At 39.7% G+C, this 72089-nt stretch overlaps 3 protein-coding genes across 3 annotated transcripts in view; 1 reads left to right on the plus strand and 2 right to left on the minus strand.

Annotated features, from left to right (window-relative positions):
• Window positions 1–1610, minus strand: part of BRCA2 (BRCA2 DNA repair associated) — a 61461-nt gene extending 59851 nt beyond the window's left edge. Inside the window, exons 1-2 of the mRNA XM_021678277.1 lie at window positions 1448–1610; window positions 583–688 (exon numbers count right to left, since the gene is read on the minus strand). Coding sequence (XP_021533952.1) covers window positions 583–649 — 67 coding nt within the window. The 5' untranslated portion in view covers window positions 650–688; window positions 1448–1610. The remainder of the gene's footprint in view (window positions 1–582; window positions 689–1447) is intronic.
• Window positions 1611–3394: 1784 nt separating this feature from the next.
• On the plus strand, window positions 3395–10965 carry ZAR1L (zygote arrest 1 like). Its single transcript, XM_021678276.1, has 4 exons — window positions 3395–4054; window positions 5301–5393; window positions 6960–7034; window positions 10822–10965. The coding sequence occupies exons 1-4, from the start codon at window positions 3395–3397 to the stop codon at window positions 10963–10965; spliced, it is 972 nt and encodes a 323-aa protein (XP_021533951.1).
• A 32479-nt stretch (window positions 10966–43444) lies between these two features.
• Window positions 43445–72089, minus strand: part of FRY (FRY microtubule binding protein) — a 259681-nt gene continuing 231036 nt past the window's right edge. Inside the window, exons 56-61 of the mRNA XM_044913570.1 lie at window positions 69538–69687; window positions 68313–68411; window positions 65952–66035; window positions 55641–55751; window positions 44915–45117; window positions 43445–44316 (exon numbers count right to left, since the gene is read on the minus strand). Coding sequence (XP_044769505.1) covers window positions 44058–44316; window positions 44915–45117; window positions 55641–55751; window positions 65952–66035; window positions 68313–68411; window positions 69538–69687 — 906 coding nt within the window. The 3' untranslated portion in view covers window positions 43445–44057. The remainder of the gene's footprint in view (window positions 44317–44914; window positions 45118–55640; window positions 55752–65951; window positions 66036–68312; window positions 68412–69537; window positions 69688–72089) is intronic.

Raw genomic sequence — 72089 nt, forward strand, 5'->3', positions numbered from 1 at the left:
TATGAGAATCCAGCTATCTTCTACTAAGCCAGATATTAAAGAGAACCGCAAAATTGTAAAAACAGTGCCAGTCTTCTTTTTTTTTGGGGGGGGGGGGAGTTATTTTTCATAAAAATGTTTATTTGTGTTAATATGCAATGGATTTATTATTTTTAAGTGAATTAATAAACATCTTTAAAAATTCTTAGTTTTCATTTCTATACCGTAGCCTACATAAACAAAAACTCTTTAAGGTTCTCAATCATTTTCAAGAGTGTAAGGAGTACCGAGACTAAAGTTTGACAACTTCTGATATACATACCAATGCTTCAGATTTGCTAATAGTTCTGTGCTTTAAAAACAATTCTTCCTACTGCTAATCAAAAGGCCAGTCTCTTCTTTATCCCCAGTGTTCTATACTTATCATTTCGTTAACTGTATATTATCATTTTCTTAACTGGATTTGTGACCCCATACGGAAGTTTGTAGTGAAAACAAAAACGTTACGTATTGGATTCTTCTCAGCAAGCATGCACAGTTACATATTTTTCTGAAAACATTTTCTCAACGTAAATGATCGATGTATATAAAATTTGTCAATACCTGCTTCACTGCACCGCGTCTTAAAAATTTCAAAAAAAGTCGGCCTCTCTTTGCCTCCAATAGGCATTTTTATCTACAATATTACTCCAATGCTTGGTAAATAACTCTGCAAAAGACAACACCAAAATACACTTCACAGGAATGCAGTCCTTGTTAACCGACTCTGAGGTAAGATCAGAAACAGGTAAACTTGCTTAAAGTTACATTGTTTATTTACCTCGGCCCTATCTTTTGGGACAATAATCGAACTCACTGCGATCATGGGAGCATTCTGTATTTGTGCTGCCCGATACAGTAGCCACTAGCCACATCAAGCATTTGAAACATGGCAAGTATGACTCAAGAACAGAATTATAAATATTATTAATTTTAATTAACTAGTTACGTGTGGCTAGGGGGTGCACAGTCAACGAGCAGTCCTATTAGAGATAAATATATTTTAACAATGTCAAATCAGTCAATCTTCGTAATACGGCAATTGCCTGGGGGTTAAGTAAGGCAGATACAGTGTGTCAGGAGCTGTGAAACACGTCTAAAATTACAATATTCCGTTAAAGTAACTTCACCGTATTAAGGAAATTTCAGAGTGGGACATCTGGGGCAGCTAAAGGGCAACCCCTGGGCGGCTGGCGGGGCGCAAAGTTGGGGAGCGGAGTTCCAGGGAAGGGGCGGGGCTCGAGTTTGCTTAACCGAGGGGCCGAACCTTCCGCCCTTTCTCCCAGTGGATGCGAGGCAGACAGAGACCGGGGTGGGGGCGGGGGGTAGGCAGGTGGCCGCGGCTCCCACCCAGGGAATGAGCGGCGTTCCCCCTCCGCCTCACACCGCGGGAGACAGGCCCGTCCGTCTCCACCCAGCCAACACTAACCGTCTCAGGAGGAGCAGCTCTTTTTGGCCAGAGAAGGCTGACAAAAACCGCACCGGCCCTTCGATCAGAAAGCTGACCCGCAAACTCCTTTCCGCGGCGATCTACGGCTGGGACTACCTGCAAAGCGCCGAGCCCAGCAGCTCCGCCTCCGCCGACCTTATTTCAGACTCTCGCGCCAAAAGCCCGCTTTCCGGACACGTCACGCGGTGACGTCGTGACGTGACACGCAGCGTGCGTGCCACCCGGAAGTCAGGTTCTGGGCGGGCGGCTGGCGTAGTTGTGTGGCGAAAGCCGAGTCCTTGTTCTACTGCTGGACAGTCCGGCCTGGAACCGCGTGAAGAGGGAGCTGGGGTGCTTGTTCTCTTCTCCCTAAGCCTTCAGAGTAGGAGGCGGCGCTGCTGGGGGTGGCCGCGCACTATGTATCCTCCCCGACTCCTCCCCCTTCTCTCTGCTCCACCTCACGTTTGGATGGTCGCCGGGCGACAGGGCCTGGGGTCTTTGAAAGAACTTTGTTCTGCCCTTAGAGTGAACGGTCCCCCAAAGTGGCTGACTGCCTTCCCTGCTGCGTGCTGTCTACAGAGTGGAAAGGGATAAGATTTGAAGCCAGAGGACTTTAGTTCTAGTCCGCATGTTGCTCTTAGGTAGCAGGTTTTCAAGCCCTTTAAGCCTGTTTGCCCCCTTGAAAAATTGTGAAACCACTTTAACTCTCTCTTGCAATGTTAGGTACTACTCTCTGCAGGCTTCCGTAGCATCCTTTACATTCTTCGGGTGCTCATCACCTCGTTTTGTGCTTGTCTTCTCTCCAAGTCGCCGTGGGAGAAGGGAATTTGTTCTCATTCGCAGTGTCTGACATGAGCAGCACGAAGCTTAATTCAGGTTTGTTGTATAACCTAGAAAGCTTTCAACTGGTGTGGAGTAAGAGCTGCTCATAGACCTTGCCGCTTCCAGAAAGCTCTTGAGCAGTAAACAGCGAAACAGCCTTGGATTAGAAAAAGGGTGGTCTCTACGGGGTTACGTAGACGTCATTTTAGTTTGATCATACTCTTCAGCTTTGGCAGGAAGCCTTACCAATACAGATAGTAAAGCTTATGATAGTTACCACTTACTGAACCCTTATGAGTTATTCTGTTTTGTGTTTTATAGGTGATATCACATTAAATCTTATAATCCTATAAATTAGTATTGTCAGATAGGGAAACCAAATCACCAGGTTAAGTAACTTGCCTGGTAACAAGGCCCAGGTTTCAATTCAAGTCCCTTTGATTTTAGATACTTAACCCGTGATTAAATTTCTATTCTCTAAATCAAAATAATTTGCTTTTTTTTTCACCTTTTTGGGAGAGGGATCTTCACTAGGAGTGAATTAATGAGAACGGTTGGCATACAGTACAACCCTCTGAAATACATTTTCTCACACTATATACAAACCTCCCCCCATAACGTTATGCTCGTTGTTTCTGTGGTTCTAGGGTCTTTACATTCATTATCTCTGCCATAGTATACTTACTTCCTTATACTCTTCTGGTTTGCTGTTCAAATAACTTACTACTTGAATTTGATTTACTATATGCTTTAAAACAGTATCTCTAGAATAGTTACTATAGGATACATGAATGACTTGCTAATGAAAGCATGTGTGAGAATAAGAAGTCAGAAATGAAAAACAGCTTTGAAAAAGATTCAGGGACAGTGAATTGAAGAGATGGGGAAGAGCAATTAGGAATCAGGTGGAAATTAGGCCTCTGTAGATAGGTACATCTCCTGTCCTTTAATTAGGGTAATAGGCAGCAGCTCCCATCAGGATCTGAAATAAAGGGAGAAGCTTGGAATGAACCTGCACTAACTCGATCAGGGGGAAAAAGAAGGGGTGGATGAAGGTGGAAGGCAAAACAAGGAGACAGACAACCCCCCGGGATATTGTGCTGCGCCTGGGTACCGGGTGAGCGGATGGAGCGCTTTGTCCGTGTTCCCTATGGCTTGTACCAGGGCTATGGGAATGCAGTGCCTTTGGGCCATCCCGGACTCTCTGAACACAAACATCCCGACTGGAGGCGAAACACTGGTCCCCCCACTTTCCTGGCCAGGCCTGGGTTGCTGGTGCCTGCAAATGCCTCTGACTACTGCATGGACCCTTACAAGAGGGCACAGCTTAAGGCTGTTCTCTCCCAGATGAACCCCAGCCTGAGCCTGCGGCTTTACAAGGCCAATACCAGGGAGGTGGGTGTGCAGGTGAGCCCACGGGTGGACAAGTCCGTGCAGTGCTCGCTGGGGCCTCGCACCTTGTGCAGCTGCTCCCCTTGGGGCAGCACGGGCCACAGGGCACCCCTGTCACCCTGGGGAGTCTATTCGCCAGTGATAGGCCGCAGGGGCTTGATTCAGCTGCAGAGGGAGGAGGAAGCCCAGGAGAGGAAGGCCCTTTTGGGTCCTGCTGAGGCCAGCCAGCAGCAGCAGCCACCACCAACACCTAGGTCGGAGGAGGATAAGCAGGAGGAACTTCACCAGCACGATGAGCTGGAGGAGGAAGATGCCTCAAGTCCCCGGGAAAGGAAGAGCGAGCAGGCCCAGGGAGGTGGTGGAGCAGATCTGCTCAGGAAACCCAATTTCCAGGTGAACTTTCTCCTCCCTGTCCTCAGTCCTCAGCTAGCCTCATCCTTTCTTTCCTCTTTTCCATTTCTGGGGCAACAGAGCAAAAATCTTCTTTTGCTTTCTCCCTTTACTTGATGAAGGAGAGGTAGTTCTGAAAACGTGTTTTACATGGCCTATAGATTTTGTAACTTTGGTAAAATAGGGTGCCAACTTTAAGCATGTGAAAACCAAAAGTCTGGCAGCTACTGCTATTGGGAATGAGGAGACAAAATGGGGTTTCAAGCCTGTCAAATATATGATCAGATTTTCATTCAGGGGAGATTGTGCGGGTGGCATTGTTGAAAGAACATTAGAAAAGTATGAGAAAAGGATCTCCTCCAGTCCCATCCATGTTGATGTAAAAGTTGGGTATTCATCCTTTCTGATGGCTGAGTAATATTCCATTGTATATATGGACCACATCTTCTTTATCCATTCATCTGTTGAAGGGCATCTAGGCTCTTTCCACAGTTTGGCTATTGCGGACATTGCTGCTATGAACATTGGGGTGCTTATGGCCCTTCTTTTCACTACACCTGTGTCTTTGGGGTAAATACCCAGTAGTGCAGTTGCTGGGTCATAGGGTAGCTCTATTTTTAAATTTTTGAGGAACTTCCACACTGTTTTCCAAAGTGGCTGTACCAACTTGCATTCCCCTGGAGGAGATTATGCTAAGTGAAATAAGTCAAGCAGAGAAAGTCAATTATCATATGGTTTCACTTATTTGTGGAACATAAGGAATAGCATGGAGGACGTTAGGAGAAGGAAGGGAAAAATGAAGGGGGGGAATCAGGGGGAGATGAATCATGAGAGACTATGGACTCCAAGAAACAAACTGAGGGTTTTAGAGGGCAGGGGTGTGGGGGGATGGGCTAGCCCGGTGATGGGTATTAAGGAGGGCACTACTGCATGGAGCACTGGGTGTTATACGAACACAATGGATCGTGGATCACCACATCAAAAACCAATGATGTATTGTATGGTGACTAACATAACACAATAAAATTTAAAAAAATAATAAAAAAAAAAGTAAGTATGAGAGACAGGAACAATAAGAATCCCAGAGTAATGAAAGATGAGATGCTAAATTAGTGTAGTAGGCTTGAGAAGAGCCATGAATGAGGTTAAGGAAGCTTTTTGTTTTTTATATGAAGCCATGAGGAAAGAGGATCTGGCTTTCCGCCATTCCCCCCCAAGATTGTAAAAGGCTTTTCCCCCTTATCTGCAGTTTTTGGAACCAAAATATGGCTATTTTCACTGTAAAGATTGTAAGACCAGATGGGAGAGTGCTTATGTGTGGTGCATTTCTGGAACTAATAAGGTAAGTAAAGGTGAGCGAAATGTGGGAGGAGGATGGGTTAGACACAGATGTTAAATAGAGGGAGAGTGTTTCCTGATGGAGCATGACCATAATGCTGTCTCATTCATTTGGCATCCTTAGTGCCAGGTACTTAATAGGTACTAAATGTTTGAACTGAACTGATTTGGACTGTCCATATGAACTCCTGAAGCTCTTAAACCTGGTGTTACATTTGGTTTGGTAGTTCTGTTGAACAAAATTTCAGGTTATTTAGGTGAACTCTTGTCATTGTGTATGGTGGAACTGTCTATATTCATTTCTTAATTGGTATATTTTGAACCTCTTTGGGCCTTAGCTCCTGGAAATTTCCATGGTCTGTCCACAAGGTGGGGCAATAAGAGAAATAATTTATTGTGAAGGTTAACCTTGGAGAGACTTCTTTAGGCTAAGCAGTCCCTCCCCCCCCCCATTTGAATTAGTTGTCAACCTATTAAGATTGGGAAAGATTTCACGATCTGCATTTCCAGATTTCCCTGATAGACTCTGGTCACTATAGACTCTCATTTCAGTGTGAAGACTCTAGGCTGGGGCTCAGCAGCTTCTAGCTCCTTTCACTGGGCATGCACACTTCATTTTGCAACAGTCCACATCTGGTCTATTTCATTAACTTCAGCAAGCAGTTGAGTTTGAGTCCCCTGTGCTTTCTATATTTTAGATACTGCTTTTCTGGCTAACGGTCTATAGAAGGAGAGGGCAAGGAGCGTGCTAAGAACTGAGTGAAAACTTGACTTTTCGTACTAACCATTTAGTAGACTGTGGAGGCAAATGATTTTTAAACTATACTAAAATTACTTACCTCTTTTGCCAGAAGAAAAACAATGGGTTTAATTAAAACACTCCAAGATGCAAGGATACAAAGAACAAGACCTAGAACTCATTCTTAAGAAATGTATTCTCCTAGGAGTGACATAGAAAAAATGCAATTTGGTGGTAGATACAGTGGCCCCAGGGGCATGAAAGTGGTGCAGAAATAACACAGGAGGGGGATGATTACCGTGTCGGAGGGAAGGCATCATGATGTCCATGCAGGATTTTAGAGGATAAATAGGAGTTCATCAAGGAAAGCAGGGAGAAAATGTGCACAAGAAAATGCACAAGTTGAGAAACAGTATGTATGGGTGTGTAATTACAAATAATTTGAAGTTCAGGTGGGGAAAAAATGAGAAAATGAAAAAGTGAGGGCTCATAGACTAGGACAGAAGGAGAAGGTCAAGGGTTCAGCCCACACAGTGAGCAAAATTATAATAGCTACTTCCCATCGAAGATTTTTACTGTGGTACTTTGTGTATATTGTTGGGTAGTTGTCAGAATTCTAGAAAATAAATGGTAGTATCTTGATCTTACAGGTAAGGAAACAGGTTCAAAGAGTGAGAAAAGTGACTGATAACACCAGAAGAGCTTAAGACCTCAGGGTAGAGGTTGGGCAAAAGCAAGGCAGAATGTGGGGGAATGAATTACTTAAATTAAGAACTGGGAGTCTAAGGTATCTATAATCTTGTATTAAAAAAAAGACTTATTTCTCTTTAGGTTTATTTCAAACAACTATGTTGCAAATGCCAAAAGAGTTTTAACCCTTATCGAGTAGAAGCAATCCAATGTCAGGTAAGCATGTAGAGACCTTTCATTATGTCTATAATGTTGCCCTTCTTAAATAGAAGCTTCTGTGGCGAAATGTTGGGATTAGATAGAATTGGGTATTTGCATAGGAGTGTTAAGTTTTCTATACCTTGAATCTTTGTAATATTTTAAATCAAAGATAAATTCTAGATTTTGGAGTGGTGTAGGAACGGGTGAAAGATTGACTCCTTTAAGTTGCTTTATATGGTGTGTTTATGTATGGGCTGTATGTGTTGTTTCTCAAACACCCTGTGTGTAGTTTGGATGTAGCAACTTTTTTTTTTTTAATTATTTTCATTCCAGTTAGTTAACATAGTGTTATATTAGTTTCAGGTGTACAATATAGTGTTTCAGTAATTACATATGGATGTAGTAACTTAATAGGTAACCTGTATTAAGCATTTACTATGTACCAAACTTTGGGCTACGTGCTTTACGTGCCTTATCTCCTGTAATCTAAACCTTGAGGTAGGTGTTATCCCCATGTTACAGACTAGAAAGCTAAAGTTCAATAAGAAAGTTTAGACAAATAGTAAATATTAGAACTATGATCAGATTTTATGGTGCCTCCAGTGTCTAGGAAGTCACAGAATTAGATGAGAGCTTATCTAAAACAGCTTGCGGGAGACCTCTTTTTAAAATTTTCAGGCAAGTGTGACATAGTTGGTTTTTGTAATCGAGTTTTTTTAAATCTAAATCCTTCATTTAGTTAAAAATATTTTTTGTACTACTTCAAAATATTCAAAAAAACTAGTCTAATAGTTTATAAATGATTTACCTTTAGATTTTCTAGTCTGACATTCAGTCTGTTTATGTTTAATATTATAAGTTGGGTTTAAATATATTTTATTTTCTTATACTCCTTTTTCTTGTGTTCAATTGAATTGAGTTTTTAATTAAAAAAATGATTCCCCATCTCTATTATCTTGGTAGTTATTGTTTATTCTTCTTCTGGTAGTTACCTTAGACGTTACAACATGATTCTTTGACCTATCAAGGTCTACATAAACTGTGAACATTACCTCTCCTTGACAATGAAATGAACTTAGAACACTCTAACTCCTTATCACCTCATCCTAATTTATATACTGCTGTTGTATATTTTAATTTTAAACTTCGCAAGACTTTATTTTATATAGTCATTCATTTAGCTTTAGCTACATATATTTCCTTTCTGCTGTTTTTAGGTCTTTTTTGTATCTGGGGCCATTTTCCTTTTACCTGAAGAATACACTTTAATATTTTTAAAAAGATTTTATTTTATTTTAGAGAGAAGGAGAGGGAGAGAGTAGTGGGAAGGGCAGAGGGAGAGAAGCTTCAAGTAGAATCCCTGCCAAGCACAGAGCCCAACATGGGGCTTGATCTCAAGACCCTGAGATTTGGGTCAAAACCAAGAGTCAGACACTTAACGGACTGAACCACCCAGGTGCCCCGTGTTTTAATACTTACTGTAGTGTAGGTCTGAAGGTGGCACATCCTCTTGGATTTTAAAGGATAATTTTGCTGGGTATAGAATTTTTAGGTTGGCAGTAGTATTCTTTCTGCCCACTAAGGGTCTGACCTTCATTGTTTTTTTGAAGTTGGCTATTAGTATTTTTGCAGCTCTTTTGAAGTAATATCTCTTGCTCTTTGTCTCCTTAAATCTACTTGCTTTTAAGCTATTTCTCTCTGCTTTGGTTTTCAGTAGTTTTACAATTATATGCCTAGTTGTGATTTCTTTGTATTTACTCTATTTGGGATTCATAGTGTTTCTTGAATCTGTAGCTTGAAGATTTTTATCTCTTTTGGAAAGTTATCAGCCATTATCTTTTAAAATATTACTTCTGCTTCCATTCTCTCTTTCTTCCAGTTACTCATATTAGACCTTTCACCATCTCCCTTATGCTTTTTATGCTCTTTTCTATATTTCTTATGCTTTTGTCTTTCCTTGCTTCAGTTTGGATATCATCTACAAAACTATCCTTCATTTCTCTAATTCTTTCCTTAGCTATTTCCAACCTGCTATTAAATCCATCTGTTGAATTGATTTCAGTTATTCTGTTTAGCAGTGCTACAATTTTTATGTGTTGAAAAAATGACTTCCAGTTCTCTGCTGAAAATATCAGTCTTATTTCTTTGAATGTATTAAGCATAATTATCTTAATATCTGTATTAGGTGACTCCATTAACTTAATGCCCTATGGCTCTGTTGCTATCCTCTTCATTTTCTGTGGTTCTGTCTCCTCATACACCTCCTATGGTTATTTTTGATTGAGTGCTGTCTATTGACTTGAAGAATTATAGTGATAATTTGAGGCCTAGGATAGTATCTTCCTCCACAAGAGATTTGTTTGCTTCTGGTGGGAAGCTTAGAGACACCAACAATTTAGATTGCTATTTTCTAATCAGGGTTGAGCTGTTTTGAAGCTGGGCTTCAGCATCTGTGAAAGCTGGGTCAGTTCTTGGCTCATCTTTATTCTTAGGCTGCAGCCTTTCAGGGTCCCAACACAAAACCAGGTCTCTTCTGTTGGGCATGTTTAAAATTATCCTTCAGCTTCATCAGCTTGTCAAACTTACTTTCAGCTTCCCACTTTCACCTCTTCCAGAATTGGCAGACCTTTAGAGAGGAAATAGTCCCAAATATCAGGCTCACCTCCATTTCTGGGTTTCTTTCTCTAATTCTTTGATAATTCTCCAGTGCCTTTGAATAGTTCTTTTAAAAAGTTATTTTTCTTTAGCTCTGCTTTTCAAGTTATCCTAAGTAGGAGGCTTGGTCAAAATTACTAGTCCACCATTGCCAGAAACAGAAACCTACCTTTAGAGTACATACTGATTTTTATTTATTTATTTTTTATTGAGGCTTTTCTTCCATGGTGAGAGTATTGTGAGGATTAAATGAGTTTATATAAAAAGTGCTTAGAACAGTGCATACAATAAATACCATGTATTAGCTATTAGAATTTCCTTACAAGGTTGCATGCTTGTCACTCACTGGAAAAGTGGAAGATATAAATGTACAACATTTCATAAATCATATTTAAGACTTTTATTTGCAAAATGAAGATGCCTGTTTCCACAAAATAAAATGTAAAACTTACTCTTTTTAGCTGTGGTCATATGCAGAAGATAGAGCAGTGATCAGTTTTAAAGATTAGCAGGTTTCGGAGGGCGGACAAGGGCAATATACTGGTCTCCATAGGATGTGATTTTTATTTATCAGAAGATAGAATGGGATAATGGTTAAGAATACTCTAAATTATAGTAAAGATTAGGCATGTCTGGAGAGAAAAAAGAATTAACTTCCTCTAGAATCCCTCCCCCCTGGTTGTGACAACCAAAAGCATTTCCAGACATTGCCAGATGTCTGCTGGTTGGTAAAATACAGCTGGTTGAGAATCACTGCTCTCGGGTTTTCGAAAATTCCAGCCTAGATAATCAAATCACTTAATACTCACTCACTGCCCCTCAACCCCACCTGGCTACAAATGTAAAAACCCATTAGTGAAGACACTCTATAAACTCTTTTAAAATCTTTCTCTTACAGTAGATCTTCTCGGTTGGCTTAGCAGTATTCTCTGAAATATCATCTTTGCTCTTTCATCTTGAAAAATGCATGGCATTTAACAGGATAGGAGTGGTTTTGTACAACTTGGTCCTGGACTTCTCATAGGATTCAAAGGAAGATGAAGATATGAGGGATACGGGTGGTGGGGAGAAGTATTTTGATTTGAGGATTATATTTGAAACACTGATTTAATTATTTAGTGTCCAAACTATTCCTTGTTCTCTAAAGACCTGTTCAAAGTCTCGTTGTTCCTGTCCTCAAAAGAAAAGACACACTGACCTAAGGAGGCCTCATCGACAGGAACTGTGTGGTCGCTGCAAAGACAAGAGATTCTCCTGTGGCAATACTTACAGCTTTAAATACATCATGTGACAGGCAGTATAAATTGTACAGGACACTCAAGTCTCCTTGTAACTCACTGTACTGTTCCTTTTTTGCAACTTAGCTCTGAGCTGATATTGGAAAATGGATTAGGCTTTTGTACTTTTTGTAGGTTGTATAACAATTGTACAATGTGAGTGGAATAAAATAAATGCATGTAAAATAGACCATGAAGGTACATTAATTGTGATCACGGGGTAAAAACCTCCATATGGCATTGGGAAATAGTAGATACTGTACCTTATATAAAGGGAACAATGAAGAGGAACAACAGTCATTTGACAAACTTTTTATCAGCTGCGTGTTCTAAGCACTGGGAACATAGAGATGATCGGGGGCAAAGTCCTTGCCTTCAATAATTATAGCAAATGCTTAAACAGCACTTATGTGCTAGGGATTGCAACTCATCATAGCAGCCATATTAAGTAGAAACTACTATACCGTTTCTTAACAGATGAGGAGAGGGAGCCACAGAGAGATCATAGTATAGAGCCAGGATTTGAACCCACATGGACTTGAACTTGCTCCATGGCTTGAACTACTACATTTACACTTTCTTTTTCCCAGATTCAGATGTGGTAAGTCCTATGAAGGAAACAATGCTATCATAGACTGAGCTTTTAGACCGTGTGGCTGGGATGAGGGAGCAGGAGAACTGAGACCTGCAGGATGGAGGGAGCAGGAGAAAAGAAGATGGTTTTGATCCAAGGGAACAGCAAGAGCAAAGGCTCTGAGTGTGTGGGCCACATAGTTGGTATGTCCCAGGAATAGGGGCCCCTCAAGCTAATGTGGGACAGATGCTGGAGAGGACAGGGCTCAGGTCACAGAAAGTTCTTTTGGCCATGGTCAGGCATGCGGAAGCCCATAAAGGAGTTTCAACAAGATTGTGACATCAGGTTCTTTAGAAAAACTCCCTCTGTTGGGGGAAGACCAGAATATACAAGCAAAATGATGGCTCAGACAAGGGTGATGGCCATGGAGATGGAGAGAAGCACATCAATTCAAGATAATGTTGGAATTATACAGGATTGGAAGTGGATGATGCAGAAATAAATGACTTTTAGATTTCTACTTTGAGCTATGGGGCACGATGGCATTGAGAGGTATAACATTTAGGAGCATATTCTGGAGGCAGATTACCTAACTTCAAATCCTGGGTGTGGTAGATGTAAGTTTGTGAGCAAATTACAGGCATACCTTAAAGCTATTGCAGGTTCAGTTCCAGACCACCGTAATAAAGTGAGTATCTCAATAAAGTCAGTCAAATGAATTTTTTAGTTTTCAGTACATATAAAAGTTATGTTTACCTATACTGTAATCTACACTATGGTCTATTAAGTGTGCAACAGCATTACTAAAAATGTACATAATTCAAAAATAATTTATGGCTAAAAAATGCTGAACATAATCTGAGCTTTCAGTAAGTTGTAATTTTTGCTGGTGGAAGGTCTCGGCTTGATGTTGATGGCTGCTGACTGATCAGGGTGGTGCTTGCCTACTGACTGATTAGGGTGGTTGGGATGGCTGTGGCAATTTCTTATTTCTTATTTTAATACAACAATGAAGTTTGCCTCATCCATTGACTCTTCCTTTCATGAATGATTTCTCTGTAGCATGTAATGCTGTTTGATAGCATTTTACCCACAGTAGAACTTCTTTCAAAATTGGGGTGAATACCCTCAAACTATACAGCTGTTTTATCAATGAAGTTGATATAATATCCTAAATTCTTTGTTGTCATTTCAACCATCTTCATAGCATCTTCACCAGGAGTAGATTCCATTGCAAGAAACCACTTTCATTGTTCATCCATAAGAAGCAACTCCTCATCTGTTCAAGTTTGATCATGAGATTGTAGCCATCTCACATCTTCAGGCTTCACTTTGAACTCTAGTTCTCTCATTGTGTCCACCACATCTGCAGTTACTTCCTCCATTGAAGTCTCAAACTCCCTCAAAGTCATCCAGGAGGGTTGGAACCAACTTCTTCCAAACTGTTAGCATTGTCCCATGAATCATGAATGTTCTTTTTTGTTGTTATTTTTAAAGATTTAATTTATTTGAGAGAGAGAGAAAGTGGGGGGAGGAGTAGAGGAAGCAGGACAAGCAGATTCCATGCTGAGCATGGAGCCAGGACGTAGGGCTTGATCCCATGACCCTGAGATCATGACCTGAGCTGAAATCAAGAGTCAGATGCTTAACCCACTGAGCCACCCAGGTGCCTTGTGAATCACAGATGTTCTTAATGGCATCTAGAATGGTGAATCTTTTTCAGAAGTTCTTCAAGTTACTTTGCCCAAATCCATCAGGGGAATCACAGTCTATGACAGCTATAGCAGTTTGAAGTATATTTCTTAAATAAAAAGACTTGAATGTCAAAATTATTCCTTGATCTATGGGCTGTAGAATAGATTATGTGTCAACAGGCATGAAAAGAACATTAATCTCATTGTAAGTCTCCATCAGAGTTCTTGGGTGACCAGGTACATTGTCAGTGAGCAGTAATATTTTGAAAGGAATCTTTTTCTGAGCAGTAGGTCTCAATAGTGGGCTTGAAATATTCAGTTAGACATGTTGAAAACAGATGTGCTGTCATCCAGGCTTTGTTTTTCTGTTTATAGAGCATAGACAGTAGGTTTAGCTTAATTCTTAAGGGCCCTAGAATTTTCAGAATGATAAGTGAATATTGTTTTCAGTTTAGTCACCAGTTGCATTAGTCCCTAACAAGATAAGCTTTGAATCCAGGCATTGATTTCTCTTCTCTTGCTGTGAAAGTCCTCGATGGATCTTCTTCCAATAGAAGGCTGTTTTGTCTACATTGAAAATCTGTTGTTGAGTGTAGCCACATTCATGAATTATTTTAAGCAGATCTTCTGGATAACTTGCTGCAGCTTCTACACCAGTGTTTACAGCTTCACCTTGCACTTTTATGTTATGGAGCTGGCTTCTTCCCTCAAACCTCATGAACCCACCTCTGCTGATTTTAAACTTGTGTAGCTTCCTCACCTCCCTCTGCTTTCTTAGAATTACAGAGAGTTAGGACCTTGCTCTGGATTAGGCTTTAGCTTAAGGGAATGTTGTGGCTGGTTTGATCTTCCTCTCTCCAGACCACTCAGACTTTCTCTGTATCAGCAAAAAGGCTATTTTACTTTCTTATCATTGTGTGTTCACTGGAGCAGCACTTTTTAAAAAAAATTTTTTTTATTGTTATGTTAATCACCATACATTACATCATTAGTTTTTGATGTAGTGTTCCATGATTCATTGTTTGCGTATAACACCCAGTGCTCCATGCAGGAAACGTGCCCTCTTAATACCCATCACCAGGCTAACCTATCCCCCCACCCCCTCCCCTCTAGAACCCTCAGTTTGTTTTTCAGAGTCCGTCGTCTCTCATGGTTCATCTCCCCCTCCGATTTCCCCCCTTCATTCTTCCCCTCCTGCTATCTTCTTCTTCTTTTTTTTTTTTAACATATATTGTATTATTTGTTTCAGAGGTACAGATCTGTGATTCAGCAGTCTTGCAATTGTGCAAGATTGGAGCAGCACTTTTAAATTCCTTCAAGAACCTTTCCCTTGCACTCACAACTTGGCTACCTGTTTGGCAAGTGAGACTTAGCTTTTGGCCTATCTCAGCTTTTGACATGCCTTCCTTACTAAGCCTAATCATTTCTAGCTTTTGACTTAAAGTGAGAGATGCGCAACTCTTCCTTTCACTTGAACATTGAGGGACCATTGTAGAGTTACTCATTGGCCTAATTTTAATATTGTTGTGTCTCAGGCAAAAGGGAGGCCTGAGGAGAGGGAGAGAGATGGGGGAATGGCCGGTTGGTGGTACAGTCAGAACACACATAACATTTACTGATTAAGTTTTTCATCTTATAGGGGCTCAGTTTGAGGCACCCTAAAACAATTACAATAGTAACATGAAAGATCACAGATCATCATAACAAATATGATAATGAAAAAGGTAGAAATACTGTGAGAACCACCAAAATGTGACACAGACACAAAGTGAGTAAATGCTATTGGAAAAAATGGTGACGATAGACTTGCTTGACATAGAGTTGCCACAAACCTTCAAAGTGCAGTAAAATGAAGTGCAGTAAAACAAGATATGCCTCTACTTAACTCTCCATGTTTCAGGTACTCTTCTGTAAAATGGGGACAATCCTAGTACCTGTCTCTTGGTGGTGGCCTGAGGACTAAAGGAGCTGATATGTGTTATGCACTGAAGATCATACCTGTAGCATTGTGAGGGCTCAGTAAACAGCTGTTCTTACTTTGATGGAGCTATGTAGTGAGATGGGGAGAGGGTTTCTGTTTCAATATATTAGGTTTGAAATATTTGAGACATCCAAATGGACATGTCATGTAGGCTCTTGAGTATATGAATTTGGAATTTAGGAGAGCTGTCAGAGCTGTGTGTGAGAGAGAGAGAGTTGGAGATAAAAAATACATAGTTTTTAAAGCCTTGGGTCTGGATGGGACCACCTAGGAGGAAAGCACAGCACAGGGCTCTGGGTGCACACCAACATTTAGAGCAATGATTCTTTTTTTTTTTTTTTTAAAGATTTTATTTATTTATTTGAGAGAGAGAATGAGAGACAGCATGAGAGGGAGGAGGGTCAGAGGGAGAAGCAGACTCCCTGCCGAGCAGGGAGCCCGATGCGGGACTCGATCCTGGGACTCCAGGATCATGACCTGAGCCGAAGGCAGTCGCTTAACCAACTGAGCCACCCAGGCGCCCCTAGAGCAATGATTCTAAAACTTTCATGTCCCAGGAGTTATCTGGTGATCATGTAAATTTCAGATTCTGATCCAGTAGGTTTGGGGTCTGAGTCTGCAAATCTAACAAAGTCCCAGATACTATTAATGCTGCTGGTTTTCTGGATCACACTTTAACTAGCAAGAGATTAGAGGTTAGGTAAAATAGGAGATCAAGAGGGATAGGAAGAGGATGGTGTCACAAAAGCAAAGCTAAAACAGTATTTCAAGTTCAACTGAGTCTATTCCTGTGGTGAGTGAGAAAGATGCAGATAGACATGTCTGTTGGAATGGCGACATGAAGGTTACTGATGATCTTAAAAGAAGTTTTCGATGGAATGGTGGGGATGGAAGCCAGAGTAAAAAAAGTCAAGACCGTGAATAGAGATAATACTTTCTAGAAGTTTTGCTATTAAAAAGCGGAGAAATTGGTGGTAGCCAGAAGGGCATTTGGGGGAAAAGTGAGATATTGAGTACATTTGTATATTAATGGAAATAATTCAGTAGAGAGAAAAAAATAATTTGGTAGAGAGAAATTGATTGTACAGTCGGTGGAGGACATGCCCACAGGGGCAAAGCCCTTGTAAAGGGAGAACAGATGAAATCCAGAGCACAAGTGGAAGCAATAATATTTTCTTTATTGTAAAGGGATGGAACACCTAGGACATGGGGCTACAAATAAGTTTATAGATTTGGGGGTGAAGATGAGGCCCTCTGTGTTATGTATTCAATGCATTATGAAACAAAGTCATTAGCTGAGGCAGATGGGAAGGGAAAGGGGTGGGAAGCTGAGGAGGAAAAGCAAGGATCGAAGTAAAGTACTGGGAATTTGATATTATCAGGGAAGCATAATTGTATTATAGGATTTTCTGATAGCATTGGGACCTTGTTTTGAGACTTGGTGCTGTTTGAACTATGCTTGGTTGCAGTTGTGTTCTAGTAATGTCATATGTAGGGGATTCTGGTGCAGGCATGGGAAGGGTAGATCTTAGTTTTAACTAGTTGAGTAAGACAGGTGTAAGATATTTGATAATGTCAGCAAGGGAGTGATTATAGTCCCTGGAATTTAAACTTGTTCAGCAGAAAAAGGAATAAAGATATGGGATGGATAGTGGGAAAAGTCGTGAGATCTACAGGTTGTTATTTATGACGGGAGAAGAATTATGAGATCGAGTGGGAGTGAGAATAAAGGGGGAACTGGAAGGATTCCCGAGTGGGATGCTGAAAGGTGAGGTGCTGCAGCTGGTACACTTACTGCTACTAATAGGGTTTTGATATAGCCATGAAATCGGGTGGTCAAAGTGGAGTAGAGTGGTGAAGACCCCTGGAGGAAAGAATGCGAAAACCGAGAGGAGAAGATTTTGTGTGGGTCATGCATGAGGATGTTGCGGTTCCTGAGAACAGTATGAGTGGTTGGGGTGAAGAAGGCGGCAATGAGCAACAAGCTATAATCTATTCAATGAAGAAGGGAGTGTGAGCAGGAGGGTTTTAGATCAGCGGTTCTCAACCACAGCTGCCACTTAAAGTCATAGGAAGAACTTTATAAATTCTAAGGCAGGTTCCTTCCCTCAGCATTTAATTTAAGGGATCTGGGGTGGGGCCTGTGCCTCTGAATCTTTTAAAAGTTTTCTTAATGGTTCTCATGTACAGCTAAGGTTCACAACCACCCTTGTGGGTGATGGTGATGGGCTTGAGGGAGGATAGCTAAAACAGCTGGGTGGCATGAATTTCTGCCTCTGGACTTTTTGAAATGGAAATGAGGAAAGAGTTGGAAACAGAGGGAAGTAAGGAGGAGTTTTCTCAATCTCATGGCTTAGGAACTTCTAGAAGTTGGTGGCAGGTGGCTAAAGTTCTTGGAACCTGAATTCGTGCACAGTGTTAGAGCAAGAAATAGCTTTTAAAATCAGGGTCTGGGCTAGAGGCGAGGGTGACAGAGAAGGAAGCATCTGCTAGGAAACTGATCTGTACGTGGACTGCAGTGAATTCTAGTTGCTCATTTCTGGTGACCTCAAATACAAAGTCATAAGACAATGATAGATTTGGGGTTGAATCACTACATAAACAGCCTACATCAAAAGGTGATTGGTGGTGTGCTGTTGAAGAGCACTTTGCTGGAGAATAAATCTCTTCAAATTAAATGTTTTTCAAAATGGGATAGTTATAAAATGGCTGGTTTGGTAGACCCTACTCTGGATTTGACTGAGGGACTCTTCATTTTTGTCACGCACCCCTGGTGATTCTTAGGTTTGAGAATCACTAAGGTAGTGTTTCAATCTTAGCAACAGATTTCAACCCTTAAATAGCCCTGGAATTTGAGTACACTTTGGTCCAATTACATCAATCTCCAGAGCAGTGGAGCCTGGGTATTGGTGTTTCAAGTTTCCCACATGATGTAATTTGCAACTAAGGTTTCAAATTCATTGTTCTTACACTCGGATTCTTACAGGGGAGACAGGCGAGGATTCTAATTTTTCCTCAGGGGTTTTAAATACCGTCTATATGTCTTTGGTCCAGACTTCTCAACAACAGACTCACATATCCACCCATTCGCTCGCCATCTGGTCTTAGATGTGTAATTAGGCATCTCATAGTTACGATGTCTGAAAATTAAATCTTGATTTACACCTCTCAAACATGTACTTCTTTATCTCGGTAAATGGCACTTCCCTTCTCCCATTGGTTTGGGCCAAACTTTGGAGTCTCGCATGTTTCACGTGTTATCATCAAATCCTGTTAGTTCTACCTCTGGAATATTTCCAAAATATACCAACCTGTAATCACCTTCGTTGAGACTACCCCAGCCCAAGCCTTCATTACCTATTGACCGCACTATTATAACAGCCTTCTAGCTGTTTTTTTTTTTTTTTTTAAGATTTATTTATTTGAGGGGTGGAGGGGGAGAGGGAGAGCGAATATCAAGCTGACTCCTTTGCTGAGTGTGGAGCCTGACGCAGGGCTCAAACTCACAACCCTGAGATCACCACCTGAGCTGAAACCTAGAGTCAGATACTTAATGGACTGTGCCACCCAGGAGCCCCTAACTGGTCTGTCTACTCCTGCCCTTCTGTGTCTATTCTGCACACAGCAGCCAGAGCAATCCTTTTTTAAAATTTTGCTTTTAATATAACATGAAATTTACTATTTCTAAATGCACAATTCAGCAGTATTAAGTACATTCCCAATGTTGTACAACCATCACCACTGTCTATTTCCAGAACTTTTTCACCATTCAAACAGAATGATCCTTTTACAACAAAAGCATGTCACTGCTCTGCCCCCAAACATCCAGTGACTTTCTGCCTCACTCAGTAAAGGACCAAGTCCTTCCTGACTCACGTAACCCTTTCTGCTGTCCTCTCTGAACACTCTTCTTCATTCATTTCACTCAGTCACTGGCTTCCTTGCTAGCCCTTCAACAATAGGATCATGCTTCTGCTTCAGGATCTTTGCATTTGTTTTTCCCTTTGCTGGAATGCTCTTTCTCCCAGAAACTCATATTGTGTCCTCACTTCATTGAGACCTCTGCTCAGATCTCATCTTATTAGACAGGCTTCTCTAACCCCTTCTGAAGTAGCACCACACCCCAGTTATTCTCTCCTTTTGTTCATGGCATTCACACCACCTGACATAGACAAGTATATCTTCTCCCATTAAAATGTAAGCTCCTTGAATGGAGAGATGTCATCTGTTTTGACAACTGTAGTATCCCCTGAAATAGTGCCTAGCTCATAGTGGGCGCACAATAAAAATTTGGTGAATGTAGGAAAAATCTCAGCTCATGATAGGTATTCAAATGTTAATAATCCGGGGCACCTGGGAGGCTCAGTAAGTTAAGCGTCTGCCTTCGGCTCAGGTCATGATCTCGGGGTCCTGGGATGGAGCCCTGCATCAGGCTCCCTGCTCAGCGGGGAGTCTGCTTCTCCCTCTCCTTCTGCCTGCCACCCCCCCGCCCCGCTGCTTGTGCTCGCTCTCTGTCAAATAAATAAATAAAATCTTAAAAACCCAAAAACAAATGCTAATAATTCTAAGTAAGTGTATCAAAAAATTAAAACACCCAGCTTTATGGAGATATAATTAACATAGTATAAAATTCACCTGTGGATACTAATGTTTATGTTCAGGCAGGTATTTGGAAGCAGGTATAAGCTACTGATGCAAGCAGCAGGAGGTACCCTTATTTCTATGATTCTGCAATTCACTGGAAAGATCAGTGTTAGGATTTGGAACCAGAAGCACCTTGAGACCTGCTTCTGTGCATGTTTGTGTATGTGCACGCTCGCGTGCATGTGTGTGTGTGTGTGTTGCTAATCGTTACAAGCATCTTTATTCACAGCTTCACTAACACATTTGCTTAATGTTCTCATTTATCAGTGGGAATAAGACCTGCATGTATCCCTAAGATGTATGGTGCTCTTTCTAAAACACTCTATTTGGAGACCATAATTTTAATCAGCTGAAGTCCAAATTATGGGGCACCTATCTAAATTGCTTTTTTTAGGACAGTGGATAAAATGTGTATAATGTTTCAGTGCCAGAAAGCACCAAGATATCAGGAAGCATTTCTCTTATCATGAAAGCATCTGTTAGATATTTACTGTCTCTTTTGGGTGGCTATCTCTACCCCTCATCTCCTTTCCATTCCTCTGTGTCCTTGGGGAGGTGAAAAGTAATGCTTCAGGCTCAACACAAACCCAAGGAGATTTGACTGTAGGTCTATAATTATTACTGGGCTTAGTTGGTGTGGGGCTGTAGCTTTAAGGGGCCTTTCTCTTACAGTTTTCCTCACCTACACTCAAAGAAGAGGAGGTGAAGAAATAGAGGAAAAGTAGAAAATTTCCACATTAGCAAATCTCTATTGTTTTATAAAATTAAGGGGAAAAAACACCTCCACTATATTTTATGACTATAGATTACAATGTACTATTGAAATCCCCCCTTTATTTAAATTTTAATTCCGGTGTAAACATACAGTGTTATGTTCATTTAAGGTGCACAATATAGTGATTCAGCAATTCCATATGTTACTCAGTGATCATCAAGATAACTGTACTCTTAATCCCCTTCAGTTCATCCATTCCCCCACCCACCTCCCCTCTGGTTTGTTCTTTATAGGTAAGAGTCTGTTTTTTTGTCTCTTTTTTTCCCTTTGTTCATTTGTTTTGTTTCTTAAATTCCACATATGCGTGAAATTATATGGTATTTATCTTGCTCTGACTTACTTATTTCACTTAGCATTGTACTCTCTAGATCCATCCACATCATTGCAAATGGCAAGATTTCATTCTTTTTTTTTTTTTTTAAAGATTTTATTTATTTATTTGAGAGAATGAGAGAGAGAGCACATGAGAGGGGGGAGGGTCAGAGGGAGAAGCAGACCCCCTGCTGAGCAAGGAGCCCGATATGGGACTCGATCCCGGGACTCCAGGATCATGACCTGAGCTGAAGGCAGTCGCTTAACCAACTGAGCCACCCAGGCGCCCGATTTCATTCTTTTTTTATGGCTGAATAATATTCCATTGTTTATATATACCACTTCTTTATTTATTCATCAGTCTGTGGACACTTGGGCTGCTTCCGTACTTTGGCTATTGTAGATAATGCTGCTATAAACATTGGGGTGCATGTATCCCTTTGAATTAGTGTTTTTGTATTGTTTGGGTAGATACCCAGTAGTGCAATTGCTGGATCCTAGGGTGTTCTATTTTTAACTTTTTGCAGAATTTCCATACTGTTTTCCAGAGTGGCTACACCAGTTTGCATTCCCACCAATAGTGCAAGAGCATTCCTTTTTCTCCACGTTCTCACCAACACTTGCTGTTTCTTGTGTTCTAGATTTTAGCTATTCTGGCAGGTGTGCAGTGATATCTCATTGTAGTTTTGATCTGTATTTGCCTGATGATTAGTGATGTTGAGCATCTTTTCTTGTGTCTGTTGGCTGTGTGTCTTCTTTGGAAAAATGTCTGTTCCTGTCCTCTGCTCATTTTTTAATTGGAGTATTTCTTTTTTGGGTGTTGAGTTGTGTCAGTTCTTTATACATTTTGGATAATAACCTTTATTGGCTATGTCATTTGTAAATATCTTCTCCCATTCAGTCAGCTGCCTGTTAGTTTTGTTGATTGTTTCCTTCACTGTGCAGAAGCTTTTTATTTTGATGTAGTCCCCATAGTTTATTTTTGTTTTTGTTTCCCTTGCCTCAGGAGACATATCTAGAAAGAAGTTGCTATGGCTGATGTAAAAGAAGTTATTGCTTATGTTCTCCTCTAGGATTTTGATGGTTTCATGTTTCACATTCAGTTCTTTAATCCATTTTGAGTTTATTTTTTTTGTTTGGTGTAGGAAAGTGATCCAGTTTTATTCTTTTGCATGTTGCTGTCCAGTTTTCCCAACACAAATTTTTGAAGAAACTTTTTCCCATTGGATACTCTTTCCTCCTTTGTCGAAGATTAATTGACCATATAATTGTGTGCTCATTTTGGGGTTTTCTATTCTGTTTCATTGATCTATGTTTCTATTTTTTATGCCAGTACCATACTGTTTTGATCACTACAGCTTTTTAATATAAAGTCTGGAATTGTGATGCCTCCAGCTTTGCTTTTCTTTTTCAGGGTTGCTTTGGCTATTCAGTCTTTGTTTTAAACTCTCTTTTGTCCGATATAAGTACAGCTACCTATGCTTTTTTCCTCCCTGCTTCTTTTTGAATCTTTTTCCATCTCTTCACATTCAGCTCATACTTGTCTTTAGGTCTTAAGTGAGTTTCTTGTAGGCAGCATATACTTCGATCTTGGTTTTTCATCCATTCCGTCATTTCATGTCTTACAGTTGTAGTAGTTAGATCATTAACACTTAAAGTAATTATTGGTAGGTATGTACTTATTGCCATTTGATTAATTGTTTTCTGGTTGTTTTATAGTTCCTCTCTTTTGCTCGGTTTTTGTGACTCATCACTTTTAGTGTTATGTTTGGTTTTATTTTTTTGTGTATCAATTATAGGTTTTGGTTTGTGGTTACCATGAGGCTCACTTTAACACTCTAAGTATTTAGCAGTCTGAATTAGGTTGATGGTCAGTTAAGTTATAACACATCTAAAAGAACTTCATTTTTACTCCTTTGCCCTCCATGTTTTATATATCGAGTGTTGTTTGTTACATTTTTTTTTTAATTTTGTGGGTCTTCTTAACTAATTTTGTAGTTATAATTGATTTTACTATTTTTACCTTTAATACTACCTTTATAAATGATTCCTCTACTACCTTTATTGTATGTTTGCTTTTACTCATGAAACTTATCCTTTCATAATTTTATTTCTAATTGTGGCCTTTTCTTTTCCACTTAAAGAATTTGCTTTAACATTTCTTGGATGGCCAGTTTAGTGGTGATGAACTCCTTTAAATTTGTTTATCTGAGGAACTTTTTATTTCTTCTTTACTTCTGAATGATAATTTTGCTGGGTAGTGTATTCTTGGTTGCAGGTTTTTCACTTTCAGCTCTTTGATATATCATGCCACTTTCTTCTGGCCTGTAAGTTTCTGCTGAAAAATCAGCTCTTAGCTGAGCTCTTAGGAGCTCCCCTCCTGTGTAACTAGTTGCTTTTGTTGCTTTTAAGATTCTCTCACTCTGTTTAATTGTTGACATTTTAATTAGTATATGTCATGTTTTGGATTTCCTTAGGTTCATCTGGTTTCAAACTCTCTCTGTTTCCTGAATCTGAATGTCTGTTTCCTTCCCCAGGTTTGGGAAATTTTCAGCTGCTATTCTTAATATGTTTTCCTCCCACCCCTCCTTCCCTTCTTCTGGGACCCCTTATAATGTGAATGTTTGTTCATTTGAGGTTGTCCAGGAGATTCATTCACCTATCCTCATTTTTAAAAATAATTTTTTCTTTTTGCTATTTAGCTCAGGTGCTCTCTGTTACCCTTTCAGGTCACTGATTTTCTGCATTCTTAAATCCGTTGATTCCCTCTAGTGTAATTTTCATTTTAGATATTGTATTCTTCAACTCTAATCGATTCTTTTTTATATTTTCTATCTCTTTGTTGAAGTTCTGAGTTATTTCACTCTTCTCCCTAGTTTTGTGAGCATCTTTGTAACCATTACTTTGAACTCTTTATCAGATAGTCATTATCTCTTTCTCATTTAGTTCTTTTCTTTTTTTTTTTTTTGGAAGTTTTGTCTTGTTCTTTGATTTGAGCATATTCCTCTGTTTCATTTTGCTTGATTTTCAGTGTTTGTTTCTATGAATTAGGCATATATGTTGTATATGGTTGTCTCCTGTGTAGACTGAGATTGCATGGTGATTTTGGCTGGCTGGAGTTGTGACTGGTATTGCCTGGAGTTCCTGGGACGCTCTGTGTTGGAGCTGCTCTGTGGGGATGGCCTGAGCTGAAGTTGGGGCAGGCTAGGCAGTCCTGGGGCTCTTTGTACAGATAGTGCTCTGGCAGGACAGCTGAAGATGAAGTGGGTTCATGCTGGGCTGCGGGGAGGTCCCAGGGCTCTTTGCACAGAGGGAGTACTGACCAAAGGTGTCCTGGTGAATGAGTGGCAATGAACTTCTTTTAACTTTTGTTTGTCTTTATCTCTCCTTCAGTTCTGAATGATAAACTCACCAGGTAGAGTATTATTGGCTGTAGGTTTTCTCCTTTCAGAACTTTGAATATATTATGCCACTCGTTTCTGGCCTGTAAAGTTGAAAAATCACTGTATAGCCATATGGGGTTTCCCTTGTATGTAACTAATTTGTTTGTTTCTGCTTTTATGATTCTCATTTTGTTTAATTTTTGACATTTTAGTTATTTGTGTCTTGGTGTGGATCTCCTTGGGTTCATCTTGTTTGGGCTCTCTGTGATTCCTACACCTGGATTTTCCAGGTTAGGGAAGTTTTCAACTATTATTTCTTCAAATAAATTTTCTGCCCCTTTCTGTCTGTCTTTTCCTACTAGGACCCTCTAGTACAAGAGTTCATAAGCTTGATGTTGTACAACAAGTCCATAATCTATCCTCATTTTTTAAAAGTGCTTTTCAATGAACATATTCAAACACTGACAGTACTTGACAGTAAACAGTCATATATCCACCTCATAGAATCTACCTTTAACATTTTACTATACTTGATTTTTCACAATCTAGTCATGTATCCATTCCTCTGTCCATCCTTCATTCCATTTTAGTTTTTTGAAACATTTCAAAGTAACTTGCAGACAATAACACTTCATCCTAAATACTTCAGCATGCATATCGTTAGACCAATATTCTGTTTGCAGTTATTTTTCTATTGATATACAATTTAGATACAGTGTACTGGACATATTTTTCATGTACCTTCACTGTATTTTTGTAAATACGCACATACATAACCCATGAAACTCAAATACCTATTGAGATATAGAACATTAACATTACCATGAATATTTCTTTTCTGTTAGTAAAAGTATAGTTGACACATCATGTTACATTAATTTCAGGTGTACACTGTAATGATTCAGTATTTCTATACATTACTCTGTGCTGACCATGGTAAGTGTAGTCACCATTTGTCACCATTCAATGTTATTATGATATTATTGACTATATTTCCTATGTTGTACTTTTCACCTCCAGGGCTTACTTATTTTATAATACAAGTATGTACCTCTTAATCCCTTTCACCCATTTTACTGATCTCTGCACGCACCTCTCCTCTAGCAACCATCAGTTTATCCTTTGTACTTAAGTCTGTCTGTTGGATACTTAGCTCTTCTGACTGGTGTGAGGTGATGTCTCATTGTGGTTTTGATTTGCATTTCCCTGATGATTAGTGATGTTTAGTATCTTTTTATTGGACTGTTGACCATCTGTATGTTTTCTTTGAAAAACTATGCATGTTCTCTGCCAATTTTCAAATTGGATTATATGCTGAGGTTTTTTATTTTTTTTGGCATGAGTTATATGAATTCTTTATGTGTTTTGGATATTAACCCTTCATTGAATATATCATTTACAAATATCTTCTCCCATTCAGTTAGGTTGTTTTTTGTTATTGTTGATGGTTTCCTTCACTGTGCAAGAACTTTTTATTTTGGTTTAGTCTCACTAGTTTATTTTTGCTTTTGTTTCCCTTGTCTGAGGAGGTCTATCTAGAAAAATGTTGCTAGGACTGATGTCAAAGTGTTTACTGCCCATGTTTTCTTCTAGGAGTTTTATGGCTTCAGGTCTCACATTTAGATCTTTAATTAATTCTGAGTAATTTTTGTCTAAGAAAGTGGTTCAGTTTCATTCTTTTACATGTAGCTGTCTAGTTTGCCCAACACCATTTGTTGAAGAGGGTATTTTTTTTTCATTGTATATTCTTGCCTCCTTTGTTATAGATCAATTGATCATATAAGTATGGGTTTATTTCTGGGTTCTATATTCTGTTGTATTGATCTGTGTGTCTTTTTTGTTTTTTTGCCAGTAACTTTGTAGTATATTTTGAAATCTGGGATTTTGATACCTACAGCTTTGTTCTTTATCATGATTGCTTTGGCTATTTGCGGCCTTTTGTGGTTCCAGATCAATTTTAGTTCTGTGAAAAATGCTATTGGTATTTTTCTTTTTTTTTAAAGATTTTATTTATTTATTTGAGAGAGAGGATGAGAGGAGAGAGAGAGCACATGAGAGGGGGGAGGGTCAGAGGGAGAAGCAGACTCCCTGCTGAGCAGGGAGCCCGATGCGGGAGTCGATCCCGGGACTCCAGGATCATGACCTGAGCCGAAGGCAGTCGCTTTAACTAACTGAGCCACCCAGGCGCCCTGCTATTGGTATTTTGATAGGGATTGCATTGAATTTGTAGAATGTTTTGGGTAGTATGCATATTTTAACAATGTTAATTCTTCTAGTTCATGAGCATGGTTTATTTTTTTATTTCTTTGGGTCATCTCCAATTTTTTTCATCAATGTCTTATAGTTTTTAGAGCATAGGTCTTTTTCCTCCTTGGTTAAATCTATTCTTTTGGGTGTAATTGTAAATGAGATTGTTTTCTTAATTTCTTTTTAGGCTATTTCATTATTAGTATATAGATATGTAACAGATAGTTGCATATTTGTTTCCTGAAACTTTACAGAATTCATTTATTCTAATAGTTTTTGGTTGAGTCTTTAGGGTTTTCTATAGGTAGTGTCATGGAATCTGCAAATAGTGATAGTTTTATTTATTCTTTACCAATTTGGATGCCTTCTATTTCTTATCTGGTGTATCTGGAACTTCCAGTAGTCTGTTGAATAAAAGTGGTGAGAATGAATATCCTTGTCTTGTTCTTGATCTTAAAGGAAATGTTTTCAGGTTATGATGTTAGTGGCGGGTTTTTCATGTATGGTCTTTATTATGTTGAGGTATGTTCCTTCTAAAACAAATTGCTTTTTTTTAAATCATGAATGGATGTTGTCTTTTGTCAAATGCCTTTGCTATATCTACTGAGATGATCATATGGTTTTTTTCATTCCTCTCATTAATGTGTTGTATCACATTGGTTGACTTGCAAATATCAAACCATTCTTGCAAACGTGGAATAAATCCTACTTGATCATATTGAATGATCCTTTTAAAGTATTGTTGAATTCAGTTTGCCTAGCTAGCTAGCTAGGCAAACTGAATTTTTGCATCTATGTTCAACAGGGATATTGATTTTTGCATCTATGTTCAACAGGGATATTGGCCTGTAATATTCTTTTTGTAGTGTTTTTGTCTGGATTTGGTATCAGGGTAATGCTATCCTCATAGAATGTCTTTGGAAGTTTTCCTTTGTCTTTTATTTTTTTGTAATAGTTTGAGAAGAATAGGTATTCACTTTTTTTCTTTATTTTTCCTGAGTTGGCATATTTTTTTGATTGACTTTTAATTTTAAATTCAATTAATATATAATGTATTATTGGTTTCAAAGGTAGAGTTCAGTGATTAATCAGTCTTAGATAATACCCAGTGCTCATTACATCACATGAGGTACCTGGGTGATGGACATTAGGAGGGCATGGTATTCACTTTCCCTTAAATGTTTGGTAGAATTCACCTGTGAAGCCATCTGGTCCTGGAATTTTGTTTATTGGGAGTTTTTTGACTACCAATTCAATTTTGTTACTGGTACTTGGTCTGTTCAGATTTGCTATTTCTTCCTTATTCCGTTTTGGAAAGTTGTATGTTTCTAGGAATTTATCCATTTTTATATAGGTTGATCAATTTGTTGGCATATAATTTTTCATAGTATTCTAATTTTTGTATTTTTGTGGTTTTGGTTGTTATTCCTCTTCCTTCTTTTCTGATTTTATTTATATCAGTCCTCTCTATTTTCTTGATGCATCTGGCTAAGGTTTATCAATTTTGTTTATTTTTACAAAGACCCAGGTCTTGGTTTCATTGATCTTTTCTATTTTTTCTAGTCTTTATTTCTACTGTTATCCATCTATCCTTCCTTCCTCCCTCCCTCCCTCCCTTCCTTCCTTCCCCTCTCTCATTTTCTCTCTCTTTCTTTCTTTCTTTTAACCAGCTTGGTAGTATATTTGTTCTTTTTTTGTTTCCTTTAGGTGTAAGGTTAGATTTATTTGAGACTTTTCTTGTTTCTTGAGGTAGGCCTGTATCGCTATAAACTTCCCTCTTAAAACTGCTTTTGCTGTGCTCCAAAGATTTTAGACTATTGTATTTTCATTTGTCTCCATGTATTTTTTGAATTCCTGTTTGATTTATTCATTGATCCATTTTTTTTTTTAATTAGCATGTTGTTTGGCCTCCAAATATTTTTTTCAGTTTTTTTCCCCCCTTGTAATTCATTTCTAGTCTCATACGTTGTGGTCAGAAAAGATGCTTGATAAAAATTTGAAATTTCTTAAATTTATTGAGACTTTTTCTGTGGCTTAAATGTGATCTATCCTTGAAAATATTCCATATACACTTGGAAAGAATGTGTTCTCCTGTTTGGAAGGAATGTTCAGTATATATCTGTTAGGTTCATCTGGTTTAATGTGTCATTCAAAGCCACTATTTCCTTGTTGATTTTTTGTCTGGATGATTTGTCCAGTGATGTAAGTATGTTATTAAAGTCTCCCACTGTTATTGTATTACTGTCAGTTTCTGCCTTTACCTATTTTACTATTTGGTTTACATATTTAGGTGCTCCTGTGGTGGGTACATAGATACTTAAAATTTTATAGCATCTTGTTGGATTGATCCCTTTGTCATTATGTAATGCACTTCTCTGTCTAATGCTACAGTCTTTGTTTTTAAACTCTATTATGTCTGATATAAGTATTACTACTTTGGCTTTTAGTTCTTGCTTCCATTTCCATGGGATATCTTTTCCATCCCTTTACTTCCACTCTGTATGTGTCTTCATGTCTGAAGAGAATCTCTTATAGAGAGCATATAGATAGGTCTTGTTTTCTTTTTATCCATTCAGTCATCCTATGTCTTTTGACTGAAGCATTTAGTCCATTTACATTTAAAGTAGCTATGGATAGAGGGAGGGGGGAAGGTGGAGGAGGACTAGGGGACCCTATTCCAACCGGTCCCCTGAATTGAGCTGGATATCTACCAGACCACTCTGAACACCCATGAAATCAGCCTGAGTTGTAAGAAGATATATCTGGATCTCTACAAACAGAATATCACAGACGGTCATTTTTGAAGTATGAAGTGGGGAGCCGTGATTCCGCAGGCAGATATCAGAAAATAAACGAAAGGGAGAGGGAGCTGTGGGGATCCTACACCTCCAGTGGGCGATAGCCTCCCATGCTGGGGACAGGGCACAGAGTTGCACACTGGTAGAGGTGGGGAAAGGACCTCAGGTCAGCCGCCCAGACTGAAACCTGGGGTGGTGGGGCCGTGCATGCAAACTGGGGGCAGCTGGCAGTTTTAAAAGCACAAAGGGCAGAGACGTGCTCCCGTGCACCGACCTGGAGGTGAGGACTGGGAGCCCTGCTGAGGGGCGCACAACCCAGATGCTGCAGTTTATAGCAGCACAGACAGAAACAGAGATAGTGTGGCCTGGAGAGCTCACTGAAGAACAGACTGCAATCTCTCTGCTCTGAGGCAGAGGGTTGGAAACAGTCTCTTCTGCACTGACTCTCAGAAGAGATGCGGAAAGTCGCCAGGGAAAGCCACTGGAGAACAAAAGCCCCAAAAATCCGGTTTTCACTGAGCCCATCCCCCCACAAGGGGCAGGGCAACTCTGCCCAAACAGGGTTGCCTGAGTACCAGTGTGGCAGGCCCCTCCCCCAGAAGACAGGTCGGCAGAACAAGAGGCCCACAACACTAAGGTCCCTATAAAAGAGGTGCATCTTGCTTGGGTTGTGGTCAGTAATTTGAACTCTGTACATTCCCTCAACCACCCCTCAACAGAATGACTAGGAGGAGGAACCCCCAAAATAGGAAAGACTCAGAGACTGTGACTTCTGCCACAGATTTACAAATGGATACAGATATAACCAAGATGTCAGAAATGGACTTCAGGGTAGCAGTTATGAAGACAATAGCTAGAATGGAGAAATCAATTAATGGCAACATAGAGTCTCTAAGGGCAGAAATGAAAGCTGAGCTAGCAGAACTTAAAAATGCTATCAATGAGATCCAATCTAATCTAGATAATCTAACAGCTAGGGTAAGTGAGGCAGAAGAATGAATTAATGATCTAGAAGACCAATTGATAGAAAAGAAGAAAAAGGGGGAGGCCAAGGAAGAGCAACTCAGAATCCATGAAAACAGAATCAGAGAAGTGACACCATGAAACATTCTAATGTCAGAGTTATTGGGATCCCTGAGGGGGTGGAGAGAGAGAGAGAGGACTAGAAGATATATTTGAGCAAATCATAGCTGAGAACTTCCCTAATCTGGGGAATGAAACAAACATTCGTGTCCTAGAGGCAGAGAGGACCCCTCCCAAGATCAAGGAGAACAGGCCAATGCCCCGGCATGTAATAGTAAAACTTGCAAATCTTAGAACCAAGGAAGCCATCTTAAGGGCAGTTAGTGGGAAGAGATTCCTTATGTACAGAGGGAGGAACATCAGAATAATGTGAGACCTATCCACAGAGACCTGGAAAGCCAGAAAGGGCTGGCAAGACATATTCAGGGTACTAAATGAGAAGAACATGCAGCCAAGAATACTTTATCCGGCAAGGCTGTCATTTAGAATGGATGGAGAGATGCAGAGCTTCCAAGACCAGCAGAAACTGAAACAATATTTGACCACTAAGCCGGCCCTGCAAGAAATATTAAGGGGGGTTCTATAAAAGGAGAAAGACACCAAGAGTGATATAGAACAGAAATTTACAGAGACAATCTATAGAAACAAGGACTTCACAGGCAACACGATAAACAAGGACTTCACAGGCAACACAATAAAGTCATATCTTTCAATAATCACTCTCAACGTGAACGGCCTAAATGCTCCCATAAAATGTCACAGGGTCACAGATTGGATAAAAAGACAGGACCCATCCATATGCTGTCTACAAGAGACTCGTTTTGAACCTAAAGATACATCCAGACTGAAAGTGAAGGGATGGAGATGCATCTTCCATGCCAGAGGACCTCAAAAGAAAGCTGGGGTAGCAATTCTTATATCAGACAAATTAGATTTTAAGCTAAAGACTGTAGTTAGAGACACAGAAGGACACTATATCATTCTTGAAGGGTCTATCCAACAAGAAGATCTAACAGTTGTAAATATTTATGCCCCCAACATGGGAGCAGCCATCTATATAAGCCAACTGTTAACCAAAATAAAGGGTCATATTGATAACAATATGTTAATTGTAGGAGACCTCAATACTCCACTCTCAGCAATAGACAGGTCATCTAAGCAGAAAATCAACAAAGAAACAAGAGTTTTGAATGACACACTGGACCAGATGGACCTCATAGATATATACAGAACATTCCACCCTAAAACAACAGAATGCTCATTCTTCTTGAGCGCACATGGGACTTTCTCCAGAATAGACCACATACTGGGTCACAAATCAGGTCTCAACTGATACCAAGAGATTATTCCCTGCATATTTTCAGACCATAATGCTTTAAAACTGGAAATCAATCACAAGAAAAAAATTGGAAGAAATTCAAACACTTGGAAGCTAAAGACCACTCTGCTCAAGAATGTTTGGGTCAACCAGGAAATCAAAGAACTTAAGCAATTCATGGAAATCAATGAGAACAAAAACACATTGGTCCAAAACATATGGGATACTGCAAAGAGGCAAATACATAGCCATCCAGGCCTCACTCAAAAAAATAGAAAAATCCCAAATTCATCAACTAACTTTACACCTTAAAGAACTAGAGAAACAAACAATGCCTAAGTCATGCGTTAGAAGAGAAATAATTAAGATTAGAGCAGAGATCAATGAATTAGAAACCAGAAACACAGTAGATCAGATCAATGAAACTAGAAGCTGGTTCTCTGAAAGAAGTAATAAGATCAATAAACCACTGGCCAGACTTATCCAAAAGAAAAGAGAAAGGACCCAAATTAATAAAATTATGAATGAAAGGGGAGAGATCATGACTAACACCAAGGAAATAGAAACAATTATTAGAAATTATTATCAACAACTATATGCCAATAAATTAAGCAACCTGGAAGAAATGGATGCCTTCCTGGAAACCTATACACTACCAAGACTGAAACAGGAAGAAACTGACAACCTGAATAGGCCAATAAACAGTAACGAGATTGAAGCAGTGATCAAAAACCTCTCAAAAAACAAGAGTCCAGGGCCTGATAGATTCCCTGGGGAATTCTACCAAACATTCAAAGAAGAAATAATACCTCGACCATTCTCTAACACCATTCACAAAGATAAACTCAAAGTGGATGAAAGACCTCAGTGTGAGACAGGAATCCATCAAAATCTTAGAGGATAACATGGGCAGTAACCTCTTCGACATCGGCCACAGCAACTTCTTTCAAGATACATCTCCAAAGGCAAGTGAAAGAAAAGCAAAAATGAACTTCTGGGACTTCATCAAGATAAAAAGCTGCTGCACAGCAAAGGAAACAGTCAACAAAACAAAGAGGCAACCCACAGAATGGGAGAAGATATTTGCAAATGACACTACAGACAAAGGGCTGATATCCAAGATCTATAAAGAACTTCTCAAACTCAACACCCAAAAAAACCAAATAATCAAGTCAAAAAATGGGCAGAAGACACGAACAGACACATCTCAAAAGAAGACCTACAAATTACTAACAGACACATGAAAAAATGTTTATCATCATTAGCCATCAGGGAAATTCAAATCAAAAGCACATTGAGATACCACCTTACACCAGTAAGAATGGCAAAAATTGACAAGGCAAGAAACAACAAATGTTGGAGAGGTTGTGGAGAAAGGGGAACCCTCTTACACTGTTGGTGGGAATGCAAGTTTGTACAGCCACTTTGGAAAACAGTGTGGAGGTGCCTCAAAAGATTAAAAATAGAGCTACCCTATGACCCAGCAATTGCACTACTGGGTATTTACCCCAAAGACACAGATGTAGTGAAAAGAAGGGCCATATGCACCCCAATGTTCATAGCAGCAATGTCTGCAATAGCCAAACTGTGGAAAGAGCCGAGATGCCCTTCAACAGATGAATGGATAAAGAAGATGTGGTCCATATATACAATGGAATATTACTCAGCCATCAGAAAGGATGAATACCCAACTTTTACATCAACATGGATGGGACTGGAGGAGATTATGCTAAGTGAAATAAGTCAAGCAGAGAAAGTCAATTATCATATGGTTTCTCTTATTTGTGGAACATAAAGAATAGCATGGAGGACATTAGAAGGAAGGGAAAAATGAAGGGGCGGAAATTGGAGGGGGAGATGAACCATGAGAGACTATGGACTCCGAAAAACAAACTTAGGGTTTTAGAGGGGAGATGAGTGGGGGGATGGGTTAGCCCAGTGATGGGTATTAAGGAGGGCTCATACTGCATGGAGCCCTGGGTGTTATACGAAAACAATGAATCATGGAACACTACATCAAAAACTAATGATGTATTGTATGGTGACTAACATAACATAATAAAATAAAATAAATAAAGTAGCTATGGGTAAGTATGTACTTATTGTCATTTTGTTAATTATTTTCTGGTGTTTTTTAAAAAAATTCTTTATTGTTAATCACTATACATTACATCATTAGTTTTTGATGTAGTGTTCTCTGGTGTTTTTTTTTATAGTTCTTCTCTTTTCCTTTTTTGTTCACTTCCTTTGTATTTTGATGACTGTTACGCTTGAATCCTTTCTCTTTATTTTTTGTATAGGTATTATAGCTTTTTGATTTGGGGTTATCATTAGGTTCATATATAAAATTGTATGTGTGTAACAGTCTATATTAAGTTCGTTGTTGCTAAGTTTGAATACATTCTGAAAGCACTAAATTTTTAGTCTCCACTATACATTTTATGTATATGATGTCATATTTTACATCTTTTTATTTTATATAGCCCTTGACTAATTTTTATAGATATAATTGATTTTACTACTTTTGTGTTTTAATCTCCATTTTATAGGTTATTAATAAGTAATTAGTAAGTAATTAATCTATCTTTAATAATTACTTACTTTTACCTGGGAAATTTTTTCTTTCATAATTTTCTTACCCTGGTAATGGCCTTTTCTTTCTACTTAAAGAATTCCCTTCAATATTACTTACAAGGCTTGTTGAGTGGTGGTGAACTCCTTTAACTTCTGTTAATCTGGGAAACTCCATCTCTCCTCAATTCTGAATGATAAACTTGCCTGGTAGGGTATTCATTGTCATAGATTTTTTCCTTTCAGTACTTTGAATATATCATGCCACTACCTTCCTGCCTGCAAAGTATCTGGTGAAAAATGAGCTATGAATCTTACTGGGTTTCCTTTGTAGGTAACCGTAACCGTTTTTTGTTTTTTTGTTTTTCCTCTTCCTACTTTTAAGATTCTCTCTTTATCATTACTTTTTGCCATTTTAATTATGTGTATTGCTTTGAACCTTCTTGGGTTTATCTTGTTCGGGTCTCTCTGCTTCCTGGACCTGGATATCTGTTTTCTTCTCCTAGATTAGGGAAGTTTTCAGCTATTTTTTCAAGTAGGTTTTCTGCTTCTTTCTCTCTCTCTTCTCAGATCCCTATAATGTGAATGTTATTACCCTTGATGATAATGCAGAGTTCCCTTAACCTATTCTCATTTTTTATTATTGATCTTCCTTTTTGCTGTTCAGGTTGGTTGCTTCCCATTACTCTGCCTTCCAGATTGCTGATTCATTCTTCTGCATCCTCTTATCTGCTGTTGATTCCCTTTTCTATAGTTTTCATTTTAGTTATTGTATTCTTCTCTTTTGACTGGTTGTATTTATTTATTTATTTATATTATTAACATATAATGTGTTGTTTCAGGGGTACAGGTCTGTGATTCATCAGTCTTACCCAATACATAGCACTCACCACAACACATACCCTCCCCAATGTCCATCACCCAGCCACCCAGTCCCAACCCCCTCCACTCCAGCAACCCTCAGTTTGTTTCCTGAGATTAAGAGTCTTTTATTGTTTGTCTCCCTCTCTGGTTTCGTCTTGTTTCATTTTTTTCCTCTCTTCCCCTATGATCCTCTGCCTTGTTTCTCAAACTCCTCATATCAGTGAGATCATTTGATAATTTTTCTGATTGACTTATTTCACTTAGCATAATACCCTCTAGTTCCATCCATGTCGTTGCAAATGGCAAGATTTCATTTTTTGATGGCTGCGTAATATTCCATTGTATATATATATACCACATCTTCTTTGTTTATTCATCTGTCGATGGACATCTGGGTTCTTTCCATAGTTTGGCTATTGTGGACATTGCTGCTATAAACACTGAGGTGCAGGTGCTCCCTTGGATTACTATATTTGTATCTTTGGTGTAAATACCCAGTAGTGCAATTGCTGGGTTATAGAATAGCTCTGTTTTCAAATTTTTGAGGAATGGTTCTTTTTAACATTTTTGATGTCTTTGTTGAAATTCTCACTAATTCATCTGCTCTTCTCTCAAATGAGGAGTATCTTTATGATCTTTACTTTTAACTCTTGCAGGCACATTGCTTATCTCCATTTCATTTAGCTCTTTTTCTGTGATGATTGTGTGGTTCTTTCATTGGGGAGATATTCCTTTGTCTCTTCACTTTTTCTAACTCTCTTAGGTAGGTACGCTACCATTCCTCATCTAGAATGTAGTGGTCTTGTATAGGAGAGATCCTGTGGTGCCTTATAGTGTAATACCCCTTAGTCACCAGAACTAGGCATTCCAGGGCTGTGCATCCACTCTGTGTGCTGCATTGCCCTCGTTTTGTGGCTAAGGTGAGATTGCTGTGGGCAAACTGGTGGTAGGGGCTGTTCTTCACCTCAGCTAACTCCAGTGATTCACTTTGCTTTCTGTGGGCCACTGGGCAGGATTTGCTTCCTATGCTCTTTTAGAGGCCCAGCTTTAGCCACCTGGTGAGTAGGGCCAGCACTCAGACTAGCTGTCTGCAAGTAGCCTGTCACAGCTGCAGGCACACTGAAGGGCAGGGCTTGATGTCTGCACAGCCAGCTAAAAGGCCCAGCTGTAGGAACTGCAGGCACACTGGTGTGTGTGGTTATTTCCCCACCTTTCCTGACTCCAGGGAAGGAGTCACTTTGATGTGGTGCTCTGGTCTGGTCATGGCTGCCTGCTGGGAGTGGAGGGACAGGACCCGCTTTGTAGGGGCACCTTTCAAGCCCAGTGGGTTGGGTGGCTTAGGTTTGCAGTGATGTGTTGGTGCAGGGCATGTGGTGTCGGCAAGGGAGATAAAGATGATTAGAACTGGTTCCCACAAGTGTTCAGCTCTCTAGGCTGGGGTAGGGCAAGGAAAATGGTGCCCATCAGCACTTTTGTTCCCAGAGAAATTTTCTGCAGATCCCTGCTTTTCAGGCACCCTTTCTAAAATTAGTCGGTAAATCTCCTTCATGTATACCCGAGGTATTTTTCAAACTGCTGCTGCTTTGCTGTGTCTCAGGGCAAATTATTTAGTGTGATGACTTCTTCAGGGCAGAGACTCAGTCTCCTATCACCCTCAGGCTCTTTTGGAGTTAAACTCCACTGACTTTTAAAGCTCCTGGCATTAAGTCCTGCTGATTTTCAAATCCAGACATTAGGGGACTCATGTTTCCAGTGTGGATCCCAGGGCTGGGGGTGCCCAGTGTGGGTTCTGGTCCCCTTGCTTCTCAGTGATTATGATGTCCCTCCCATTTGTGGTTAGTCAACTGTGGCAGTTTGGTTCTTAACCAAGTACCTGCCCCTCCTGTCCTTTTTGATGTGGTCTTCTCTCTATGACTTAGCTGCGGAAGATCTGTTGTCACTCTTCAGGTCTTTATGTGAGTTAGTTGCATAGATGTTACCTTGGTGTGTCTGTGGGATGAACTGAGCTCAGGATCCTCCTACTCTGCTATCTTCCCAACTTCCTTATCTTCTTAAAAAAAATTTTTTTTTTCCAGCATGGTTGCATTCCAGTATTCTATCTCCCAGATCACTGCTCTGTTCTTCTGTATCTTTTAATCTGCTGTTGATTCTCTCTAGTGTGTTTTTCATCTCATTTTGTTCTTCAGCTCCTGTTTATATTTTCTGTCTCTTTGTTGAAGTTCTCACTGATTTATCCACTCTTCTCTAAGTCTGGTGAACATCTTTACGATCATTACTTTGAATTCTCTATCAGGTAGCTTATCTCCATTTTGTTTAGTTCTTGTTTTGAAGTTTTGTATTGTTCCTTCATCTGGAGCATATTCTTCTTCTCGTTTTGTTTCTATGAATTAGGCAAAACAGCTACTGCTCTCAATATTAAAGGAGTAGCCTTGTGTAGGAACATCCCCTGTGTCGATGGCATGTATCTGGCAGCTTTGGCCAGCTGGCTGGAGCTTCATCAGGTACAGGCCAGTGTTCTGGGGCACTTTGCAGTGGAGATTCTCTGGTAGGATGGCTAGAGCTTGGATGGGTATGTGCTGAGGCTTTGCATGCAGGGCATCCTGGTGGGATGGGTGGAGCAGAAGTCAGTATGTTGTGAGGTGCTCCATGCCCAGGCTACCTTGGTGAGATGGCTGGAGCTGTAGTGGGCAAAGGTCAGGGGTGTTAGGGTGTGTGCCACCCGAAGGCAGCTGTGGTGGGATGGTTGAAACGAGTGTGTTCTGGCAGGTGGCCATCTTGAGATGATGGCTGGAACTGGTGTGGGCTGGGGTCTGGGGCTTGTGGAGGTGGCCAACTGTCTAAAGCATTTGGCCCCTGCTTCTGCCCTTGCTATCAGGTGGAGGGGAACATAAACAGTGGTGCTTGCCAAAACCCACGACCCCAGAGAGAGTTGCAGTAGTTTTCCCATTGTTGGGCAGAAGCTCTAGGGGTCATAAATGAGTTTCTTTCACTTATAGTCTAGTTACCCTTGAAATTGCTGCTTTTTTGTTTTGTTTTGTTGCATCTCAGGTTGGGGGAATCTAAGCATGGTCCCTTTAATGCTATCCCTTCCAACTGCATTTTGTGGTATCAGGTGTGGGATTTCCATCAGTACCATGTATCTGTCTCTCCTGCTGTTCTTTGTGTGGTCCCTCTATTTGTCTGGTCAACTCTTGATCTCCTCTTCAATTCTGAATAATAACCTTGTTGGGTAGAGTATCATTTTTTTAAGCTTGTTTTTCCTCTTAGCACTTTGAATATCTCATGCCTGCCACTTCTGGCCTGCAAAGTTTCTGCTGAGAAATAAGCTGATAGTCTATGGTGGTTCCCTTATATATTATATATATATAATATATATTATAAAATATATGTTTTATATATTACATATATATGATTATATATCTTGATTTAAAATTTTTTTTATGTTTATTTTTTGACATTTTTTATTATAATGTGCCTTGATGTGGAGCTCTTTGGACTTACCTTGTTTGGGACACTCTATGCTTCTTGGGCCTGAATGTCTGTTTCCTTTTTTAGGGTATTTTTCAGCTGTTATATCTTCAAATAAGTTTTCTGCTCCTTTTTCTCTTCTCCTCATATGACCTTTATAGTATGAATATTAATTAGTATGCTTGATGTTATTCTAGAGGTATGTTAAACTATCCCTAGTTCCAAAAAAAAAAAAAAATCTTTCTTTTGCTGTTCAGTTTGGGTGATTTCCAACACCATGTCTTCCAGATTGCTAATCCATTGTTCTCTATCATCTAATCTGCTGTTTATTCCCTTAGTGTATTTTTCACTTGTTATTGTAGTCTTCAGATCTGATTAGTACCTTTGTATATTTTCTCTTTGTTGAAGTTCTCACTGTGTTTATCCATTCTCCTAAATTCAGTAAGCATCTTTATTGACCATTACTTTGAACTCTATCAGGTAGATTGCTTATCCCTGTTTCATTCAGTTCTTTTTATGAATGTCTTTTTTTTTTTTTTTGGCCTTTTTTCTTTTTCTTTCATTTGGAACACATTGTTCTGTCTCTTCATTTTGCCTAACTCTGCTTCTGTATATTAGGTAGTTCAGCTATGTCTGCTGGTCTTGAAGGGGTGGCCTTGTGTAGGAGATCCTGTGGGGCCCAGAAGTACAATCACCTGTCCATTAGACTCACGTGCTCCAGGGCTGTTCACTCTGTGTGCTGCATGCATTCCCCTATTGCAGTGGTGCCAGACTGCTGTGGGTGTATTGTTGCGCAGGAGTGGCCCCCGTCCAAGCTGGCTGTGCATCTGGCAGCAACTGATGTAGGTGTGCTAATGGGATTAGGCTGGTGCCTAGCGTGGCTGGCTGAGAGGACCTGCTGAGATGCAGGTTTGTACAGGGCTCTCAGTGGGGCATGTTCCCTGCCATTAGGAGTCTAGAGGGAGGATTCCAAAATGGCACTTGCCAGTGCTGGGATCAGCATGGCAGAATGAGTGAACAAAAGTGGCTGCTGCCATAAAATCAATGCACAGAAATCAGTGGCATTCCTATACACCAACAACAAGAGAGAAGAAAGAGAAATTAAGGAGTCGATCCCATTTACAATTGCACCCAAAACCATAAGATACCTAGGAATAAATCTAACCAAAGAGGCAAAGGATCTGTACTCAGAAAACTATAAAATACTCATGAAAGAAATGGAGGAAGACACAAAGAAATGGAAAAACATTCCATGCTCATGGATTGGAAGAACAAATATTGTGAAGATGTCAATGCTACCTAGAGCAATCTACACATTCAATGCAATCCCTATCAAAATACCATCCACTTTTTTCAAAGAAATGGAACAAATAATCCTAAAATTTGTATGGAACCAGAAAAGACCCTGAATAGCCAGAGGAATGTTGAAAAAGAAAAGCAAAGCTGGCGGCATCACAATTCCGGACTTCAAGCTTTATTACAAAGCTGTCATCATCAAGACGGTATGGTACTGGCACAAAAACAGGCACATAGATCAATGGAACAGAATAGAGAGCCCAGAAATGGACTCTCAACTCTATGGTCAACTAATCTTCGACAAAGCAGGAAAGAATGTCCAATGGACAAAAGACAGTCTCTTCAACAAATGGTGTTGGGAAAATTGGATAGCCACATGCAGAAGAATGAAACTGGACCATTTCCTTACACCCCACACAAAAATAGACTCCAAATGGTTGAAAGACCTCAATGTGAGACAGGAGTCCATCAAAATCCTAAAGGAGAACACAGGCAGCAACCTCTTCGACCGCAGCCAAAGCAACTTCTTCCTAGAAACATCGCCAAAGGCAAGGGAAGCAAGGGCAAAAATGAACTATTGGGACTTCAAGATAAAAAGCTTTTGCAAAGCAAAGGAAACAGTCAACAAAACCAAAAGACAACTGACAGAATGGGAGAAGATATTTGCAAATGACATATCAGATAAAGGGCTAGTATCCAAAATCTATAAAGAACTCATCAAACTCAACACCCAAAGAACAAAGAATCCAATCAAGAAATGGGCAGAAGACATGAACAGACATTTTTCCAAAGGAGACATCCAAATGGCCAGCAGACACATGAAAAAGTGCTCAATATCGCTTGGCATCAGGGAAATCCACATCAAAACCTCAATGAGATACCACCTCACACCAGTCAGAATGGCTAAAATTAACAAGTCAGGAAACGACAGATGTTGGCGGGGATGCGGAGAAAGGGGAACCCTCCTACACTGTTGGTGGGAATGTAAGCTGGTGCAACCACTCTGGAAAACAGTATGGAGGTTCCTCAAAAAGTTGAAAATAGAGCTACCATATGATCCAGCAATTGCACTACTGGGTATTTACCCCAAAGATACAAAAGTAGGGATCCGAAAGGGTACGTGCACCCTGATGTTTATAGCAGCAATGTCCACAACAGCCAAACTGCGGAAAGAGCCAAGATGTCCATCGACAGATGAATGGATAAAGAAGGCGTGGTATATATATACAATGGAATATTATGCAGCCATCAAAAGGAATGAGATCTTGCCATTTGCAGCGACGTGGATGGAACTGGAGGGTATTATGTTGAGCGAAATAAGTCAAACAGAGAAAGACATGTATCATATGACCTCACTGATATGAGGAATTCTTAATCTCAGGAAACAAACTGAGGGTTGCTGAAGTGGTGGGGGGTGGGAGGGATGGGGTGACTGGGTGATAGACACTGGGGAGGGTATGTGCTCTGGTAAGCGCTGTGACTTGTGCAAGACTGTTGAATCTCAGATCTGTACCTCTGAAACAAATAATGCAATATATGTTAAGGAAAAAAAAAAGAAGAAGAAGGTAGCAGGAGGGGAAGAATGAAGGGGGGGAAATCGGAGGGGTAGATGAACCATGAGAGACGATGGACTCTGAAAAACAAACTGAGGGTTCTAGAGGGGAGGGGGGTGGGAGGATGGGTTAGCCTGGTGATGGGTATTGAGGAGGGCACATTCTGCATGGAGCACTGGGTGTTATGCACAAACAATGAATTATGGAACACTACATCTAAAACTAATGATGTATGGGGATTAACATAAGAAAAAAAAAAAAAAAAGTGGCTGCTGCCAGTGTCTCTGTCTCCACGGAGAGCCCCAGCTGTCTCCTAACTCTCTGGCACGTACTCCAAAATTCATTAAGTGGGTCTCTTTCACTTGTGGTGTGTGCACTTTTGGTTATTTGTACACTGGTTTCTGGGTTGAGTGAGTCTGTACATGCGCCTTTTTAAGAATGGGTTTTCCTTTCCCTGTGTTCTATAATTTTCTTGGACATACTCCCTTTTGGTTTTCATAGTCATGTGTTTTGGGGACTCCTCCCTCCTGTGCAGGATGTAAGGGTTAGGGTTCCTGATACAGATCTTAAATTTCAGGGAAAAGTTAATAACTTTGAGAACTCTCCTGACCATGGAACATTGTGCCAGGAATGTGTGTTCTTTAGCGAGACCATGTCTCTGCCTCTTCTGTTTCAGTGCTTTTTCTTTTTTGCAAAGGCTCTGTTCATCCAGTTTCTGGGTCCCCTTCTATGGGAATCACTCTGAATGTAATTGTAGATTTTGGTGTCCATTGGAGGAGGAGAGTTCAGGATCTTCCTATGCTGCCATCTTGAACCCTCCCCCCTCTCAAGAAAGTTCTTACAATTAGTTAATAGTTGTACCTTTGGTAACATAAAAAAATCCTGGCTCATACTCCCCTGTTACAGGCTATTTCTAGAAAATTACTACTTAAGATTTAGTTTTTGTATGTTAGAGAAGTAAGTTATATTTGTTAGTCTAGGTAAATATGAGTAGGAAGACAGTAACAGATTGTTGTGTGTGTCATGTCCCTGTTTTTCGTGTGGGGTGGAGATAGATGAGCAATGGTGACAGAATTAAAACTCCTAATTTTTCTTATAGAGTCTGTTTCACAATTTTAAGGATGACAATCTAATGATAGGTGTTGACAAGTAGAGCGCTCACTCTTCTGATTTCGCTCTTTGGTTGATTAGAGAGAGCTGGTTAAAGATCACAGTCTTAATTTAGGGTCCACTTCCAAAGAGGTAACAGTTCCTGCTTCATAGAGTCCCTGGTTAGCCCCAGTGAGTGCCAATTATGGAATGTATATGAGTGGTGCCCCTTGGGGTTATCATGTGGCAACCCACATGCAAAACTGTAAATGTGTGCCAAAGACAAAGATCTCTAAACCAGAAATAAAATCCATGGTCAATATGTATTTTGTCTTTTTTTTTAGTCTAAAGGAAGTTCTGAATAGAATATCAACCAAGATTACATCACAAAAACTTTAAATGTATTTACAGAGTGAATAAGTTACATAGATCAACTTTGAATATGTTTCTGATGTGCAACCGGCTTACATGCACACAGCTAACACTTGACAGCATTAATCTGAAGGAGAAAACTTAAGAATGGCCCTTTACATATATATTACAAATAAAATATGACATTTCTTAAGTAACAAAGTGACAACTCATAGTTTATCTTTATGATTCTACTTGTGGCTATCCAGATGGATATTAAAATATGCATGCGTGACAGGTGAAAAGACTTGGAATTTATAATGTGAATTTCTTTAACTTTTTCTACAAAATGGCAAAGTTGGTTAAAATTAACACTCATCCTTTTGTAGTATAAATATGCTCATATAAGCAACCTTCTAGTAAAAAGCAGCCAAGACCCTTACAAAAAGGTCTATCTGGACCATATTTGGTGCTAGGGTCCTAATCACAGACTCCTGCAGAGATTCAGGGCTTTCAGAAACAGTAGCCTAGCAACATGAGAAAGGTACTTCATAGCAGCTCCTTTTAGATACAGTAATTGTATTCAAATTACAGTGTATATTAAATTGTCCATTTACAATTCCCTTTTCACATAAACAGGCTGTCAGCTTTTGACCGTCTTACAGTTTTCAGTGGCCAGCTTCATTCTGCCTGCCCCTTCCTCAGCCCACCAAAAAAAGAAAAAAGAAAAAAGAAAAAAGAAAAGGAAAAATAAAAGAATGTACAAGTTTTAGAATATAAAATATTTTTTTAGTGAAGAAAACATTGCACTTTTGCCAATCTAAAATTGTTTCTAGAAAGGAAGGTATTGTTCAGTGTAGTCAGCTTTGGTATGCAATGGAAGTCACTTTCTTCAGTAGTGAGTTGTATCTGCTCAGTAAAATAACACCTTTGTGCCACACAGCATAGCAGATGGAGTCTGTTCCAGAATGTTCTATGCTACCTTGGTTCTGATAGTATTGCTACACGTTGGAAGTTCTGTCATCCTGTTTAGAAAAAGTCCTACAGGTAACAAGAGGGAGAACAGTCTGACCAAGCCTTCTGAAGGCTGAAAAGACACTGAATGACGTCACCCCAGCATGACAGCACCCCCAGCTTGGAACCCATGGGGGATGGGAGGCTCCTGTCAGAGACTAGTGCCAGAAACACTGGAGTCTGGAAGAAAAGTAGTGAGGACCCGGTAACTCTGGGCCCTGCGAATCATGTCCCGGATCTCCATGTTCAGCTCCATCAGCTTGGTGCAGATTTCGGTCAGGCTCTGGTTAGACCCCACCAATGCGTAAGTACCCGTTTGTCCCAGAGTTTGATGACGGAAGTAAATATTCAGTAGTGTCTGGACCTCATCATCAGAACTGCTTCCAAAGATGTCATTGGGCCACAGACTTCTGCAGTCAAAAAACAGCATAGATTAGAGGCACTATTGGTTACAAAGTTGAGAGGTTATGAGCCTCTGAAGTATAAGCATATTACTTTTAAATAACCTGGCTTTGAGATATAGCTCACATACTACTATACAATTCAACCATCTGAAGCATACAATGCAGTGGCTTTTAGTATATTTGGAGTTTTACAAACATCACCATAACTGATGGTGGAATGTTACTGATTCTGATGAAAATATCTAAAGCTTCTAAATATCAGAACACAATTTGATAATCATAAAACATGTATTTGCTATGCATTCTGGTTCCAATGAATGTGACTATACTATGAAAATATAAGGGGAAAAGGATACATCCAAATAATAGTTTTCAAAGTATACCCCAACATAATTTGAACTGTTTCAACATTACAGGTATGACAAAAGACCAGAAGTAACACCTATATTTTAAACATGTAAGTTCTGAAATCTGATATAGCTGGCATGGTAATGGTAAAGATCTGAGAAGGATGTGTATAAAATATCTAGATGTCCCTTCTGTAGTGATTAACTATTAGGCATGCATTTCTTTTCACCGTTTCTAAAAGAAATAGTAGAGTTACCTGCATTCCCTGATTTGCCGTAAAGCCTTGCCAAGTTCATTGTTCTTCAGGCACTCCAGCATGGACTGGATGGCCGCTTCAGTGGATGTGAAGGTTGGCTCAGACCAGGCACCCTCTATATAGAGAGGGTCAGCTGCAATGGCCGCAGTGGCCTCCTTCAGGTTTTTCTTTAAGTCACTCAGTTCCCTGGACATATTTAGCAGCTGTTAAAAAATTTTTTACCATATTTAGTTGCAGGCTAGATTTTGCATCCCCAAGAGAGAAAATTTTCATTGGTCTGGTTAAGCATAAGCTTAATATCTTGGTAAACTAAAATTGAACAAATAAAACTACTACCTGGCATGTGTAGGGGGTCATATACATTGCATAAATTTCTGTATCAACTACTGGGATACTCTCCTTAGATGAAAGGTTAACATTTCCTTTAAACTGTTTTCTATTTAAGTAGAAGGGTATATCCAGAGTTAAAATGCATAAGACAACAGACTTGGGTAGAGCTGGGTTCAAATGCCAATTCTGCACTGTATTGTGGGACCATAGTCAAGTAAATAGACTTTTTTTTTTAAAGATTTTATTTATTTATTTGACAGAGAGAGAGAGAGCGAGAGCAGGAACACAAGCAGGGGGAGTGGGAGAGGGAGAAGCAGGCTTCCCGCCGAGCAGGGAGCCCGATGTGGGACTCGATTCCAGGACCCTGGGATCATGACCTGAGCCGAAGGCAGACGCTTAACGACTGAGCCACTCAGGCACCCAGTAAATAGACTTTTATGTGCTTCAGTTTTCTCTTCTGTGAGACTGAAGACATTACCTACCTCACAGGTAACTTTAAAGATGAGATGATGTATATAAAATGCTTAGTACACTTTGGCACATAAATGCTTAATAAGCATAATCATGAACATGGATCTTGTTTGAAAAATAACTTTTTCTCATTTGTATGCCATGGGAAAAGATGAAAGATATAATTTAAGGAAAAGGAAAAATCTCAAGATAATATTAGTATTCATTTTACAGAGGTAAGAGGTATTTTATCTCAAAATTACTGGTACCAAAAGATAAATCATAAAGAGAGAACCTATGTCACTTTTTAGTGCCCCCCAGATATATAATGGAAGTCAACTGTTTTGCGATTTGATCTCAAGAGCATTTTCAAAAAGTTGATGTGCATTTAAAGATTTGTTTTCCTTTGTAAGGTAAGTTGGTGCTGTCTTTTATTTTGGAAAGTTGATTTACCCAACATCTTCATCTTTCCTCATTCCCAGCTAGCTCACTGGACCATGTCTAGAACCAAAGCCCTCCAGAATTATTTGTCTTCACACAGATTACTATTAAATACAACTACCTACTCCAATACTAGGTTTAAAATTTACTGAGGTAATCCTTTTAAGTAAGGTATTAGAGGAGGAGCTTGGGAAGATGGTAGAGTAGGAGGATCCTGAGCTCACCTCCTCCCACGGACACAATGAGGCTACAACTACATATAATGCAACTCCCTCTGAAAACAACCTTAGGACTCGCAGAACAGTTCTTCCACAGCTAAAGATATAAAGAAAAGCCACATTGATAAGGGTAGGAGGGGCAGAGAACCAAACCCAGGGTGTGACGATCCATAAGGAGAAGGGATATCACAGAGGGTGTGCAGAGGTCTTTCCTGAGTGAGAGGATCAAGCCCCACATCAGGCACCCCCTGTCTTGGGGATCAGCATGGGGAAGATGAGTGCCTATAACATCTGGCTTTGAAAATCACTGAGGCTCCAGAAGAGTGGGAGGACTATAGTAAACTGAGACTCTGCTTTTAAAGGGCCAGCATATTATATCAGTCACTCCAAGACTCATTACAGAGTCAGTAGTATGAAGAGCACTTGGGTTATATATGAAGATTCATGGACTAATTTTAGGGCATGTGTCAGATAGGCAGGGATCTGTAGGAGCTTTCTCTGGGAATAGAAGTGTTGGTAGGCAACATTTTTCTTCCTCTCCTTAAGTCTGGCTGGCCTGATGCTGGTGGAAGCCAGTTCTGAAATTCTCCATCTACTTTGCTAGCACTGCTTGCCCTGCTCTGGCAGGTATTCCTCCTGCTACAGGGGGCAGGCAGCCTGCAGCAGCTGCAGCCAGGTGACTCAGCCAGCCTAGCTGGGGTCAGCCCTGCTCACCGACATGCCTGAAGCAGTCATGGCCCGGTCACAGAAGGCACACCCCTGGAATGCATGGTTCTGGTGACCAGGGGAATGCACTGCAGGGCTCCACAGGGACACCTTTTACATAAGGCCACTACTTTCAAGACATACTACACTGAAACAGAGGTAGAGGGAAGAGGGGAATATGTTCCAAATGAAAAAAGATAAAACCTCAGAAAAAGTACTAAACAAAACAGATAAGAGTTCAAAGTAATGGTCCTAAAGATATTCACTAGACTTGGGCACCTGGGTGGCTCAGTTGGTTAAGCGACTGCCTTTGGCTCAGGTCGTGATCCCGGGGTCCTGGGATCGAGTCCCACATCGGGCTCCTGGCTCAGTGGGGAGCCTGCTTCTCCCTCTGACCCTCTCCTCTCTCATGCTGTTTCTCTCTCGCTCGCTCTCTAATAAATAAATAAAATCTTAAAAAAAATTGAGTAGATGAACTTGTGAGGATTTCAACAAAGAAAAAATATAAACAGTCAGAGTTGGAGAATACAAAAACTGAAATGACAAATACAATAGAGGGAATTAAAAGTAATTAGAGATGCAGAAGAATGGGGGGTCAGTGATCTGGAAGACCGAGTAATGGACAGCACCCAAGCTGAACAGCAAAAAGAAAACTGAATTTTAAAAAACGAGGATAAGGGACCTTTAGACAACATCAGTTTTACTAACATTTATAGGGGTCAGAAGTAGAAGAGAGAGAGAAAGGGGCAGAGAATTTACTTAAAGACAGAATAGCAGACAACTTCCCTAACCTGGAGAATGAGACATCCAGGAAATACAGAGAGCCTCTAACAAGATGAACCCAAGGGAGGTCACATAATACTTAAAATGTCAAAAATTAAAGAGAGAATCTTAAAAGCAGCAATAGGAAAGCAATTAGTTACACAGGAGGGAAGCCTCATAAGGCTATAAGCTGAGTTCTTAGAAGAAACACTGAATATATCATGCCACTCCCTTTTGGCCTGCAAAGTGCTGATGAAAGGAAGAAAGTCTACAACCAAGAATACCCTACTTAGGAAGCTTATCATTCAGAATTGAAGGAGAGAGAGTTTCCCAGGAAAACAAAAGTTAGTTTATCACCACTAAACCAGTCTTACAAGAAATGTTAAAGAGACTTCTTTAAGCAAGGAAGAGTCCATAACTAGAAGACATTATGAAAGGAAAAAATTTCACTGGTAAACATATACCAAAGGTAGTAGTAGATCAATCACCTAGAAAGCTAGAAAGATGACTAAAAGAAAAAATAGTAAAGTCAATTATATCTACCGCAATTAGGTGATACACAAAATAAAGAGATCTAAAATATGATGTCATATACATAAAATGGGGTAGAATTAAAAATGTACTGCTTTTAGAATGTGTTTGAACTTAAGTGACCAACTTAAAACATACTGCTATATACATATACATAGAATGTTATATATGAATCTTATAGTAACCACAAGCCAAAAACATATTAGATACACAAAAAATGGAAAGCCAAGCATATCACTGAAAAGTCATCAAAAAAAAAAAAAAAGGAAAGAAAGAGAAGAACTACAAAAATAACCAGAAAACAACAAACTGCTATAAGGACATACCTATTATTAATTACTTTGAATGTAAATGGACTAAATGCTCCAATCAAAACACATAAGATAAATGAATGGATAAAAAGAAAAACAAGACCCATCTATATGCTGCCTACAGGAGACTCGATCTAAAGACACAGACTGAAGGTGAAGGAACAGAAAAGATATTCCATGCAAATGGAAATGGAAAAAAAAAAGAAAAGCTGGGATGGAAATACTTATACCAGACAAAATAGACTTTGAAACGAAGACTAACAAGAGACAAAGAATATGCTATTAAACCAATGGATCAAGGAAGAAATGAAGAGAAAATAAAAAAAATACCTTGAAACAAATGAATATGGAAACACATGGTTCAAAATCTACGGGACTTAGCAATAGCATTTCTAAGAGAAAGTTTCTGATACAGGCCTACCTCAAGAAACAAGAAAAATCTTAATCTAACCTTACATCTAAAGGAACTAGAAAAAGAAGAACAAAGCACAGTTAGTAGAAAGAAGGAAATAATAATAAGATTAGAGTAGAAATAAATGAAATGGAATATAAAAAAATAGAAACCTCAATGAAGCTAAGAGTGACTTATTAGAAAAGATAAAAACTTAGCATAATACCGTCTAGCTCCAGCCATGTTGTTGCAAATGGCAAGATTTCATTCTTTTTTTATGGCTGAGTAATATTCCATTATATATATATATATAATATATATATATATATATATATATATATTATATATATATACACCACATCTTTTTTATCCATTCATCAGCTGATGGACACTTGGGCTCTCATAATTTGGCTATTGTTGATAATGCTGCTATAAACATCAGGGTTCATGTGACCCTTTGATTTAGTATTTTTATATCCTTTCGGTAAATACCTAGTAGTATAATTGCTGGGTCACAGGATAGTTCTAGCTTTAACTTTTTAAGGAACCTTCACACTGTTTTCCAGAGTGGCTATACCAGTTTGCATTCCCACCAACAATATGAATGTTCCCCTTTCTCCACATCTTTGCCAACACCTGTTGTTTCTTGTGTTGTTAATTTTAGCCATTCTGACTAGTGTGAGGTGGTATCTCATCATGGTATGTTTTTTTTTTTTTAAGATTTATTTATTTTAGAGAGAGGGAGAGAGTGAGCATGAGTGGGGCGGGGAGGGGCAGAGGGAGAGAATCTCAAGCAAATTCCCCACTGAGCATGGAGCCTGACACTGGGCTTGATCTCACGACTCTAAGATCATGACCTGAGCCGAAACCAAGAGTCAGATGCTCCTATTAGATACACTAATATCTAGGTATCTAGGTGACTGAGCCACCCAGGCACCACTCTCATCATGGTTTTGATTTGTATTTCCCTGATGATGAATGATACTGAGCATCTTTTCATGTGTATTATGTTAAGCAAAATAAGTCAGTCAGAGAAAGACAAATACTTTATGATTTCACTCATATGGGATTTAAGAAACAAAACATATGAACATAGGGTAAGGGAGAAAGAAAAAAGAGGGAGGGAAACTATAAGAGACTCTTAAGTATAGAGAACAAACTGAGGGTTGATGGAGGGGAGATGGGTTGGGGGGGGCTAAATGGGTGATGGGTATTAAGGAGGGCACTTGTGATGAGAGCCCTGGGTGTTATATGTAAGTGATGAATCACTAAATTCTCCTCCTGAAACCAATATTACACTATATGTTAACTAGAATTTTTAAAAACTTGAAACAAAAAAAAATAAAATACACAATAAAAAAAGAAAAACTGATTAACCTTTAGCCAGACTCATCATGAAAAAAAGAGAGGACTTGAATGAATAAAATCAAAAGTGAAAGAGCTGTTACAACTGACAGCACAGAAATACAAAGGACTCTAATAGACTATTATGAAAAGTTATACACCAACAAATTGGACAACGTAGAAGAAATGGATAAATTCCTAGAAATAGTCTTCAAGACTGAATCAGGAATAGAAAATCTGAATAGACCTATTACTAGTAATGAAATTGAATAAGTAATCCAAAAACTCCCAACAAAAAATCCAGGACCAGATGGCTTCATGGGTGACTTCTACCAAACATGGAAAAATATTTAATACCTATCCTTCTCAAAGTATTCCAAAAATTGAAGCAGAAAGAATGCTTCCAAATTCATTGTACAAGGCCAGTATTATCCAGATATCAAAATCAGACAAGCACAGTACAGACAAAAGATTAAAGGCCAATATTCCTGATTCATATAAATGTAAAAATTGTCAACAAAACATTAGCAGAGTTCAATAATATATTAAAAGGATCATTTACCATGACCAAGGGATTTATTTCAGGGATGTAGGGATGGTTCAAGATCTACAAATCAATGTGATAAGCCATATTAACAAGATGAAAGATAAAAATTATGATTAATCTCAATAGATTAAAAAAAAGCATTTGACAAAATTCAGCATCCATTCATTAAAAAACTCAATAAAGTGGGTATAGAGGGAACATACATTAACATAATAGAGGTCACATATGACATACCTGTAGCTAATATCATACTCAACAGGGAAAAGCTCAAAGCTTTTCCTCTAAGATCAGGAACCCAAGCCAAGGATGGCCACTCTTGCCACTTTTATTCAACATAGAACTAGAAGTCCTAGTCACAGAAGTCAGACAAGAAGAAAAGGCATCCATATTGTTAAGGAAGACACTAAACTGTCACTATTTGCAGATGACATGATACTATACATAGAAAACTCTAAAGACTCCACCAAAAAACTATTAGAACTGATAAATGAATTCAGTAAAGTTGCAGGATACAAAATTAATATACAGAAATCCGTATATTTCTGTACACTAATAACGATAGGAGAAATTAAGAAAACAATCCTATTTACAATTCCATCGAAAAGAATGGAATACCTAGGAATAAATGTAAGGAGGTAAAAGATCTACACTCTGGTAACTATAAAACATTGATGAAAGAAACTGAAGAGGACACAAACAAATGGAAAGTTATACCACACTCATGAATTGGAAGAAATAATATTTTAAAAATGTCAATACTACCCAAAGCAATCTATAGCTTCGGTGCAATTCCTGTCAAAATACCACAGGCATTTTTCATAGAACTGGAACAAATAATCCCAACATTTGTGTGGAACAACAGAAGAGCCCCAATAGCCAAAGCAATTGTGAGAGAGAACAACAAAGCTAGAGGTTTGTTGTTCTCTAGCTTTGAACTCCCAGAGTTCAAACTATACTACAATAGTAATAGTAATAGTAATCAAAAACATATGGTACTGGAACAAAAAGATACATAGATGCTTGGAACAGAACAGAGGACCTATAAATAAACCCATACGTACACAATTAATTGACAAGGCACAAATATATGATGGAGAAGAAAAAAAATCTTTTCACTAAAAAGTGTTCGCAAAATTAGACCACTTTCTTATGTCATGTACAAAAATAAAATGAATTAAAGATTTACACGTAAGACCTGAAACCATAAAACTCCTAAAAGAAAACATAGGCAGTAAACACTTGGGCATTGGTCTTGCCAATATTTTTTTGGATAGGTCTCTTCAGGCAAGGGCAAAAAAAGCTGAAATAAACAATTGGGACTACATGAAACTAAAGTTTTTGCACATCAAAGAAACCATAAAAAAATGAAAAAGCAACCTATTAAATGAGAGAAGATATTTGTAAATGATGTATCTGATAAAGGGTTAATCTCCAAAATATGTAAAGACTCATACTATCTGATGAAAAAAATGGGCAGAGGACCTGAATAGACTTTTTTCCAAAGAAGATCTACAGATGGCCAACAGTCCAATGAAAAGATACTCAACATCACCAATCATCAGGGAAAATGCAAATTGAAACCACAATGAACTATATCACCTCACAGCAGTCAGAATGGCTAATATCAAAAATATAAGACCAAGTGTTGGGAAGCATGTGGAGAAAGGAAGCCCTTGTGCACTGTTTGGAGGGATGATAAATTGGTTCACCACTGAAAAACAGTATGGAAGTTCCTCAAAAAACTAAAAATAGAACTACCCTATGATCCAGTAATTCCACTACTCAGTATTTTATCCAAAGGAAACAAAAGCCCTAATTTGAAGAGATAAATGCACCCCTTTGTTTACTGCAGGATTATTTACAATAGCCAAGATATGGAAGCAGCCCAAGTGTCCATTGATAGATGAATGGATAAAGATGTGCACGCGCACACACACACACACACACACAATGGATAACTGCACAGCCATAAAAAGAATGAGATCTTGCCTTTGTGACAACATGGATGGACCTAGAAGGTATTATGCTAAGTTAAGTGAGTCAGATGGAAAAAGACAAATACTGTATGATTTCACTTATATGTGGAATCTAAAAAAGAAAACAAACAGGTTCAAATATAGAGAACCAACTTGTGGTTGCCAGAGGGGAGGGGAGTTGGGGGATGGGTGAAAGATGTGAAGGGGATTAAGAGGTACAAAGTTCCAGTTATAAAGTCACAGGGATGAAAAGTACAGCATATAGAGTAAATAATATTGTAATAATTTTGGGGACATAGGGAAGCTACATTTGTTGGGGTAGCATTCCCTAATGTATATAAATGTCAAATCACTAAGTTGTATGCCTAAAACTAATATTGACATAATACTGTATGTCAAGTATACTTTAATTAAAAAGAATATTAGAGTATTTTATATATATAATTTTTAAGTTTGAAAGTCAGTATCTTAATTATTTCAAAGCTAGGGATGTTTTATATACTATGTGTATGTGTGTATAGCCATTTAAGACTTCCCTAGATTTAAAATAATTAAGGAGAAATTCACTTTAAATTTATTAGATTGAAATAATTATGCATAATATATATACATGATAAGAATACATAATTTTATTACTCTAAAGTGAAACCTGAATTGCTCTTAAATATGGGAAATGACATGAGTTACATTTAATGTGCGTTATTTTTTGAGCAGAGATGGAGTCTAAGGTTCCTGTTAATATTTGCTAGAATAGCAAACTTCATCTTGACAACATGTCCTATAACTTGCATTAACTGTGTTCTCTTTAATAATTTGTAATTCTGTGGAGGAAGCCTGGTTTGTGAAGAGATCTTCATACCCCTCCCTTGAAATTGGCATTTAAAAGTATACTTAAAAACTATTCAGTCATTTTCCTTTTATCAAACTAAGTGATAAATATGGTAACAAGGCTGTCATGTGTGTTTCCTCCTCTACCCTCCTCCGATGTGAGGTTTCTTGGGCTCCGTCCTCACCCCACTGCTCTTGGTAGGATGGGCTGTTCACGGACGACCAGCACATCTGCACCTTTAGTCCACATCTCTCCTCTGACCTCAGATCCTCCCATTGAACTGCTTGCAAGACGTCATTAAACCTGGGCATGGTCTAGTAGGCCGATATAGTCCCTGACCAACACGCGTGGATGTATAGTGGCCTCAGTCCTCCTTTATCCCTGCGTCAGCTGTGCTACCACGGGTCACCTGGTTCATCGAAGATGGAACCTCAGCATTGCCCTCGACTTTTTCTTCTCCTTCATTCCTCATCCTGACCCCTAATCAGTTTCATTGGCCTTTTGTGCTAAGTCTTTCTTTCATTTTCTGTCCTCTCTCCATACCTAGCCCTTCTGTCCTGGTCGAAACCCTCATCCTTGTCTGAGCTATTTCAACAACCTAGTGACTAGTCTCCTGTCTCCAGCCTATGTGTCATCAAATTCACCCTTCCCTGCCATAAAAATCTAAAACATTCCCAGGCACAGTATCTTCCGTCATCTAACCCTTACCTATCTCTTGTGCCTGATTCTTCCTTTTTGGTTTGCATTTCATATTCTAGCAATACTAAATTGCTTGTACTTGGGGCGCCTGGGTGGCTCATTTGGTTAAGTCTTTGACTCTTGGTTTCAGTTCAGGTCATGATCTCCGGGTCCTGGGATGAAACCCCGTGCTCAGGAGGGAGTCTGCTTCTCTCCCCCTCCCTCTACCCCTGCTCGTGCTTTCTCTCTAAAATAAATAAAATGTTTAAAAAAAATAAGTTCCTTTTGCTTCCTTTTTTAAGAAGATTTTTATTTATTTATTTGAGAGTGGGAGAAGCAGACTCCCCACTGAGCAGGGAGCCGGACACAGGGCTCGATCCCAGGACCCTGGGATCATGGCCTGAGCTGAAGACAGACACTTGACCAACTGAGCCACCCAGGCGCCCCTGTAGTTCCCTTCTCTTTTTTACCACTTTATGCTCATGCTGCAGCTGCTTAATGGAACATTTCTCCTTAGCCCTCACTTCTTCTAACTCCATCTCCTTCTTTAAGAATCAGCTCAGGTGTGATTTCCCCCAGAAAGCTTTCCTATTTCAACCTCCTCACCTCCAGCTGAATTAGATGCTTGACCTTTGCGCTTCCACCATATCCAGTGTACATCACCATTATTTCACTTACTTTGTTGCAGTAATATTTCTTCACTTCTAGGAAAATTTTGGCTCTCTTGGAAGTAGTATGTTTGTTACTTTTAAAAATATTAAAGCATCCTAATGCTAAGCAGGACAGCGCAACTGAAGAGAATCAAACGTCATGTAGGTATTTACTTCTTATCTGAATGTTAGGGCAAGTATGAAAAAGTAAATATAAAGAAGAAAAACCATAACACAGGAATTTTTTCAAAGAAGGATGTCCAGAACCAGGGTCAGGATCAGAGTGGGCCAAGTGAGGCCTCTCGGCATAGCAGCAGGTGAGGCACTCACTCAGGGTTGTCCTTAAATTTTGTGCCTCAGCTAGTCACTTGCTTTGCCCTAGTCCTGGCACTGCCAAACGAGAGCGGAAGGAAAGACAACACATATTTAAGTCTTGTGTTTGAGCAAATCAGTTATGTGGGAATAAAATCACTTGGACAGTTATAAAAGGGCTGGGGGGAGAGACCAAAAGGAAAAGAATGATTTTCATGGTAAGACTTGGCATCGGGAGGTGTGCGGCTCACCTCTGGCGTGGAGCTGACTTCGTGCACCTGGCCGATGAGCTTACAGTAGGACTGAAAAAGCAGCAGCAGCTGGAAGTGCAGCTTATATAACCTCTGGCACAGTTCCAATTGCTAAAGAGAGAGTGTGCATGGGAAGAAACAGTTATTAAGGATCATTCTTGTATAACAAGAGAAATCTCGGTGGAGAAAAACATTTTTTTTTTTTTTTACATCAAGGAAACAGAACTAGCTGTTATTATTCCAGATGAAACAGAACAACAAAATGCAGCCAATAAATATCAGTGAGAAATTCACAATACAAGATAGAATAGCTCCTGGAAGATGACTAATTAGGAGGAGTTGCCATAAAGGGACTCAGTGAATCACCGGATTTTCATTATGTTTGCCAATTAAATCCCTACAAATTATAGCTGTGGTCATCTTAATTGCAGTTGTCTTAATTTTTATAAGCTAAAATTGTTTTAAAAAGCAAAAACAATTATGAAAAGTATATTTGAAAGGCAAAACATTTAAGTCATCCTAGGTGTTAAATTTGTAAATTCAGCAACTGGGGGGGTTACTCCATGTGACAATTTTGGCTGCCTTTTAGAGTGCAGACACTCATCTCAAAGTCTGTGTAAACACAACAGTCAGTCATATGATCCTCTAAGGTGTTGTATCAGTTTTAGTGACAATGCTTCTACTCAGTGCTTAGTAAATATTTGTGGAATTACAGAGTTAAAAAGGGGCTACAAGTGCTAGGAGAAAAGAGAAATTAAGGGAACATTCAAAACTTTGTGTGGAAAGAACATTAAAAAGGAGTCATACAAAATGGCCCTTGAGCCCTATAGCTACCTCTGGAATTTAAAATGTTTTCATTATATGGCTTAGGTCTACTATGAGGGAAAAATAAATCTTGAGTAATTCCAACACCAACGATCATACTACTCTTTGAGCTGTATCTGCTTGTAATGGGCTCTACACTTTGCCCGTTTTACTCTAAGAATGAGTTAGCTCCTAGGTGGTGGATGGCAATTCTGTGGAAGAAAAGAGCAGCCTTCACGAGATACAATTTCATGGCTCAGCAGTCACCAGGGAAAGTGGGTTAAATATGTGGCGTCAACGAAACATGTCACTGTTCAGTGTTCAAATGTGGTTAAGTAAGGATAAATAGGGCCTTTCTTTTGCTAATGGACTATAAAGAACTCAGCTCAGAATTGAGAGCTTCTGAGGTCTCTTAAAATTGCTCCCCCAAATCAGTTTAGGGAGAGAAATGACAAGAATTTAAATTTAGGCTTTAGGAAGACTATCCAATTAATAGTGCTAATAGAATTTTGATCCTAATTGTTAAAAGTTACAAAAGTCCGTGCTAAGGCTATGCTCAATGAAGTTTTCTTTTGTCTTGTCCTTTCCCTGGCTCCTGGGGGGAAAATAACAATTCTAGATTTAGACTGATTTGATCTCTCAATGCTGATACCAAACACAAGTTTAAAGAAGTAGCTACACTCATTAGTTAACCCAAACTGGATCTTTGGTTGTTTTAGTCAAGCATTTTGTTTTTTGATCATTTAAACCTTTCTTTATGGAAATCTTTTAAAATCTGATGTAAAAGATAACTGCCAGAGACTTGCGGATAAATAAAAAAGTATTTTTAAAAACATAATGTTACCTTCACAAATTTAAGGTGAAACCTAGCTATGAAAACTCCGACCTTTGTTATAGTGCTGGTTATTACTCAAGATATCCCACTGATAGTATGAGAGTTCATAGCAACTTAAGTTTCTACTATGGGACGAAAGCAGCCCAGAATGCTACTAATTCACTGCACGTCTCAGTCTACCAAATAAAATAAAATGAAACGCAAAGGGGAAAACATGCTAAGAGCTAGAATAGTAACCGTAAAAATAAGATTTGTTATGGGTCCATGCCTAAAATGGACAAAGAGTATGAAAGAAAGTTAACTTACTGCAAGAGATTCCATTTGCTACACAGCAAGCATGGCACAGGAAACAAAGGAAAGGAAAGAAAGTACAGGGTCAGTGTAATGCATGCAACGGAAAGCATGGCCCTCTTCCAAGAGCAGAACCGTCAGCAGTATTAGCATTGCTTGCCCAAACTCGATCAATGGTTGCACATCTTGTACCCATTCAACATGCACAGCGGTCCAGTTAAAAAGAAGCTTGAATGGGAAACATATCACTGAAAAATAATTGGTAATCGTTTAGACTCTCTGATTAGTTGGTTTAGGTTTTGTCAGTCTTGGAGACCAGAAGTCAAAACTTTTATTGCTTGAAGGTTTTAGTGTTTAACTGTGAATAATATGTGAATGGAGTAAAACGGTGAGGAGACCAACTGAGTAATCTGAAAGAACTGGAGCCCCAACAAATTATACTTTTGCTACCCGTTAGTTAAGGCAGAGTCTTTAATCTGTTTGACTTCCTATCTGCTAAACTATGACAATCCAATTAACATATAATTAACAATCTAAGTGGCTTTTCATTTAGTCAGATTGCCTTCCTCGTTAAGAATATTTTATAGGACTGCGAGATATAGTCATTTCAAAGGAGTAAACCTAGTCTGTATACTCCCAAACAAGTGTGAGATTTGACAAGTAATTTTCTTGTATTTCATTTGTAATAATTTTGTTCTCAATTTCTAAAAGTAATCTAGAACTGGTGGATAGTTTAGAATAATATAAATTTGTAACTGAGCCATGTTCAATTATGGCTTCCATTTTTTGGTGTCATCATATCCTAACCATAGACTTGGCTTTAAGGAAAGTGTGGGTGTGTTGGAAAGATGATCAGAGTCTGACAGAATATTAAAAAAAAATCAATTTGGCCATTCCTAATTATGGATCAATATATCTGGTTCTGGATTTTCAAAATATTTAAAGACATATCTAACTTAGTTTCTAATCCTTAATAGGAAAATCACTTATTTTAAAGTTCTTTCTAAAATAAATCTCTGGGTTATTATCAGTTTAATGTATTATACTTTATATGTGGTACACTACACACACAAAATAAAACTATCAAATTATTTATTAGTATCTTCAAACATAAAGCCCCACCACTACCAACCCCCCCAACACCTTCTCCTAACCTCCGAGGGTCTCTTCTTGCCTCACCTGTTACTCATATCCTATGAGTTGGGCACACTGATGACTACTGTATTATGTTTATTGAGTAGTTTTTTGGACCTTGGCCATGAATATCTTTCAAAGCATTGAAAGATGAATACATTGAAGCCTGTGATGCAGATTACACAGCCTGAGGTATTTACTATTTTCAAGAAGACTTTATGCCTAGACGTTTTAATGACCAAACCTTAAGTTACTGAAAAAACTGCTATCTTTCTACTGTTTTCCAAAACAAGGTTGTAATCCAAGAAGGCCATCAAATCAGTTAAAGCAGAATGTCCTCTGTTCAACAAAGGCAAATGAGACTTTTTGACTCCAGCTTGGTGCTGAGGAATTTAATGTCCATGAATGCCTCCCACTCAGCTCTCAAGGAACAAAACTGTATTTCTTGGGGGATGGCCAAGTTGACGCACACCAGTTCTCAATATCCTTCTTAAACGCTCCCTTTTAGGTAGGTTGGTGCAAGCCGCCTTGCTATTTATTATCTTAGAATCCTTTCCTAGGCCAAAGGCTGGGGCCTCATTTGCATTTAGAGCTCCCCAAAAGATAGTGAAAAATACCTTTCTAGGGGGCAATTTTATGGCAAATGTTAAAACCTTTTATCCCTTTTGTGCTAATGTTTTCCTGTATCCAGGTTTTAAGAATAATCTCTTCATAAGTCTTTATGAACGTATTTATGTTTTGGTGACTTCAGATTCTTTTGAAAATGTTATGGGAATGGCACCGTTTCATTTGGTCAGAAGGATTTTCTTCAAGCCCTGTTCCTGCGCTCCTAATATAACTTGATTTATAAATTGGATTTAGAGGTATGTTTTCTCAAAACAAGAAGAAAATATCAAGAAACCAAGATGTTAAAAACTGATCATAGACAGGGTAGCTTAAAAGCCCAGAATAATCTTTGTTTGTTAACAGTAGCATAGCCATTCTTGTTTCTCTGTATTCTTCTCTAAATGAGTTCTATGCTTAGGACATAGCCAGTCAGGCAAAAATTTGAGAAATGTTTGTCATGACAGAAGATGAGCCACAGCGTACTGTAATAGCTATTGTTTTCATCATAGTTAATCTCTAAAAGCCACTGGTTTAAATTAAATGGGATAAAATTTAGACAACCTAGCCTCAGAATACATAGATGTATCTCATCTCCTAAATAGGTATACCTACCTCCTAAGTAGGTATAATCAACATGTGCTCGCCTGTTGCTAATATCACTTGGGTTTGGCTCACTGATTGTATTGTGTATGCTGAGTAGTTTTTTGGACCTTGGCCATGGATATCTTTCAAAGCTTTGAAAGACAAATACCTTTAAGCCTATGATACAGATTACACAGCCTGAGGTATTTACTATTTTTAAGAAAACTTTAACGTCAGCAGACACTTCTTTTCAGTCAACGCGGGGAAGAGGATTCCTTACAGAAGAGTAATTGACTCTCTCTGAAGGGTGCTGTTTAATGGGTTACAGTTTAACTGCAGAAACTGCAACTTGTTCAGTTTGTTTAAGAACAGAGGTTGCAGGCTTCTCGTGCATAGATTAGTGTCCAAAAAAGACCCTAGTAGTTGGAATGATGATTGGAATATAAGATGAAATGTAGCTGGGCTAAATGTAAGTGATTGCACTTGAGTCCGAAGAGTCAAATATTCAAGTAGTGCTCAGAAATACCTGTTGAATTGGGACTGTGCCAACTAAAATCACTTATAGTGAGTGAAATGGAAACATCTCCAGCTTTGCCAGGGCCGGCCCTACAGGACCCGGGAGGTGAGCCGTATTCATTAGTTGAAAGGCTAAGGCTCGTGCTGCCATCGGAGCACTTGGAGCGGGGGTTCTTCTTCCCGACCCACATTTCTGTCCCCTTGAAACTACCTAGTGGTAGCCACTCCAGATGAATTCCATAGGAAATGGAGAGGTCGGTGGAAACCCAAATTCTTAATGAGAAGGGCTGTTCTAGGGTCATGAAGAGTTTTGTCCCTCCTGCTCAGGCTGAGAAAACATGGGTAAAGCAGGGTCTGCAAATCAGTGAAACTGCTTTCATGAGACACATGCAGATCATACTCCTCGTCTTACATTCTATTTAGCGTATGCCGTGCGTTATTCTAGGAGAATGGCTATTATAATCACCCGGAAGCCTAAATCATTGACTAATCACGCCTGTCTTTTAAAATAAGCCTTCTCTCAAAAATACTTCCCAAGTATTAGAGACGCTTTTTTTCTTTTTTTTAAAGAAACCGTTTTGTCCATGCACCGAGAATTCTCTAACAGACACCTGAGTGAGCCAGTTCAACAGACAGGCTCTTGCGTCTTGTATAGAGAGAGACGTTTCTCACACAGGCAAGAGTAACACACTCTCAAGCAGGTGCTAACGGGTGGCCCATTTTTCTTGAAACACACAGCCCTGTCTGGCTTTCCACTTCCCCAATTAAGTACAGCGACACATTTTTCTATTATAAGAAAAACAGCAGTCCAAGCATCATGATGATTGGCACCTGGCTGTTGCCTTCAGGATTAGGAACTCAACACTGCACTGGGAAATGGTGGACAGCACACCAGAGGGGCAGCTGATGTTCAGCCCAAGCTTGCGGCCGCCATATAACAAGGCAGGCCCAGTGTTGCTGGCTCCTTTTTCAGAGACGGCATTCTGTTGTGAATGTATGCGTATGTGTGGACGATTTTAATTTTTAAATGTCAGGCCAATTAAGAAAACATCGTACAAGCTTAATAAAACATGTCTGTGAATTGGGTTACAAGTGTACAATCTACCAGTGTAACCCTTTTATATTATTTTGACGTCTGCAACTTCATGTTAAGAATACAAGAGAAATTGGGGGCGCCTGGGTGGCTCAGTTGGTTAAGCGACTGCCTTCGGCTCAGGTCATGATCCTGGAGTCCCAGGATCGAGTCCCGCATCGGGCTCCCTGCTGGGCAGGGAGTCTGCTTCTCCCTCTGACCCTCCTCCCTATCATGCTCTCTGTCTCTCATTCTCTCTCTCGCAAATAAATAAATAAAATCTTAAAAAAAAAAAAAAAAAGAATACAAGAGAAATTGGAAAATAAATATTTGACACCCAGCAAGGAGTTATATTCCCTTCTACAGACCCATCCATAGTGACTCCTCACTTAGGCCACTTGTTTGAAATGACCACAAATGAGCTTGTGGCAATGACCAGTCGGGGCTGGGTAGGGCTTGGGGGTGGGAAGACTCCATACGCCTGCGTGTCCACCATCACTATCTCTGGCAGACTGACCTCTCTAAGAGCTCAAGAATTTACTCTGCTAAGTTCAGTAAGCCAAGTTACTAATCCTTTCCTAAAGTACACACTTCTCTGAAACAGAAACACTCCTGTAATAATCACTGGCACGTTTACTCCACAATCTGCATTCAGACATAGATTCTGTGAACCTTAAGGTCACTTCCCATCCCCATTCCACTTGCCTCCATGCTCAGAATAATTGGCAACTTCAAACTGTTCCAGAAGACAGGGAACCTGACTAAACAAAAGAGTTGGAGAGAATCACTTGAGGGTAAGCTGTCCTCTGAGGTCAAACATTTGTTGGGTAACCGTAGCTCTAATTAGCATAATAATATCTCTGCCAACTCTGGACATAAGATTGTTGTTTCAGTGGAGTGACACCATCATCCATCCTCAAGGCCCACCTTTAGTAGCGTGTAAAGATTCCCCCCCCCCCCATTTGCCCTCATGGCCCATTTTTGGCCTTCTTGGGAGTGTTCTCTGCAATGGGAACGCAGTCTTTCTCATTTCTACACTCCCCCCTGTGCCTAGCCAGACCTCACATTCAGCAGTGGTTCAGGTAAGGTGGGTGGGATTAGAGAATGTGCGGTTTGAGCTGCATGCCCAGTGGCCAAACTACTTCCAGGGTCTACTAAGAAAACAGAATTTAACAGTATCCCGACAATTTAAACAAATCACCCAAGCCTTGCCTGACTCAGTGGGAGAGCACCTTCTCCGGTAGATAGTATACAATTTGCATTCCAGACCAGCTTTGACCTCAGAACTGTCACACACAAAGGACCAAAAGCATCTTCTCCAGGATATTTGTTCATTGTCTGGGTTTTCTGGTCATCAGTGTGTCCATGAGCCACACAGGAAATTCTAATGCACTGAGCTAATACCAGTAATGGGAAGAGAGCTGGGTTGGTTTTGCAAAAATGCTGGAAACATTAGACTCAGAATTTGGCCTTAATGTTGACCTTTTCCTAACAAGCCCACTTTCCTCCCTGCTGGGTGTTTTATGCAGGTTCCTAAAACCATACAGACTTTTAGACAGATGCTGGAAATTGTCCTCTATCTTTTTTCTATGTGTATGTTTTTACCTTTAAACTAAGTTAGAGAAAGTATGAACTCTGGGGATGGGAAGAATCTGGCCTGCAGACGTAGCCTCTCAGCCTTAACTTTCTTATCTGCAAAATTGGAAAAACCATTCCAAGGACTGTTGTAAAACATCAAATGTGTTTTTATATGCACAGTGCTTGAAAACAGTTTCTTCTTTCCACATTTGTATTTTCCAGCCTTTATTATAATGCTAACAGAGTTGCCACATATAAATACTTGAATGAAGAAATGAAGTCTAAAAACAAGAAAATGGACGAGAAGAAACGCGACTACAACACAGATGCACAGAAAGGGGGGGATGAGGAGGAAATGAAAAAGAAAAAAAAACAGTAAGAGGTAAGAAGATTAAGCAAAAACAACAGAAATCTTTCTTCAAGGGACGTGGAGAAGAAATGGGGGGGAAAAGGGCAACTGAACAAAAGAAAACCACAAAAATAAACTGTGAGCACAACAGAGACACATAGTTGAAAATTGGAATGTTTGGGAAGGAGGATAATTTAACTGGAAGTCCTGAGTTTTTAGATTTAACCAGGAAGCTGTAAACAAATGAACAAATAAATAATAGATTTTGTTTTAACCCTCATTCCCAAAAATCTGCAATGTATTAATGCATTTTCCTGATGGAGATTTGATTATAGAGAATATAACAGAGTTAGATGATTGAGGGTAAAAGTTTAGATAACTTTTTATAGTCCTAGACAAACTGTATCATGAACTAGACTAGGTTTTTGCTAATTTTAAGTCATAACTTGATAACTTTTCTCTGGATTGAATTTATTTTAATAGCAGAGTATAGTGGAGGGAGGATTGGGCCTGGAATCAAAAGGCGTGGGTGCTACTGGGTGGCCAAAAAATCTGTAACATATCCTCTGTGTGTGTGTGTGTGTGTGTGTAATGTGTAATGTATTTAACACGTTACTTTTGGGGTATGCTCATGGCTCAGGTTATTCAGTGAAAATCAGAGTCACAAGTCATTTAAGGCAGCACATCACAGATACATATGCAGGGACTGATGGAAAGGCTAGAGTCTGTTGTATTTTGAACTGCACATTCAGCTATGCTTACTGGGGACATCTCATGTGATGTCATAAAACCCATATTTTTAAAATGTAATATAGATACACCATTTGTTATGTACATTTGCCTGTTTCCAGATGTTGTGGGCAGGCCATGTTTTAGCCCGTTGCCTATCAACCATGAAGCCTTGGACCAGTCAAGCTTGGTTTCCTTGGTTTCCTTATCTAAAATGGGGCTGTTGCTGCCTGCCCCGCCTCCCACACCCCAGAAGATCAATGACGTCAGGGATATGAAAGTTTTCTGTAAGACACAACATGAAACAGAATGTCCTCAAGAAGGGCAGTGATGTGGAAATGCAATCCACATGTTAGAACCCTATCTAGATATTTCTCAGTCTTGTAGTTTGCTTGTTCAACCTCTTCACTAACACTTACCAAGGGGCTGACCTGGGGACTCACCCACAGCAAGGATAGTTACTCTCAGGACTGCAGACTTGTTCAAAACAATTACCAGATGGAATTGAACCACTGGTATTCTGTTGAAAATTTTTACCCCTCAATGTTTTTTTGTTTGTTTGTTTTTACACCTTAGTAAAGCACTGTGTGTCTAACACAGGAAGATGGTTTCTCATCCTCCGAAGGGTGCACAGTCCAAAATGCTTTTTCAGTAGCGGTGAGGTAATGCCAAGGTAGCACCTCTGCCTGACTGGGCAGCAGCCGCCTCACCTGACTTCCCTAATCCACTCTGGCGCACTTCAGCCTGTTTCCAGAGTAGAATGCAGGAGCCTGACTCTAATCCTACCCACGCATTAAAACATTTCAATTGCATACCACTGCTGTGAAGAGAAACACCCAAGCCCTGCACGGTCTAGTTTCTGCCAGCTTCTGCAGACTCTTCTCAAGCTTTTCTCCAAGTTGCTTTCTACACTTGCAGCCACGCAGGCTCTCTTCAGTTCTTGCAAAGGGCTACGTCCCCTCCTGCCTCAGGGCCTTTGCACAGGCTCTCTACTCACTCCCCTTCACTTGGCTACCTCTGGCTCACATTTGAGATCTCCACTGAGATGGTACCTCCATGGAGAATGCTTCTCAGAACTGCCCTCCCCATTTGGTCAGGTTCCTTTGCTACCTTCTTGCATAGCTTATGGTTCTTTCCTTAATAGCACTTGGTGCTGTTTGCACGGTATGATTTTTTGACTAATGTCTGTCCTCCCTGACAAGATCGGAAGCTCCTCAAGGGTGCAGGCTTGTCTGTTGCTCATTATCATATCCACCATGTGGACCACATAGGAGGCACTTAGCACATAACTGCAGAAGGAATGATTTTAATCCATTCATAGTCTTCTGCCCCACCGCCCTGACAATACAGCACACATTTACAAGCCAGCTGCTGGTCTGACGTGTATATTTACAGCAATTCTAAATGAGAAAAAATCATATCTGTTTTAGAGTGATTGCTGAAAGGTCAACAAAGATTTCCTTCACTGAAGAAACTAAGTGATTCGGTGAAGAATGAATGAAATTTGGTTTTATATTCTAAAGGAAGAACAGATTTATTAGGGAATGATTAGTATAGTTAAATGATGTCCAGCAAAAAGATCATTTTTATACCTCTGCTTTTCCAAAAAGAAGACTCCCCTCTCCACAAATCCCATCAACACACAGTCATGCGTGGCCTGAACATCATCCCGTCTTACTCTTACTCTTCTTGTGAATATAATGGGGTGACCCATTGCGCGGCTTCCTTTCTCATGCTCTATGCTTTTTGGGTGGGTCAAAATCAACACATACTGTCAGGGCACGGAAAAGATAAATTCTAACAGGTTTTCATTACCTTTTCTTCCGAGTCCCCTGGCTGACAGGTAATTACTCCATCTCTTGATCCTCCTGCAAATGTTGCCTTGCAATTTGCAAGCCACTGTTGTCAGAAAGAGATGCAGACATAGGTAAAATCAGTGATGTCCTGAGAACATTTTTATCATCAGTACTGTCAGGGAAAATTGATGAAGCTTCTAATTACAGTAATAAAAAATCTGCGGTAATGCCTTTTTGAAATTACTTTTTTCTGGTTGAAGATAATCTATTTGAGATTAAAATATCTTCATATGGTGATACTCATTTATTTTTTATTTTTATTTTTTAAAAGATTTTATTTATTTATTTGAGAGAGAGAGAGACTGAGAGAGAGAGCACATAAGCAGGGCAGAGGGAGAGGGAGAAGCAGACTCCCGGCTGAGCAGGGTGCCTGACATGGGGCTCCATCCCAGGACCCTGGGATTATGACCTGAGCTGAAGGCAGACGCTTAACCAACTGAGCCACCCAGTACCCCTTATGATGCTCATTTAAATATATAATTTCAGCATTGTGATACAACATTCCTGGAGGATGGTTTCACCAGACCATTCCTATTTTATGTATAAACTTGAAAAAATCATATACAGTTAGAAACCTTTCATATGATTGAGACTGGGAGATAAAACCAACAATTCCTCATAGGCTGGGGGATTCTGGACCATGCAACTGGCCCACCTACCTCTCTGTGATATTGGGTGGCTTCTGTGGGGGCAGGTCTACTTCAATGTAAGAAAGGCTATTAAAATAACAGTTCAGCTATTTAGAGATTCTGACATCCTTAAGTATCTGGGATAGTAACTAATACAGATAGTAACTAATACAGATGTAAAAAGGAACCCCGGGGCACAAAACAAAAAGCACTGAAGAACTGAAATTCACATCTGACATCAAAAAGATTGGTTTGTTCACCGAGAAGAATGGAAGGATTATTTTTATTAACTGATGACGGAGAAGGGGGAAAGCCATGACCAGTAAAGCCACAGAAATAGAAGACAATGGGAATTGTTATAGTAGAATGTCAGAACTCTTGCCCTTGGGTAGATCATGAAAAGAACAGTAACAACAATAACAACAAAGAAAAAACAAGTAACTGTATAATGAATGTCTTCTGTGTATGAGGCACTGTGCTGGGCAGTTTACATAGGTTATTTCCATTTTAAAGGCAATACTGTGTTGTGTTTAAGCGCATGGGCTTTTGAATCCCATAGACCTGGGTTTCTTTTTTCTTTTTTTTTTTTTATTCTTATGTTAATCCCCATACATTACATCATTAGTTTTAGATGTAGTGTTCCATGATTCATTGTTTGTGCATAACACCCAGTGCTCCATGCAGAATATGCCCTCCTCAATACCCATTACCAGGCTAACCCATCCTCCCACCCCCCTCCCCACAGACCTGGGTTTCAATACCAACTTTCCACCTCCTAGCTAATGAGGACAATAATAGCAACTCCAGTTGTTGTGAGCATTCCATTATTTAATTTAAGAGATATAACTCTGATCAGGTTGTTGGACACATAGAAAGGACGCAGGAAAGGATATATACTATGACTATTATAATTGTTATATCCTTACAACAATTCTGCAAATTAGTTATTATCACCGTCTTATAGATGACGAATCTGAGATGAGGAGGTAAGTAACTTATCCAAGGTCACTAACCCTTAAGTAGCTGAACTGTGATTTGAACCCATGTCCATCTGATTTCAAAATTCATGTCTTTTCTATAGTGTTTGGCATATTATAAAAAGTGTCTCATAGATATTACACACAATTACTTGTCAGAAATCAGGGGTCTGCATGCCTGGTTTCTGGATCACTTCTGTCTCTAATATTTTACAGTCTAGGTCTATGAAGGAAAAAAAAAGAGTAAAGAGCAGGAGTCGAGGCCAGGAGAAGCAATGAGGTCAGGGAAAGGCAGCTACTGAGAGTATTTAAGAGGAGAGAGCTGAGATCCACCCCATCTATGTTCAGGTGAGGCAAACACTGGAAGGAAATAAATAACAATTTTATTAAATCTCTGAGAAAAGTTAATGACATTGACAAAGAGACATATCAAGCAGATACTCATGCTTCCCAATTTCTGGGTAGGGAAATTATGGGGATAAAAATGAAAGCTGAAGACTTCTCATTTGTAGACATCATTTTTGTATCATCCATACTGTTGACAGTTCTACCACTATTCAACTGGAACTGTAGTCTCTAACAGAGGAATAGATGACATCTGTCTTCTTCCAAAGATCCTATCTTAAATTAATCACAACACCTCCCCAGGGCTCATAGTGGTGGGGTTCATTTGATTTTAACTGAGTGTATATGCACAGAAACACAAAAACTTACCGAGAGAGTGGCTTCTTTTCTGTTGTTGTAGGTATCCAAATATTCTTGCAGTTCTAAAACACTGAACTTGAGCTTGTCCAGAAGTCCACAAGAAAGGAGCTAAAGACAGGAAAGTCATTTGTATTAAAACAATCAGAGAGATAACTAGACACAGGCATGGCTACAGAGAGAGAGAAAAGAGAAATATATTTAGAAATAACATAAAGTGAGGACCAGTGGCTCCATTTTTAGTAAGCTGTGCAACGTGTAATTTTGCTCCACAATCAGCCACAATGGCAATTGAATACAAGCTCGCTAATCCAAATCTCCCATGAAAATATTGTTTTCTCCATATCAGTATAGACTTTCAAGTCTTAACAAGTGTCTGTAGGAGCTCACGTTAAAGATCTCCATTTTATGCATGAACTCTAGTATCTTCATCTAGTAATATTCCAAAAAGTGTGAAGACAGACCTCCAAATAGACTTTCGAACTGATTTTATAGTTAATCTGAACTTTAAATCCTTTAATATAGAATGATTTCTCTTATTGTATTCCCTGCTGCAAGGTAGCTAACCACCAAGTTCCTGGAAAGACTAATTCTTCAGAGACTTTTGAAATCAGAGCACATCCGTTGTTGGTTCTAAATTCAGGAATTAGCATATGAGATGGTTGTGTGATATGCATGGGGGCATGAGCCCCCAAAGAGCTCACCCGTCATGCGGGCTTAGAGTTATATTCCTAAAGTCATGATTTGGCAGTCAGCCAGAGGATGCTTTAACCAACTCTCAAACTCATCACTTGCTATTTGGGCTGGATGAATCCCTCCAGGGGCGATGAGTCTCCACCTGAGATTTGGGAGTGAGCAAAGTGAGGACATACTGCCTCTGGAGCCCCATCTGGCTGGCCAACCTGGCATCGTGGGGACAGGCTAGGTCAGCTCTGGGGGGGTCACTCACCTATTCATGGCTGTCAAAGCCAGAGTTATTGGAGCGAGGTGCCAAGGACACGGAGGGAACACTGAGGTGAATTTTTCTCCCGATTCTCTGAAATGACTTGGCCTTGGCTGGTAATGTACAGTCATTACTATGCAGACTCAGGCCTTCGGGGGTCATGTCACAACACGGCGCTTCTCACAAACACTGACAGTATCTTTCAGACAAACCACAACACAAGCACGCTTCCCGGAATTTCCACACCTTAGTAAGCTGCGCCGGCCATTTGCCGCCAGAGACTGGGGTACTCACGGTCTCAGCATCCACGAAGAGTGTAGGGCATTCAGAGCAGGAGGTGAGCATCTGGGAAGAGCTGACAAACTTGGACCCGATTCCCCGGAGATTGTCTCCAAGGTAGCTGGCCGCATCACAGGTTAGGAAGCAGAATCTTTTCTGAATATTCTGCAAGGTAAAATAATTACCATTTGTAAAGGGCAAGTTTTAACTTATGCACTAGAAAAACCTGTTTTTTTTTTTTAAGATTTTATTTATTTATTTGAGAGAGAATGAGAGAGAGCACATGAGAGGGGGGAGGGTCAGAGGGAGAAGCAGACTCCCTGCCAAGCAGGGAGCCCGATGCGGGACTCGATCCAGGGACTCCAGGATCATGACCTGAGCCAAAGGCAGTCGCTTAACCAACTGAGCCACCCAGGCGCCCGAAAAACCTATTTTTTAATCTTTATAAAAATATCAAATGAGCGTAGGTCCTCAGGTAGAGGTGGGGGGGGGGGAGATAGGGAGTAGAGTGCATGTTGGTCTTAAGTAAATAATCACCCAGTGTGGACCAAATTTCTTCTTAAAGTGTTGTTTCCCAGGGCACCTGGGTGGCTCAGTTGGTTAAGCGACTGCCTTCGGCTCAGATCATGATCCTGGAGTCCCGGGATCGAGTCCCGCATCGGGCTCTCTGCTCGGCAGGGAGTCTGCTTCTCCCTCTGACCCTCCTCCCTCTCATGCTCTCTGTCTCTCATTCTCTCTCTCAAATAAATAAATAAAATCTTAAAAAAAAAAAAAGTGTTGTTTCCCAGAGTGTGGATGCTCTTATAATCTTTTAAATAAATGGTGCTTTTCTTTTTGCTGGTGGTTAGTGCTGGTCAGCAACTTGAGTCCTCCTCACTTGTTTGTCAGAGCAGTGAGAAATTACTCAGATTACGTAAATGTGCTCGAGTTAGAAAAGGTCATGAGATTTAACGCTTTTCTGTTCCCCAAGATCACAGCTTCCTGAGAAAGAGCATCAAAATAGTGCCATTTGAGCCTCTGGAAAGTGGAAGTAAATGCTATGTGGGTCTGGAATAGTATCTCCCTCTGAGAGCGTGTCTACTCTGGTGTCTCTAACTCTGTCCCATAGGTGCTTATGTTGACTCATTAATCCTCACAACCGGGGAAAGAAGTCAAGGTTAAGACCTGACTTGCCTAAGGTCATGCAGCTCGTAAGTCACAGAGGAATGATGAGCCTGACTCCAGAGCTCATCCTCCTTCCACAAATCGACAAAGCTTCCTAAGAGCTAGTTTCTCCTATCCTGCCTGAGGACAAAACCAGAATTAGGAAGAATCTGAGTCACACTGCCTGTGTCAGCGCCAAAATGGAAACATGTTCTAGCCCTTAAGCTTCCAACACACAGTATCTTGAACAAAAAGAACACAATATTTAACCAAAAAATAATTCCAGTCCTAGGCACTGGCTTTCCTCAAAGAGATGTCATACCTTTTGAGTTGTGGAATCGAATCCAGGAGAAATCCTCTCTGCCCTATTGTGAGGAAAGCAGATGTCCCCCAACAACAGCAGGCTGATTCCTTATGCTTTGTATTAGAGAAATGCCAACCATGTTGCATATTAATGATTTTTTACTTCATATATATGAGAATTTTGGCATAACGCAGAGCATACATATGTCTTTATGGGACTAAGTTAGTTTTACGTACAGTTAGGGAAAAATAAAAAAAAAAAACTTGACTGAATGTTAGAGCAGAAAGAACGAGAAATGCCATGTCTAGCATCATACACCTAGTTGAGTGGCAGAACCGGGAGTAGGATTCAGGTCCCCGAAGAGTTTGGGGTTCTTTCCATTTGACCTAAGGATAAGGTGAGGTCTGGGAAGCTATCTGTCAGGGAACTCTAGAGCCTCTTATATAAAGGCAGGTGATATTGAGGGGATATACACTCATTTCGTCCTCACCTGACTTCCGTATAAACACATCACATAATCTGGAGGCACTGTGTGATACCATGATGACATCCTAACCCAGGAGCAGCAGGAAGGACATATGATGGCTGAGACACTTGGAAAGATGGCCACGCTGGACCATTAGAAATCAATTCCTCATTTTTAAAACCAAATTATTTTGGCAATTACCTCCTCTCTACCCCTCCCAAATCCAACTAAATACAGGGAGATGTGGCCTTCAGACTCACAGGAAAATGTAGGAAAACAGTAAACAGACATGGTGGGGACATGACAACAGCTTAACAGACTGCATGCCTGAAATGTATTTCATTGCCAGCATATTGTATTAATACCTATTTTGTGACTCATATTGCTCTCAATCACATAGCATTTGGTAACAGTTGAGAAAGTTCTGAAGGCTCAATGTAATATGTTTTCTTAAGATTTCATTTATTTGAGAGAGCGAGAGAGCACAAGTGGGGGAGGAGTAGAGAGAGAGAGAGAAGCAGGCTCCCTGCTGAGCAGGGAGACCGATGAGGGGTGCTCTTCCACAACCCTGAGGTCATGACCTGACCTAAAGTCAGACACTTAACTGACTGAGCCACCCAGGTGCCCCAAGGCTAAATGTAGTATTAAAAACTG

The sequence above is a fragment of the Neomonachus schauinslandi genome, chromosome 3, assembly GCF_002201575.2.
Source record: "Neomonachus schauinslandi chromosome 3, ASM220157v2, whole genome shotgun sequence".
In the NCBI taxonomy this organism is placed as follows: domain Eukaryota; kingdom Metazoa; phylum Chordata; class Mammalia; order Carnivora; family Phocidae; genus Neomonachus; species Neomonachus schauinslandi.

Coding starts and splice junctions, on each gene's coding strand:
- ZAR1L (XM_021678276.1), top strand. CDS start 3,395: ATGGAGCGCTTTGTCCGTGTTCCCTATGGCTTGTACCAGGGCTATGGG. Junction 4,055..5,300: donor TCAGGAAACCCAATTTCCAG/GTGAACTTTCTC, acceptor CCTTATCTGCAG/TTTTTGGAACCAAAATATGG. Junction 5,394..6,959: donor GCATTTCTGGAACTAATAAG/GTAAGTAAAGGT, acceptor ATTTCTCTTTAG/GTTTATTTCAAACAACTATG.